The sequence below is a fragment of the Caloenas nicobarica genome, chromosome 2 (assembly GCF_036013445.1).
Source record: "Caloenas nicobarica isolate bCalNic1 chromosome 2, bCalNic1.hap1, whole genome shotgun sequence".
Taxonomy (NCBI): domain Eukaryota; kingdom Metazoa; phylum Chordata; class Aves; order Columbiformes; family Columbidae; genus Caloenas; species Caloenas nicobarica.
The window spans coordinates 134544839-134616927 of NC_088246.1; the positions used below are offsets into that span (position 1 = coordinate 134544839).

Genomic DNA, 72089 nt, shown 5'->3' on the forward strand with positions numbered 1-72089 from the left:
GAGTCTGAAAGGGATCTATAGGTCCCAGTGGAGAAATAGCATGAACTCTTAAGCAGCTACATTATGGCAAGAAATTTAATACAATTTTTGAACACATTAAAAGAAAATAAATGAGCAAAAGCAGACAGGCAGAGTTTTTACCTCTTGATGAGATCATTTTAGAAAAATAGGTTCCTGTCTACTACTCATTTTTTTTCTTAAAGATGTCAAAAAAGAAAGACAGAAATGGAATAAGAAGAGCCATAAGGCTCAGGCCTAAGATAATGCCTTGAAGCAAGAAACCTGGAGTGCCAGATCATCTTGCTTTTTCAGGAGAAGGACTGCAAAGAGCCTGGAAACTTAACCAGATAATAACACAAAGAAAAGGGGAAGATGGACTCAGAAGGCAGAGAAATCCAAATTAAAAACTAGATATCATTTTTTTACAAAGATTAGTGGATTCTTCATCTCTTGGTTTCTCCAGGTGAAGACTAGTTACTTTTCCAGAAATTTTTAGGCAAATGTGAGTTATTTTGCCAAATAGTTGTTAGAGTGTGAGAGTAACTGCATCTTTGTTCAATACATGAAAGAGACTTAAAAATTTACTATTTTGTTCTGTCCATCTGCAAAGGTAGAAAGGTCAGTGGAGTGAGGATTTCAGCTAACGGAGATCAAAGTTTTCTGGCTCAATGAATCCTGTTGCCAGAAATTCACTGCTAACCAGGTATCTAACAAGCAATTTTAGAAGATTCACATCTTGAAAGAATGGAATGTGATCCTTGGCTAACTGTTCAATCTATAAATCCAAGAGCTTAAAGCTGTCATCCTGAAAGTCACATTGTTAAATTTATAGTATACTCATATTGCATGATCTCATGTTTACATGTGCACTGCAATATTTTGATGCAACAACCTCAAAGGGTACGTGGTATTCTAAATTCTGAAATTTTGATTAATGAAATATCTCTGATTCTAAAGTTGACTTAATTCTAAAAGCTACCAGCCTTTGGAAGCTGATATCCTATAGTAGTCCATAGAATACGACTATGGCTATCAATAGCAGCACAGATTCATCTGTCAGTGTAGATGCCTACTTGAATCTTCTGTAGAAAGGGAGTTCGCTCTCCAGCTTACGACCTCATTTGCTCCTCAGGAACTTCCCTCAGTTGTCTCTTTAATCCTTCAGATAAAAACAGCTTTAATGTGTTGAGTGAAGCTGTAATCTGTACGATACCAACACTGTGACCCATCCTGACTTCTCTATCTGCCAGCTTCTCCGGATGAATATAAGAAGTCCACTCCAAAACACCCCTAGTTCAAAAAACTTTTGAACAATTATAATGCAAGTTTAAGAAACAGTATGAAAATTTACTCCTAGCCAGTCCCATTCAGCTGCTGAACTGGAAGTTTTAGTATGATGTGATTTTCCATGTTTGATTATTACAATGGTACATACCATAGAGCTTTTGCTCTTTTTTCTATTTTCTGGCTAAAGTTAGAGCCCTGACATGACTCAAATCTAATAGTATTTGACTGAATAGGAAATCAAAAGTCAGATGGGAATTTTTCAGTCCTAGAAAAGATAAAAGTGAGTTACTGCTTTAATTGGCTGTTGAATTAGCTCATATGAATAATAGCTCACAGTCTTTTCAAGTTCTGTGGTTTAATAAGACTCTCTTCTTTGTCTGAAGATTTACTGGAAAAGATTCATTCCTTCTGGACACAGTGATTACATTCAAACTCAAGACATGAAAAAAGAAACGGCTATGAAAAGCAAAAAGCATAAATAGTATCGGCTGCTGGTAGCACTGGTTTTTTACCACCTTCTCCATGTGGCAAACACAAAGATCTGTTTTAGCGATGCTACTGGGCAAAAACCGAGTGGGCACTTTGTGACATGGGACTGCACCATAAGGGCCTTGCAGAGCTGCATATAAAAATAAAAACAAGAAAAGGCAAAAAGCGATAGAATAGATGTAGGCCAGTCAGCAGAACAGTCACCCATCTCTCAGAGTTGGAGCTCAGCTGGTAGAAAGGCTTTTGTAAGTTCAGAGCTGAACTAAAAAACATGGGAGAAATTTTACGTGATCCAAAAAGTAGGAGCCTATTAAGCCCCATACCTACAAGCAAACACTTGTGTATCAATAACCAGAACAAAAGGTCAATAAAAAAGGAAACAATTCTTTATTCTCTTTTAATGATTTTCGTTGTGAGTCAGTAAGCCAGTAGCTCCCCACCTGCATGAGCTCTTACTATAACATCTTTTTCCTTGCAAAAAGTAGCATTAAAGATGTTTTCCTAATCTCCAGCCAGACACAAGCTGTTAATGCATTTCCACTATCTTCCATGGCATCCATTAAATGTCTACCTTAGCACTATTTACTCTTAGTGTACCCAACCACACTATTCAGAGAAAGTGACTATGTGGGGCATAGCGTGGAGCAAATCCCATGAGAGCCAAGAACCTCCAAAAACTCCTTCTCTCACCACCTTCTCTCAGCACAAAGTGCATTCATGAACGCTACACATTGAAAATAGGAGTATAGCCGTTAAAGTACTCATCACAGACCTGACACTCCATACTAGCCAAACAAACAACCCTGCCCTAGAGACAGAAAAAAACACATGGGGCATCAGTACATTATTTAATCCCCCCCTGTAAGAGGGTGATAATAACACATTGTATCTATGTACTTTGACATAGTCTTTAATCACTATTTTTGCATAGGACCACAGTTTCATTCACCAAACAACTAATCAATATTTTGCTTTCACCTCATAACTCACTGTGTGGTCCATGCTTTGTTTATTTCCCATTATTCAATTGTTTTATGATGGCAGAATTATTAATTTCCTCCAGGGCTTCTCAATGGTGCTCATCACTTCAATATCTGAGTGCTGCACAAATGCAAAATAATTTAGCTTCACAAAAATCCACAGTGGCAAAGAAAAGGTGGTACTGTTGTCTAAAATACAGGGTGTGGAAGCCCAGAAAGATTAAGGGCAGAGGTATCCACTGATTTTAGATGTCCTGTCTGAGACATCACAGGTGTAATTTAGAAGTATTTAATAGTATTTCAAACACAGCATCAGTCGCAGGCGTGACTGCTGAGCAAATTGGATTTAGGACTCAAAGGTGGTCATTAAAAATTAGATAATTGGAAGCTATTAAACCATTAGAGGTTCCAGATACAGAGATCACAGAACTGGTTTAAGTGGCTATATCAGCACTAGGTAGGAAAAGTCCAGTGCAACAGTGCATTACTTCAGTCACATGACAGTCTTTTGCCCTCTCTTGCTTCATTCATTAATGACTTCGCAGCTCAAGCAATAAATGAGCCAGGAGTCACTTGTCTCTCCCACACAGCCCTAGTACATCCCTAGAGCAGGTCCATCCTGCACAATGATTGAGCCAGAAATCCTGCATAAAAACAATATCTGATCACACATGTATCATAAGGGGACAGAATTAAGGTTGCCAAGCAACCACCTCCCCACATTATGCCACAAATCCTTGTCCTTCGTCTCTTTGGCAAACAAATGCCAAGCCCTTTCTCTCAACCCTTCGCTTTCCGTAGTCTGCTGCTGTGACCCTAATTACCCATGCTCCAAAAGGCTTCTTCATTGCAATTTCTTTGTCCAGCCAGTACCAGCTTTCCCTCATTACTCCGGTTTTTATTCTGTCTTTGTATTCTTCATAATTACCATTTAGTCCATCCCATTTCCTATTTCTCTGACCAACTCTCAGTCTCAAAAGATGAGAGAGGAATTGTTAAAAAAAAAAAAAAAAAGCTTCTCAGTGAGGAGAGAAACTTCAGAGATTTTAGCTGTGAAGATTTTAGCAAATGTCTCCAAAAGCAGAACAAAGCACATTTTTTTTAAAGCATTAAAATGTTGTCAAGTTTAAGCAGATTTTTATAGTGAAAAGACAGTCCACCTCTCTGCTACCAAAACAACTGCCTACCAGATTTCAATTATTTATTGCAAAATAGGGCATGCTGCCGCATTTCCAAGAAAAGATCACCAGAATGAGCAAAACATTGTCATATTGCATAAATTCTATCCTCAAAACTAGCTAAGACATCTCAGCTGACTTTTTTCAAACACAAACAATAATCAACGGGCATGCAACACTGAAAATGTCAGGTGAAGTAATGAAGTCTGGCAAAACTATGAGCAAAAATAGTTGTTAACTGAAATTTCCTGTAAACTTTTTAATGGGCTGAGAGCAAAATGAGAAACAAAAAAAAGTTCTCCTACACTTCATTCTCAAAGTGGTTTTCTGCTACTGTTTCGCTCTAAGTCTGAATGCCACACAAATGCAACTAATACCTTCAAATTTGTTTTATCTATCTCCAGCATATTTTTACTTTATCATCTGTTGTCTTTACCGTGATAAATCACCAAGTAAGTAAAAATAAATTTTAGTTGCAAAAAGAATAGATGATGAGCCTGATATGAGTAACTGGATCCTTGTTTGAGAGCCAGCAATATCGTAATACTGATTGTCCTAAAACACACATATCTATGGACATGCCTGGCTACATAGAGAAAAATGGTCTAGAACATACTTGGAGCATCAAATGGTCTATTGGTCTTCTCCAAGGGCTGTGAAGCAAAAGCCATGATGAAACAGCCGATAGCCAGCCAACAGTCACAAGAAATTTAGTCAATCCAAACAAGAGCAAAAACACCAAAACAAAGTTAAAAGTTGCGTACTTTCTCATTGCAAACAGTAAGGAAGACAGAGAAAAGTGAATTAGGCACTTCACAGCATAATTTTGTTGTTGATTTCTTGCTACACAAAACATTTGGCTGTTCAGAAAACTATAGTCAAGAAACCAAATCAGAAACGTGACAGTATATACCTCATTTTAGTAGGACACTTGGAGGACACTTCGAAACTGGGCCTCCTGGTCTTGGAATGACTTATGATTTAGATCTGCTGAATATTGGCACTTCTGGTTTTTCTAGGAAAATTTTGTTGTGAACCTCTGAGGTGCAGCAGATAGCACTGTCGCTCATCTGTCTAATCAAACTCTGCATCATCTATTTGTCTCCTCCCATTTTAAAAGGAGAATTGGATCTGGTATTCTTCCCTCCTTTTTTACTTTAAAGAGTGAAGATCCCTATGATTCCAGGACTGAAAGTATACTTTAGTATCCCACATCTAGATAAACATAATAGGTCTTGGTAGGATACATGCTCAAAATGAGCACAAGAAGATGCCTCCTTACACAGCAATGAACCAGTCTGTGGAAACAACTGCCACAGGACATTGTGGACATTGTAGAAGACAGAAAGATCCATCAAGAGTACAAACAAGAGTTTCCTACTCCTACTGAGTAGGAAAACTGTACCAGGCCCAGGCACATTCTGAGAGCAGTTAGTGGCCCAGCAGTGGCCGACCCAGAGATGGGCCAGGATGAGAAAACCTGAATAGCCCCCAAGGCACTGGGATTCCCCTTCACGTTTCTTCCCCTAAGAGCTGCCACTGACAGGTTTTCCCAAGGCAAGAACATCACTGACAAGAAAATCCTGGTATCTGGTGGGGCCTTGGAAGAAGAGGATGCACAATTTCCAGGCTACTGGATAGACGGCCCCTCCGTCTGATCCCATGCAACAGTTCTCATGGTCTCATGACCATGCCATCCTCATTCAGAATCACACACCTGGTTTCCGTTTCAATTTCCCCCATCTTCCCCCATAAGGCCTATGGTGCTTTATGTATTGTAGCACAGGACAGAGTCTAGATGCAACCAGGTCACTCCCATCACGCAGCCTTGCACAGCTGTAGCTCACATCTCATGGGCAATAGTGTTGAGGGAGATCTCATTATGTACAATCCCCAAGTTAGCATTGAGCCCTTGCTTACAGATTTCTAGGAAAAAAAAAAAATCCACAAATACCATAATACCATTATTCAGCTTCCCCATGGTGATCCTGAATGCTGCTGAAAGGAACACCATGTGCAGCCGTGCAAGTATAAAAGCCTGCAGGAAACCAGGCGAGTTCTAAATCTGTACTGTTCCAACGTGGATGTGGAATGAGCAGCAACTGAAATCACTAATGGTGACATTGTTTGCAGCTGGCTTATCAAGCCACTATCAAGCTTTAACAAGATGATTTTTAGATAGGCTATGCCCAGAAAAAAAAAAAAAGTACAATTTCAGAAGTGGATAAATGCTAATAGAAACATAACAGCACGTTACTGCTTTGTAACTCAAATGTTACTTGGGAAAATGAAAGAATAAGAAAAATACAATTCAAGAAGAAAATGGTGACCATGCTTCAGATATAAGACACGATTATGCATATGTATCAGTGTTCTTTCTTTCTCCCTCGGCTTTCAGTACATAGCTAATCTTTTCATCTGCTTGGTATTATTTATAGCATTCTGCAGAAAATTTCAGAAAAAGTTATAAAAAAGCCAAAACATTACAAAATCACACATGCATGTTCATAGACTTCTATCCCTAAATTTCACATTAAAATGCACAGGGGTTAGTTGCTTACTGAAACACAAACTATGCTAACATCTTCTAATCTATACTTAGCCTGCTGTGAAGAATAAGTCTAGACAAAAGATTTTCTTCAGCCATGTTAGGAAAACATTCTGGCAAACATTCCTGCAAGAAAATCTTTGTTGTACCCATACTTTCAAGGGCACAAAGGACTGTGTCAAGGTTCTGTTTTATGAGAACAGAATGAAAATAAAACATCAAATAGTGCCCGACAAGGGAGTACCATCCATTTTGTTATGCATGTAGGAAGAATCTCTTGGAAAAAAATAGCATATGAGTACATAATTTAAAAATGTATCATGATATATATGCATAAGACGGGTAATTAAGGTTGCACAGGCACCATTCTCTGACATTTGAGGACTTCATACAACCTGAATAATATCTTTTACCACAGATTTTTTTGAAATAGGGATGAAAACGAGTTAACACTGAACAAATTACTACGTAATTTTCTAAAATTGCATAGACACGAAGAGAAAGTGTTCCTGGAGGTCTAAAGAAGAGTGATCAAAGAAAAAAAAAACAAAAAAGGCAACAACAACAAGAAAAAACAACCAACCAAAACAAAAACAAAACAAAAAAACCAAAAAAACCCCACCAAAAACCAGCTGTTCTAAATAAGGTCCATTACATTCCCTAATTACAAAGGCTAAGTGTAAAAAAGTCACCCAAAAGTCAATAAGAAAAAGCTTAATTTCTTGAGTTATTTAAGAAAGCTAAACAAGGCTGCATAGCCTCCCAGCCTATCCAGCAGAGACACAAAGCACAGGCAGAGAGCAAGAGATTCATGATTTACTCCCATCTCCGCCATTTGTATTACTTCAGTGCCAATGCAGTTCATTTACCTAGCAACAACAGTCTGCAAAGTGCTGCATAAATGTTTATCTTTCCAGTATCACCTCCTCTTCTCCCTTGCCTGCAAGAGTAAGAAAAAAGTAAGATCCTTCTAACAAATGAAGGAAAGAACAAATAGGGAAAAAGGAACAAAAGCTTTTCTATGATTTGGCTGTGGCCACAGAGGAAGAGTCCAACAAAAGTGGGATGAATGTTCCAGTTATATCCCACCGCTATTTAGAAGCAGTCAAGGCGTGCTTTGCTCAGCAGCACATCCTTACAGCCCGTATATCCACAGACCTGGTGGCAGGCTGGGCTGCAAATGCATCTTAATGTCATTCAAAAGAAGGCCAAGCCATGAAAGAAAACGAGTCCTAGCCTTGCTAGGACACGTTGGAGCTTAATTCATGCCCCTCTAAAATTTATGTGAAACACAACATCGAAAGGTGGCAGTTGATTAGAAATGATATATAGAGTGTCTAATAACTGCTCCCTTACGTGCCAAGGGTTTGACATGACAGGGATTGCCGTGCGATTTCCTGCACTGCTCTCTCGACAACCAGAATCCCGGTACTCCCTTCCCAGGGTAAAGCCGAGCTGTCCCCCCGCCCCCGGCCTGACAACCCGCGGCCCCCTCGGAAGGGGCTGCGGAGGGTCCCGGCCCTGGCCTCAGGCAGCCGGGGAGCCGGGCGGAGGAGCCGCTCCCGCAGCGCCGGCCAAGGGAGCGGGGCGGTGCAGGGGCCGCAGGGAAGCCGAGAGTGAGCCCCTGCTGCAGGGGCTGCGGGAACCCACCGCCGGCGAGAACCTGCCCGCTCCGTCTGCCGCCCTGTGCTGCTGGTTAAGCTCGGAGGAGAGGAAAAGCAGAATTAAATAAAAAAGACAGATGCCAGGGTGGGTTTGCTGCCTGTTGGGCGTGCCGGGTGCCGCGGCGGGGGATGGGGCGCCGAGCCGAGCCAAGATGCATTATCGCAGCGCAGCCCTGGTGCCTCCTCCGCCCTCGGGCAGCTGAGCCCCGCAGAGCCAACCCGACCCCATCCGCTTCCGCGGTGCCGCCCCGTGCCGGGAAGGCAGCAGGGCAGCGGGGAGCGGCCGGGCCGGGCGGCGCCGGCACCGCGGCCCCTCACCCGCTCCGCGCTGCGGCTGCCGCGGGGCCGGCGCGGGGGGGAGCGGGGAGGACAGCCGCCTAAGCCCCGCCGGTCCCCGCCCGAGCTGCCCCCGCCCTGCTCCCCCCTGCCTGGCTCCCTACGCTCCCTGCCTGTCTCCTGCCCGCAGTCCCTCTCCCCGCCTGCCCCCTCCTTGCCTGTCCGCTCCTCCCCCATCACCCGCCCCGGCCAGGACGCAGCGGGCGGGCGCTGCCCCGGGGAGCGCCGCCGCCTCCAGCACCACGGAGAGCGCCCGGCCGGGCCAGCCCCAGCGCGGCGTGCGCCCGCCTGAGCCCCCAGGGCCGCTCACCGGGGTACCGGGGCCGCGGGTTCTTTCTCTGTTAGGGCGAGGCTTCCCAGCCCTGTGAGGCGTCCCCCACCCTTCGCCCTTACATGCGCATCAGTCAGTCGTTTCTCACCATTTCCTTTCACGAATAAGCTCCTCTCACTGCAGGCATCCCAGCACAATCACGTCTCGGACTCCTGCTCACCCTACCCCCCCCCCCACCCAGGCAGCCACGCAGCTGAAGGCCAGAAGTGTGTCACTCCAAAAGGCCGCGGGGCCCCCGGGACTGTTTGCCTGGTCTCCGTGAGGGTAGGGCCTTCCAGGACGGCAGATCACTCCCTGCATCCCCCAAATCTGCCTCATCCCCCTGCCGCCAGCGAGCCAAAGCTGCCTCAGCAGGGAGCCATAACAGCATCTGCCATGCTGCAGCTCACACGCTGGTGAATCACACACGTTTTTCTGTGCATACTGTACAGTTTGGGAATGTTTCCTTCCCCCAGCTCACTTTCAGACTCTACTGTTCTCATTTAAAGAAAAAAAAAAATCGTTCCTGCAGTTCAGAAATCATCAATAGTGACTCAAAAGAGAAAACTGCTCTCAGACTCACACTCTGGGCCCTACTTTACTCAAAGATGCTGTTTACAGATCTTGAAGAAGCTCAAAATGCATAATCCTGCATTACCTATTCTAGGGAAGCACACACAGAGGAAGATCATCGCAGTTAGTGCTGGCCCACCACATGGACTGCGCAGCTGCAAATGGCAGCGCTGAAGGAAGGAGAATGGTGCCAGTGCCCTGCCTGCTTTGGGAGAACACACCTCCACCCTGGAGACCTCCACCTGCTCTCCTACTTTTCTCATTCACCCATACACACCATGAAAACAACTCCATGAGGGGTTTGGAGTGTCCTCCAAGCTCCAAGCTGAAAATTTGCCCTATGCCTGTCCATCTGCAAGTAGTGTGGGAGGCTGTTATCACTGCAAGCTTTTGACAATAAGGCGGGTTTTCCCCTGGGAGAGGCAAATGAGCTCCAGTTGGACAGTGTAAGGATGAGATGGCAGTGTAAGGATGGAGTGTCATCCGCTTTGTCCCACCATCTTGGATCCTATCTCCTCTAGGCCAGCAACTGCTTCCAGCCCTAGGAGGTGTACAAAGAGATCCCATCACTGATGTGTTTCTAGCAAGAATTTCAGACAACCACCTACATTTGTTTAGTGGCTGGCAGTCATGTCACTGGCTCTCCTCTTGCTGGGGATAGAGAATCCTTAATGTAGGGAATCCTTAGAATGTGTCTGTTCCCTTTTATGAAATAATTATATCAGGTGTCATTCTGCACACTTTATCAAGTGAATCAAGCTCACAGCTTCCCAGTGGCTCTTGTTACACATCAGGGAAGTGGTTATCGACAGTTCTTTCCACATTTATCCTGGTTTTGGCTTTCCAGAGCCCTTTGAGAGGGTGAGCAGGTCCAGCTGCCATTCCCCAAGTTTTAGAAAAGTTTTGGTTGTTCAGGGCTGGGTCTAGGAATTCTAAAATAAATAGTGAAATGCAGAAACATTCAGCATAAAACAATTGTCTGTGGAATCTGCATGCATTTGCAGGAAACAGGATGCAGAGGTAAAAATTAAAAAATCAGATCAGCTGTTTTATTGAAATGGTTTAGAAAATCCCTTGCATTGGTCCCTTTTTTGTCATATCTTTGGAATAAAATGTGAAAATGGATTTGTGCATGTTTTACAGGTAGCAACAGCAGAGACTTCAACACCAATAGGCTTTTTTCACACAAGACATAAAACATTTGACATGGAATGTACTATTAAAGCCAGATCGAGGGGGGAGAGGCATTCAAGGACTGATTTCCATTTCAAACTCCATTCTGGCACTTTGTACTCCAGCACCATTGGTGGATCAATATTTAATGCCCAGAGATTCTGGCTCTGCAGGAGTCATGTCAGGGGACCTCTAGAGCCAATCTGCTTGGGTAGAGGAGTGATAATTATTCATGGGCTCCTGCCTCTTGCTCCTTCTCTTGCACAGCCCCACTCTGCTGACTCAGTGCCTTATTCAGTCTTCTCTCCCTCTCTCCACTGCTGTAGCTGGACCCCTTTGCCTTCACCGCCTCTGAGAACCTGCACATCCCACCATGGCTAAAACAGCAATGGGTAAGAAACTGCATCTCTTTTTCTACAGCCAGTACAACGGCCGCTATTTCCTCGGAGCACTACCTACACCGGGTGCTCTTCTCAGTGTCCCTAAAGTTTAGAAAAAATGAAGACACGCTAAACATATTTTTTAATTTCTTTGATCAGAAAAAAAGGGAGGGGGTGTGGGATCCCAGGGCTTTTTTAGCATCCGAACCTGAGATCGGATTAAATATTTACTGATGGGTGAGGTCGACGCATGAGCACAGCCTGATTTTGAAACGAATTTAATTATTTTAATGATGAATATATATATTATGGCATTTTTTAAAAAAAGAAAAGAGAGAAAAGGAACCGGAAAGTTAACCCCGCTATAAATATGCCTCCCATCGCGCCCCGTAGCTCCCCTCTGCTTCTAAAACGAAACGCAAACCTCGTGGGGAGAAGCACAGCGGGAAGGCGGAGAGGCACCGCCGAGTGGAACGCAGCACCGCAGGGGCGCAGGGCTGCGGGCGGCGGCCCCGGGGGGCCGGGCCGGCGGCGGGGGGCGCGGGGGGCCGTGGTGCGGGGGGGCTGCAGCGGGGCGGGCACCTGCGGCGGGGCGCACTGCGGGCCGGCCGCGCCCAGCCCAGCGCAAGGGGCTGCGGGGGGGGCGAGGAGAAGGAGCCGCCGCTCGCCTGCTGCCCCGGCGCTGCCGCACCTGCAGTCTGCCGGGGGGGGCGAAGGTGGGGGATTGGGGGGTGCCTGAAGTAGGTCACTGCATGATGGATAGCTGGCATTTTCTAGCAGTTCCCACCCTGGTTTTCTTTCCCAGGGGGGGCAGCTTCCAGGGCTGTTGTTATCTTGCGTTTTTCAGCTGCAAGCAAAGCATCCTCCCACCCCCCGCCCGGTTCCCCCCCTTCCTCCTCGGCCAGGAGCCGCACCCTGCTCCCTGCCGCCGCGGCGCGCCGCCCCCCCGGCCCCTCCCGCTGCCCCCCGCTCGGCCTCGGGGAGCGGCCGGGCGGGGCGGGGCGCGGTTGCGGGAGTTGCGCGGTCCCCGCCGCAGCCCCGGCCTCGGGGAGCCTTCGGGGCTCGGGGAGCCCTTTGCCCTCGGGTCCCTTCTGGCCGTGGAGCGCCTGTCCTGGCCCCAGCGCGGGGAGCGAGAGGCAGGAGCCCGGCCCCGGCCCCTTTGTTCGAGGGAGGCTGCTGGAGAGGGTGGGGGAGTGGAAAATCGCAGTGAAGGGTGTGGGAGAGAGAGGAGGAGAACAACCGTGGGGCCAGATTGCTGAAAGCATCCAGACTCTATTACTCTTTGATTTTTCTTTCTTTCCTTTTTTTTTTTTTTGGGGTGGGGGGAAGGAAGGGAGGGAAGAGGCGGGGGGGAATTAGAAAGGACCTACGTTTGATGCGTTTAACTTCAAGTTTTCACAGTCATTCACCATTGAAGTAATGCACGCACAAATGCCGCAAAATAAGGATGGAGAGCTCCAACACAATTATTATCCTTCCCCAAGAAGCAAACCCCGTTCAAATTCCCATTCTGTCCAGACTCTGTTATCGTTCTTAATCATGTTGCGCAAAGTTATACCAAATCCTCCTGGCATTGCCAGTAACCGATGCATTATACGTTTATTTATTTGAATGCTGATGTTCCACTCCCGAGGAATAATCCGTTGTGGATTGGAAGCATTTTAACCTGCCTGTGGCACCCCTGGGAACAAGACAGCCGGAGGTGCAAATAGAGGAGGGAGACAAGGGCTGTGGGAGTCTGGCCAGCCCTGCAGTGCCGAGCACGCCATCCCCTCCCCACTGCAGCAATCTGGTAATCAGTATTGATAATTTGTAGTCAGTCGGAGACTTATCACTGCAGAAGGCCCTGTTAGGAATTCTGTCACTAGGGAAGAAAAGGCTCTTCAGCCTTTGATTAATGATCTCACAGCACACAAATATAAAGGTTTCTGCAGCAACAGAGATGCCTGGAATCATTAGGTTTGCCCAGAGACAGATTGACTGTGCCACGCCAGTTTCCTTATTAATAAGGATATTAATACCTGCTTAACAAGCAATATAAGCAATGAAAAGAAATGTAGCTACCTAGGTTTCTGTAAATGCTAATTACAACAGCATTCGATTAATTAATGAAAGAAATATTATTAAAAGCATCCTTTGTCTTTAAACTCATAAAGGTTAAAGATTCTCTTCACCATTTCTTTGAACCTTATTCTTCCTTGCTGTAGTTATTTGTGGAGAAAATTTGGATCTAGACAGAATATTAGCATATGCCACTTTATTTCAAGAGTTCCTTCAAGACAATAAATTTTATTTTCCTGTGGAAAAATAGATGCTTTCTCAGTCATATGCGTTCCCAGTTAGTGCCAAATAAGCTACATTTGTTTTGTACTCCAGCTTTACAGAACAGACCACCGAGAGAACTACAGAGTGCCTGATTTTTCCCCCCTGTTGAGCACTGTATTTTGCACAGTGGCAATAAAGGTTAGATCCGGCAGCCGCTGGAGCCAACAGCACATTTCTAATCAGCTTAAGCTGGCCCACTATTATGTTTCTGGCCCTGGTCCAGCAAGGCACTTAAGCAGGTGTCTGAGTTTGAGCATGTGAATAGTCCTACTGGCTTTGGACAGAACTCTTCACATAACTCAGGTTAAGCAGATGCTAAATACCTTGATAAGCCTGTGTTTATAGTCTTACATACAAAGCAAAATTAAGCCTCATTTTCTCTTAGGCTCTGTTACATAAAAGGTTTCAAGGAAAGCTCCTTTGGTTTACACAGGAATCTCATCAGCTGCAAGAATTTCTGGAGCTCAGAATGCCTGAATGCCCATGAAGTTCTTCTTTCTGTTCAGTTTACATAGTGTATGAATGATGCACACCAGGCACACATGTGCACATCCATCTATTTATCTATCTATGTGTCTTATTTTAAAATTTCATATAACATGACTGTACAGAAATTCTGGGGACTTTTAAATTACATCCTCCCCTTGACACCATCTTCTAAATGAAATCAGGATTGCATGGATAGAATCCTTCATACATTATGCTTACTACTCTACAGAATGTGTGTTATATCAAAAAGCTGCTTTTACAGGTGGGGTCACTGCAGACCTGATGGGCCATGTGCCTGGCTTTCTTAGGGTGTGTACATGGCAGCGTGAGGGTGAAGCAGTCAGTGATGCCACTGGAACTAAAAAGTGTCTGAAACTATTATGTAATTTTTTTCCTGTGGTGTTTAATCTAAAGAATATTTATTATGAAAAATATTCAGACAATTATCATACAGAAAGTCCAAATTATGGTTCTTGTTTATTTTATGGGAAGTTGTTTAACAGAAATACGTGGGATATGTGTGAATAATGTGTTAAAGAAGTGTTTTAATTCAGACTCCTTTTGAGGTGAGGTGACAGATGGGTGGGATTATGAGGCTATGGGAATTCAGGCAGCCCCACACTGCCTCCTTTGCATATCTCAGTAAGACTGATTAAACTGTTGTAAAAGTGTTTCAGAGTTGTTTTCTACTTGGCCATTTACATTTTAGTTACAAGCTCAGACCTCAATACTTGGCTTGATGGACACAATGTCACTGCTAAGTTTGTCTGTTAACTGAGTACTACATTATTGTTTTATCTGGTATGTAAACATACATATGAAGTCATAAATAAGCGCATGGTTGTTGAGTTTAACTGGTCCAATTATTTTAGTAACTAGGCTTTTTTATTACAAAGAGGTAAGCATTCTGCCTCTGATCTGCCAGTGCACTTAAACAATTGCTTGATCTTCAACAAACACACATAAGTAGTCATCTGGACAGCAATGGCAGTGACAAGCTTCAAGTTCAACAACATATGGCTAAGCATCAGGCTGAATTTGGACTAACAATGCTCCTTTCTGTACTATGCAGTTTTTAGCAGAAGGTTTTAACCTTTCCCTTTTATAAATAAATAAAGGTCTTGCCCTTTTATAAATAAATTAACACAAGTCAGCACTGAATTATTTTAAACTGTCAGAAAATTACATCTCTGAAAAGACAAATAGGAAATTATTTTGAGAATGCATGTAGACAAGATTCAGAAAATAGTTTATTGTCTCATAATTTTAGCAGAAATGTGATTTGGCTGAGACACCATTATTCCAAATTTTGTCAAGATCTAGAAGAAACATTTCAATTAGTTTATTTTTCAGACTTTTGAGAATTTTGGTCAGTAGGCTAATATAAAGTTGCTGGCAAGTACAATTCACTAAAGAGCTGAAGGTTAACACCTATTCACATTCATTTCCTGGTTTTAAAAAGTAAATTACTCTTCCTGCTATTTAGAACTCAGGCAGTAATAATTTCAAAAACAGTCCATATGGCTGGCTATTTATATTGCCTCATAACAGTTCTTTACTGACCCTGTGAGTGTACATGCAGGAGAATGGAGCATCGTCTATTCCATCATCTTATGGAAGAGGTCCCGTACCACATTGAGGAAATAAAAATAAAATCCAGCAGCTCGAACACTTCCAAAATGTTCTCTCACCTCCACCTCCATCACCTCTTTGTCCCAGTATAAGCTCTGTTTAGACTAAAGGCTCCCCTGATTAATAATGTATTCCTGTAATTCATTCACATTGATTTTGTCAATTTTAATTTCCTTTAATTAACTAAGCCTGATTTTTTTAAAAATTTAGTTGATATTTGTCCTACAATAGTACATTTCTCTAAATCACATTTTGCACGCCTATTTTTACTATAAATATATGTATAGCCTAACCTCGTGGTTAGATTCTTCTCAGGTGACATTTATAATAATTTCTTTAGAAAATAATTCTCCATTTTCAAATTAATAGCATTAATTAAAAAAAACTCATTACAGAAGAGAGATGGGACACTCATATCCAGCAATATATTTAGATAGCATTTTAGCCTTCAAAGGCTGAACAAAATTAACTAATTAATTCTCCTAAGAGCCTTCTGTGAGAAGTAGACATTATTATGCAGTTTGAAACACAAAGACCAGAAGATTCCCACAACAAGTATGTCCGGCCAATACTTGAACAGTGCAGCATTTTCACATAGGTCTAATTTAACTACCTTATTAGTTGATAGTTCAAAGGAACATGAGGTCATCAGCACTCCTGTAAAACATCAAGCCCTAGGTGTCTTAAAGTAGCCATCTTAAAATGGTGTCACGCCAAATAACTGATATAGCAGGAAAATCAACTCACTAAAAGCTTTGCCAAAGATTATACAGCAAGAAAGCCACCACTTCAACATAAGGGACTGAGGGTAGCTCCTAGCCCAGTGACCAGTGAGCAACAACACAGCTGGAAGTGAAGTCCTCCAGCAAGTCTTCTTGCAGAGTGTGCTACCCCCAGGCTGTACATATATTGAGTACATTCGCCTTTCAACTTTTGTTTCCAGGCTTCAAAGCCCTTTGTCCTGACATGCGCAGTAGTTCTGCCTGAGGCTTTAAGGGTGAGCAAATGTCACATCAGAACCAGTGGTGCATGCTTACTTCTGCAATAACTACCTTCAAAAACCCAATGTTAATTCTCCATACAAGTCACCTTTACAAACCAAAACCGTTACTGTCATCAGGTGGCTTGTAGAGAACATGTGTTCTTCAGCAATATCCATAAAATAGATGATAGATCATAGAATCACAGAATAATTTTGGTTGGAAGAGACCCTCAAGATCGTAAAGTCCAACCATAACCTAAGTCTGGTACTAGACCATGTGCCTAGGAACCTCATCTACAGGTCTTTTAAACATCTCCAGGGATGGTGACTCAACCACTTCCCTGGGCAGGGCAGCCTGTTCCAGTGCTTGACAACCCTTTCCATGATGAAATTTTTCCTAATATCCGATCTGAACCTTCCCTGGCGCAATTTTGCAAATGAGTCTTGCCTCACTGGAGTCAATGGAGCTCAGCCACTGGCCTCAGCTCAATCAGCTGATCTGTAGCCCATAGGGGCACTGAAATTGGTAGGTGATTTGGAGGAATGGCTGCTATTCACAATTCTTTCTAGGCTACACACGGTTCTGATGCTATGAACTCTGTGGATACAGCCTGAAGCGGTGTTGGTTTTCATTCCGTTTAAAAATACTGTTGATCCCACTTGGAAGCTTGAGTCCCCCTATGAACATCAACCAGCAATTCTACCTGGGACACATACCTCAACCCTGCAAGGTGTTGGGCACCCATGACTACAGTGCAGGCAATATCTACTGCTCTAGTTGCTCAGCGCTTTTCAAAAACAGAAAAAAAATTGCTTTGGAGACCTGAGTCTGCGCAGACCTGCATCCTCAGTCAGAAAAGAGGCTTAATGCAGAAATACTGGCCCCTGGGAACAAAATACCCAAGACAGCATCTCGCTGAACAATACCAGCATCTGAAGCTGCTCTGTAATTATTTAATTTTCTCTTCCACTTATTATGTTTTTCTTTTTCCTGTCTGCTAATACATAATTTAACAAATGAACCGAATTTAAGTTATTTCTGCCAGGATGTGCCGTTAAACTGATGCACAGCATCTACACAAAACATTACGCTTTGCTGAGTACACTTAGAAATGTTATTTTTTTGAAAATAATAGCTGTCTAATCCAAGAAGTTCATAAATAAATTATAATTATGCACTCATTCTAATACACAAAACCCATCACTATTGTAGCAGTTATTGCATGGAGAAATTGTGATCCTTCACACATGCAATCACAAAACAGGATTGTTGGGGTTCGATGGGGTTTTTCTCACCAGTTTTTCCCCAGACAGATGGTTTAGTTTAAGGAAGTGACTGTGAGCACTTCACCCACAGCCACAGAGAAGCCCTGATTTGGTCTCCTCCATCATGGTAGGAGGAAAAAGAGGTGGCGATGAATGCACTCCTCTCTCTCGGCCAAACGGTGACCCTTGTCCCTGCATGCCCTGCCTCCTCAAAGGATGCCAGAGACACCAAGCTGTGGTTCCTTTCTACTCTCTGGTGGGAAGAACATCATGCTGGAGAGAGGACAAGAGAGCACACAGGAGGGAGGATGACCTCCACCTAGTAACTAACTGGGAGGCTCTGGTTTATGGGACCATTGCTGGATTTTTCATGATACAGCCACAGGATGCAAAACAGAAACAGTCGTGGGAGCAGAAAATAAACCTCAAGTTTCTTTGAGTGGTGATTAAGATCCTTCAGCTTGAATCGCCTCATTTCTGAAAGGGATTGAACCCAACAATGGCATTTCCCAGCCCAAGGTGCCCACTGTAGACAGTTGCACCAATGGGCAGCAGTAAGACAACCGGGAACGTTTCCCCTCAGCTGCATTTTAAAACAAAGCAGTGGCTGCCCCTGCATTTATGAAGAACCTTGTCCTATCTATGTGTGCCACATGCTCTCAGGAAATAGGCTACAGAGATTTCTGCAGAGGATGAGGACTGGCTTGGAAGAACACCCAGTTGCTAATGTTAGGGGATTAAACGTTTCAAGTCTGAGGCACTCTTGCTTGAACAAAAAAGTAGCACCCCACAATGCATCACCAATTTGAAGAGCACAAATTGTGGTATTTATGGATTTTCATGACCTCTGCAGCTATGCCGGCATTTGCAGAATCTACATTTTGGATTTAGAAGCCTGAATTTTCCTTACATATCATTTTAGGCACCTAGCTGGTTTATTGGATTTGTCACGTGATCATTTTATGACCTGACTTTCTCTTCATTAGGATGAGGATAATCTTATTATATATACCTACCTCAGAGCTGCGATGTGAAGTTATGTTCCGTACTGCATGGAAATGTGTAACAATGCTCTATGTTACAAAAGTTGCAAAAATCCATACTGACCAGATTAGGAAACAGAGCAACCTACCTTCTAAAGCTGTATTTGCATTCTGTGCTATTCAGGTACTTTTTATAATCCTTAGGGAATTTCTCAGGTAAAGAAAAAAAATTATATGTATAATTTGTACTATTGACTGGTGTAGAAGTCTGCAAATGGAGAATTTACCTTAAGCTAAGGTATGCTTTACCAAAAGCTAGCTAAGGTGCCTTTTAATGTTTAAGGTTTTACATTTAAATATATTCAGTAGTTACTAAGTGACTACATAGCTATAACTTCCAATCTTGATACTATTATTGATCCTTTCTAAAGCTGTTGGAAACACAAATTGTCCTTTTGGCCTACATGTTCAATTAAATCTTCTAGTTTCCACTAGGATGGCACCTGGTGGGACTTCATTGGCAGGGTTACCTGAAGAGCCTAATGTTGTTATGGTTATTATTTTTTCCATTTAAAAAGACTGGTCAAAGATGCACAACATTTTTAACCTATGTTTACATATAAAAGTGTAGCCAAAAAAAAAAAGTTTACTAGTATTTTTGTACTGCAAATCCTCCAGTTACCTGAATGGAGCTGTGAGAAATGTTTGCATTCTCCTAAGAAATCTTTTAAATTAAAACGAATGCATGAATCGAGCTGTGTAATTTCTCAAAGACACTTTTTTGGAGGTCAAATTCACTTCTGTAACTGTTTTGTTATCCTTTATTAAATATCACATTTAACTATTTTGATATATTTGTTTCTTACATCACTCCTGTGAAAAGAAACTGATGTCATTCAGCAGTCATGTTTATAGCCACTTGATTATACAGTCTTTGTCTCCAGGTACCAGCATTTATTCAATTTGTTATGTAGAATATAATACAAAAGTCTGTTTCTAAGCTAATACATTTCTATGTGTTTTGACATTTTTTGATGCTGTCAAGACTGCAGTCAGGGAGCTTTCAATATTATATGTTGTAGATAGGAAAGAAGCCCATACTCATTGTGGTTTCAAAACTGAAATGTTTAATATTTGTCAACAAAACACTTGCTCTCAAGGCAAATAGCTTCTTGCTGGGAAAATGATGTTCTACCTCTAAACATCATTATTTTCCAAGTAAAATATCAGTAAAGACTTCTTAATAAAAGTAATAGTAAGATACTTGTTTTTATCTGCATTGAGGATTCAAGTTACTTCCTTGATGCATTCACATTTTTTGTAGTGAAACATTAAGAAGGGAAATATTTGACTTAGAGAATCATAGCGCGTTAGATTAACTGTGTAAAGAATTCCTCCTTCTCGTGATGGGAGGCCTGAAAAACAGGATTAAATATGATAGAGGTACTTTTAAGTGCTCTGCAAAATTGCAAATATCAGTTTGCATAGCTTGCCAGCGCTATTCTAGAGATCTCAGCTCTGCTGGCATCCTCCTTTCTTCTGCACGAAAGACGTGAACAGGACTGCAAAGAGTAAAAAATTGCAATAATAACCTGGGCAGAAAATTCAACGCATTTAGAGAAGCAACAATACTATAATACAAAGGTTACACAATTACATTTAGGACATTTCTATGTAGTTCTGGAGGTATAACTTCCTAGATTAAAACTAAAATTAAGAAAATGTATCCTGGAAGCAGAATATTATGTCAGATGGACCTGAACTGCTACTCTAATATCTTTATAGTCTTTTAGTGTCATTTACATATTAGAGGAAAGTCTGACCTAGCAGTCAGAAAGGTTTCTGTTTCAGATTACTCTGAACTTTCTTGTGAACAATGTGGCATCCTATTCAGAGTTTCCCATCTGCTCCATCCCCGCCACCTGCTGATTTCCAGTCCAAATCCATTTCCTTGCTACCCTTTCCCTCATTTTCTTAACCCAGCCTCATTATCCAATCAGTCACCCCCACTCGTGGTCCAGTTTCAATCATCCCATCCCCTGACTGACTTTTCATGGGTTTTTTTCCTTTTTTTTTTTTTTTTTTTAAATTCATCTGCTCTTGGCAATTTCTTCCCCCAGGCAGATTCATCTCTTGTGCCTTCACACAGCCCATTCCTTCTGATAATCCTCCACACTTCTGCAGGGCCAGAAGGGGAGTAATTAAGATCATAGGATATTTGTTTCCTGTTCTTTTTCCAATTTCTAACACTCCTCTGGTCCACAGCGACCAGGAGGAGCAGTGCTTGAAGCATCACTCTCAGCCCGTGTGAAACCAGTCATGTCCAACACAAAATGTCTTCAGAGAAATTGGCTGTAAAGCTTGGACATGTCTCTCCCAGCCACAGCTGAAGTCTGCAATCAGATATTTCAGTGACTTATTCCATGGGTAGGTCTGGGCAGATTTTTTAGATGAGGAATGGTTTCTGGCACCAAGTGCTAGAGCCTTTCAAACAACCACATTAGGCACTTGTTCAGTTTACCACATGCAAGCTATGTATTTTTCCCTAGTCATCTTCCCAGAAATAGTGAAATGATTTTTGCTAAAAGCTCCTCCAAAATTCAGCAAGAGGTAGCCCTCTAGCCAAGAAAACTGTAGGCCAAATCATTGTAATTTAGCAAAGTGATACTCAGTGGAAGAAGGGCTCCCACATTTTCTAATGCAGTGGAAGTAAAAAAAGTAGCACTAGATGGGAAATAGCAATGGCTCACTATGCTACATGGGTCATGTAAGTGGCTAAGATATGCAAAGGCCAGGAACACCGATCTTGCTGGAATTAGATCCTAAACCAGTGCAAATCTATGGTAGTAGACCCCTGTTGATTTATGTCTGATGAACCCATTTCTCCCCCTTTAAATCTCCCGAAGCAGCAGCTTAGGAAGGAAATATCTGCTTTATCATTTTGAAAAATCTTGTAAAACCAGCTACACTAATAAAGGAGAATTTGATTATACAGGAAAAGAGACTCTTTTATATGGGGGAAATAATTTGATTATGAAACAAAAGAGAAAAAACAGGCCATTTTAAGTTGACATTTGGATATCTCCAGCTCCTGTTACTATTAGAACATATTGAAAAATGTGATGGCCAAGCCAGTCCTGGAAGTTTGGTAAGTCTGTTACAAAGGAGAGGCTGAACAACACAGAAGTTCTGATTTACCTTTAATGACAGACTGTTGATGCTGGGATTTTCTGATGCACAGTGCCCTGAAAATATAGCTATTGCAAGTGAAGAACTCTTTTTATTCGAAATGAGCCAAGCACCCTCACACCAGAGCCCCACAGGAATCAATGGAGCATCTCTGCAGGGATTGGCTCCTCATGTGGTTAATTTGGTGGCAGAGCAGCGTCTCTGAATTCTTTAAGGACAAGGGGCAATGTTTTTAAACAAGAGGGGAGATTCAGGCTAGACATGAGGAAGAAATTTTTTACACTGAGGGTGGTGAAACACTGGCCCAGGTTGCCCAGAGAGGTGGTAGATGCCCCATCCCTGGAGACATTCAAGGCCAGGCTGGACGAGGCTCTGAGCAACCTGATCTGGGTGAAGATGACCCTGTTCATTACAGGGGGGTTGGACTAGGTGATGTTTGAAGGTCCCTTCCAACACAAACTATTCCATGATTCTACGGTTCAAGATCCTCTTCTGTGTAAGTGAAGGCCAGTGCTGCAGAAAAATAGAGGCAGATAGACAGGTAGATAACTACAGAGAGATAAATTGACTAACAAAGCAAATGGATTCTAGAAATCTTCAGTAACATTTCAGAAGAGGAAACAAACCACTAAATTGAAAAACCGTATGAAGAGGGAAGGAGAAGAGAAAGATCAAAACCAGAGGTGGATCATGAAAAACGTAACTGGGAGCATTCACATTACTGAAAGTCCACATACATTGTTAAAGCATAGACATTTCTGCATTAATTTTACATCTTAAAAAAATCAATGTATTTCTATTACGCAGATCTGTGTAAAGCTACTTAAACCACAGGTCGCTTTTTCTGACCAGTGGTTCTTGTTCTAGTTTTATTGTAAGAAAAATATCTCACCAGCAATTGTTCTTTCTCAGCCATTTTAATCAATTCTGAATAGTATACTGATTTATTTGAACCATCAGTGTGGTTTAGAAGAAGAGGCTGTCATTCTTTATTTTTCTTTTTTTTCTCATTCATTTTACACATCTTCTGATTAAAGTACTAAATAATATTTATAATCTATGCCTAACTATGGTAAATTTTAGCAATGTGCTGTTGAGGGTATCATTATTTTCTTAATGGAGGCAGTCAAATGTTTGAATATATGCCTAAAGACATGGCAGGATACAATAGTAGAAGTATAAATCAGGTAATTAGTAAAAATGGCTGCATAGATAGTTTCGTTAAAGACCATACATAAAATCTGAAAGCCACAGAATAACAGATGTGTGACAAACAGTTCAAAAATGTCGTTTTGGGAAGCTTCCCAGAAAGCACCTATTGGATAAAACTTACATGCACAAAAGTCAAAGAGAAATTTTTGGTTGACTTAGAACAAGGCTGGGTTTCATCCACAAACGATCTGCTTGCAAGTAAAACGGTATTGATCAGTTCGAGACCAGGACTGACAAAACCTTCAAACTATTGTGAGTAATTTTACTGGGAGTTAGGAGAAATTCATGACCACAGAATGATGCAGGACATGGGCCATATCTTCTAGATGTTCTTCTAGAGGACCACTGATAAATGACCACAGTTCAGTGGGTGTTCAAGCTGAAGTTTTATTTTAGCATACATCCTTTGCATGTATTTTTTCTCAGGTGGAGAAAAGATGTGACAAATTGGAAAATGCTTGTCACCTGGCAGGAGTCAATATTATTGAAGATTTCATCCATCACTTCATACAACTCACTTCATTGATTGTTGTCACTGCCCAAATCAGTTTTACTAAACCAAAACAAAAATAAAAACAAACAAACAAAAAAGGCAAAGAATGTCCAATTAAATAAATCTCTCCGATTTATTTTCTAGTCTGGATTAGGTCTTAAGTTTGAGCTATATTAATGTTTTGAATTGTGCCAATTTCTGGTTAAAATAGTCACATTTATATCCTCATGCTCTATTTGTAATACAATTTTATGGTTTTGCTCAATAACAAAACCTGCAGAGAACCCAGATTTGTTGTGCAGCATAAGTTAATACTCACTGACGACCACACTATTTTATTTGCAACAGTTCCAAGAATGAAATGATCATTTCAACTTTGCAAGCTGTACAAAATCTTCCCAGTGAGGCAAAGCCAAAATTTTAAAAGAATTATGACAGTGATGCTCTTTATTTGTTTTTATGTATCCTTTTATTACCTGTGTCTATTCTATATGGCAATATGCTTGCTTTGCAAGCAAGCTTAAGTGCTGAGAGAGTTTTTACAAAATCTGAAAGGGTACTTGGAAGATTGCGTTTCTAAAAAGAGGTAGGATGACTGGGGAAGTGGCCTATGGTGATGGCCACATCTGAAGTCCAGCAGCTGAATAGCTAGGGTCTCTTCCTGGTGCTACCCCAACAAGGTGCTCTTGGAACATGGTGAAGGAAACCGTGAGGTTCTTTGGCAAGAAAGGAGGTAGGATGTAGGGCAGCAAGAGGGTGAGTGTTTGGGGAAGGAGCCAGGAAAAGAGCCAGAGGAATTTGGTTCTGAAATGTACTGGCGATGAGCTCACCAAGAGTCTGCAGCTAATTTACAAGTCCTCAATGACAGCAATAGTGCAGAAGCCCAGTGAGATGAGATGCATTTTTATTGGGATAACAAGCACTAAAAGATGTGAATAACGAAAGACGAGTGGAGCGGGGCTGTAAGTTACTAACGAGCCCTCCCTTCCACAACAGCACACATGAAATTGAGCTTGCTCTGGGAATTGAACTATGGAGAAGCTGGTTGGAAGGACATGTAGAGCTTATCTAGCGTGACATGCTTGAAGAAGGACCATGGACCCTTTGTCTATCCACGGCATGATTTATGGCAGTTGTTCTTCTTTTGTTACCTGGAATTGTTTGAGTCTGTCATTTTATTGCTCTTTCCTTCAAACAGTTGTAAGCAGCTAGTATACTGTCCTTTAGCCAACCCTTTGCCCAACTAAATGAACCTGGCCTCCTCTACCACCCTTCACAGGCCACATGCTTCAGGTCCATCACCTTCCTCATAGCCCTCCACTAGACCTTCACCTATTCCACCATGTCCCTCTTAAACTGAGAGGCCCAAAACTGGATGCAGTACTTCAGGTGCAGCTCCACAGCAGCAAATACCTTCAACCACTGGCAAATCCAACCTCCCCTTCTGTAGATTCACACACACCTCTGCTTCTCCATTTTCCCAAGGTGGAAAAAACAGCAAAAAAGCCTCTTCCTTGTCAGACTTTCAGAGCCAACCTAGATCTCCTGAATTAATTTTTGTAGATTTATTTTAAAAAGTCACTGCCCAGTATCTGTTCCTATTTTGGTGCTTAGATGCTGTCATCTTTCAGCACTGACAGTTATGGGTTTACATAGCCACACACTGAAACATCATCTGAAATCTCACTTGGGCATTTGTACTCTCATTAGGACTGTGTATAAGACCAGCAGAAAATTATCTTATGTCTTTAAGTGCTGTGAAAATAGATTTTCACGGTGAACATGTTGAACATTGAAATGTCTAGAAGTAAACCAAGTTTCTAGATTTGGAGACCTGCCAAAAGATACATTTCCTAGTCATTCTGCTGTCCACTTGTTAGGAAATGATAACGTCAAATAAAAAGGTGAGTTTTACAGAACCTGCTTTGTATCAACATGCTTGATCAGGAAATTGCTGCCGTTTTTGTTTGTGCAAGTGCCTTCAAAGTCCTTCAAAACCTGAAGACATCATTTTTGAATCAAATGATTTCTCCAAGGATAAACACACCCTTGATAGGCTTTCCACATAAGGAAAATCCTTCAGTTAGGATCTAAATTTCTGTAAACCCAGAAATTCAGTCCTTGAAATAGCTTGTAAATAAATACAGCCCCTTGCTCCCACATACACCCAGTTGAGTAGACTCTTAAATTTGTATTTAAATTTCTGTAGTCTTTGTTATGAAAAAAGGGGAATTAAGCCATAAAGTATAAAGAACTAGAGTATAAACCAAGTATAAACCAGAGTATAAATCAGAGTATCAGGGCGTCTGCAACACAGTTTCCCTTATCACACCTCCCTGGGTTTAAAGCAAAATGCCTCACAAATATGAGTTACATTGACAGACAAACTCTAATATCAAACAGGTTTATACCAAAACTTAAAAGTCTTTTACTAAGAGCTTATTTTGTTCTGGCATTCAAATTTAAAACACTATTGTTAATTAACACAATTTATAATGTGTATGCCATTGTTTGTACTATTGCAAGGATAGGAACCCTTCATTTTTCAGTAATCTCCTTACATGTGTCATTTGCAATCATGTACAGAAAGCAAACTAATGCCTTTATTCAAACTGATGAGACAACCTTATTTTAAAACGTTCCACAAAATTGAAATTCTGCTCAAAACCCAGAAGAAAATTGGATTTTTCAGATTGTCTCCTTTCATTGTCTTTTGCATTTTGACATTATTCGGTAGTCATGGCAGCCAGTAAGACTGATTGTGCAGCATAAAGATGCAGTTACACATATTTGACTTTGGGTTAAGTACAATAAATACCTGTGGATCACTCAAAATCAACAAAAAACCTTAAATTAAAAAGCTTTATATATATACGTTTTTATGAATACACATGTACGTAAACTAAATAATGAACCTTTCTATGTGTTTCCTATTCAGACACTATAAAATGGGTTTTCTAGTCTACATGAAATTATTAGTTTGAGGGGTACCTTCCACAGCCCTCACAGCAGCATATTGTCTCTAAAATGGATTATCCTGATAATTATGGTGTGAAAATAATTATAACTGGTTCTGTACTCAGTGAAATGACTCAGCAAGCAAGGAATACATTTAATTAGTGGAAGATAAAGACCAAGAGTCCAGCCCTACTGCAAATTATAATTGCATCTATCCCATGTGATATAAACACAAATTTCTACTTAGCTGATTGCCTTCAGTATTTTCTTTACCTAAATTTTAAAAAAATGCAACTTTCAATTGAGTTTACTTATTGTTTTCTGAGCCGTAAGTTGGGACTAATTAATATTTTGGCTTTTGTCAGTTCAAAGCACAATTTTTAAAATACTGGAAGACATCAAAGATATTGGCATTTTGGAATGGCACAGGATGTTCATTACTGAGCGTTGTGATTACAACCGCTCTGTGAATTATAAAAAAAAGTCACACTTTATATCTGATTTACAGTTCCATTAAAACCACATGTATATCTGATCCCAGAACAGTGGCAAGGACCAGACCCTCTGTTGATGGAAAGTGGTAGCAATGCATCTCTGTTTCCTTGATTGAGGGACTCCGCAACAGCTGAGACTCCCTGAATGATTAAAACAGAAAAAGTTGGGTTCTTTGCCTATTCTTTCTTACTTGCCTGCTTTGCTGAAGCATTTTGGGCCACTCCTTTACTTGATAGTGTATCAATGGCTTGCTTTCAGAGTATGCGGGTAATTCCTGCAACTTGCTCTGTTGAGAAGCTCAGTATGGTTCTTCAAATAATTTGACTGTAATCTCAGTCCAAAGATGAGGAGAGATTTCATAACATAATTGAAATAATATCAGTACAAGTCCAGAAAGGATCTACTGTGTCCAAATGAAAAGAAGCAGTAGCGGAACTCATTGCAATTGTGAAGACTGACAATGTGCCAGGTTATGTCATTAGTCTCTAGGCATGGTATTACACAGCCACCATGGAATAAAAGGACATCCAGTGTCAGTGGGTGATGCACGTCCAGGTGACGCAAGACCAGGGAGAGCTTGTTGAGCCTACATAAAGGGATCAGGGTGATGCAAAATTAAGTCAGTGGAAGCCTCTGAGGAGATCATTAGGAAAAAAATAATAAATGCCACCATTCCAAACACACATGACTGAATGAGAGATTTAGAAAAATAAAAGAAATGCTGGCAGCCAGCTCTGTCACACCCTGCTCTAGTAACCCAGTCTTACTGTGCTAAAACAGAACCCACAGCACGATTCATATTTCAGGAAGATGCCGTTTGATCATAGCAGGTTGTGTCACTAAACCGTTGCCATTCTATTTCATCATACTTTATTTGCATCCTCACTCTAGGGGCTGTTTCACCAGCCAGCACCCGTATTGTCTGCAGCACTCTCAAAGAGACAGCCCATGCCAACAGAGGTGTCACTCATCCAGAAATCAGGACGCCTGTGTTCTCCATGAAGCTTTCCTACAGGGTTGGTCTGTGACCTGAGGCAGTTTTTTTCAGCTGTGGGTCATTTCCCCCCCAGCAGCCGTTGCCTGTCTTTCTCACACTATAAGCTCTTTGGCACACGGTGTTCACATCTGACATGTTTATACAGAAAGTAGTGCAGATCTCAGCTGGACCTCAGCATGCTCCTGCATTTCAGTAATGAGATGACCTTAAGAGTGTGCTGGGAGACAGCAGCCATCTCCAGGGAAAACTGGTATGCTCAACACAAGGATTCAAAATTGCACTTCCCACCCAGTGCCCGGATCACCAGCAAGCAGAAAGCTGTGGGCACGCTGTGGTTGTGGTGACTGGTATCAGCATACCAGGGCTGTCGGAGGAAAGCAGGCACCTGCAGGCTCTGCAACTTCTGTCCTTCCAAGCTGTAACTCAGTCCACCACACCTCACTTGTTATCTGTTACGAGGACACTGAAGAAGTACCACCTCCTTTGCACATCCTTCCCTGGTGCCTCAGCCATGAGCATGGACCTAGGACCAAACCAAGCACCACAGCTTTGCACCCAGGAAGGCGCCTGGCTCAGGGGGCTCATCAGCACTACATAGCTGCTCTTGAGGGAAAGATCATAAATCTGGGGTTGTCCTGCTGCAGGGAAGTCCTGGAGCAAACTCCACTAGGCTGCTGTTAAATCAGGCTAGTATGAGTGGTAGCCCCAATGTCAGAAATGCGGAGACAAGATAACCTGTGTACAGCGGGGCTGCGGTGGGTGTGTTGAGGAGCGTCTCTATGAAGCCTTCTGCTTATCTGGCCTTCACACATGCATATTAGCATTCCTGAAAGCACTCTTTGTAGCCTGTGTGGAGACTGAGGTTCTGGTTCAGTAATGCTCAGCAGGGGGGGATCTTGAAAATCACATTAGTGAAAATTTTGGAGTGAAATGTCTGGCTTTCTGAACCATTTTTTATGTAACTTGTCTCAGAAGTAAAAGAGTTTAATGGCTTTATGTGCTAGCGAAAGGGTATGCCACAAGCCATTAGGCACATGAAGTGAAGGAGACATGGAAAGCAAATCCACCCATTCAGAAATTCCAGGGTTTAAGGTTTTGGTCTGTAAATCATTCATATAAGACTCTAAGTGACAGCTTGAGAACAGGAAAGTTGATTATAAGGTGCAGAATCATTACTGCTACTCTATCAGTAGTCCCAAACTAGCAGTGAAATTGAGGATTTTTCTGTAAGATATGACAGAGCCAAACTTGCTACAGTACCAGTCAAAAGAGACCCTTTTCCCCATGTGGAGGTATGTAACAAAAACCAACAAGTTCTCAAGCAGGTAAGGTGAGCCGAGTAATGAGTGTTATTTCCTCCTGGTGCAGCTGCTACCACCTATTTCCTTTTTCCATCCAGCTTACATTCAGGAAAATCTCTTTGGTTTACATCCTCCCATAGCTGAATTTCCACAGTCTTTTGTGCTTCCACAGAATACAGGAGATGGCAGATAACAGAAGGATTACTGGCTAGTGCTGCCTTAAAGATTTGCAAACTACTGATGCTTACATGACTTCCACACTTAGGTGATTATAGTGTATCAGGAGCTGTGATGGCCTCTTACAAAGGTAGGTATAAGTTCAGCATCTTAAACATGAGCATCCTGCCAAAGCATCTGAAGAACAGGGGCAGAACTTGTCACTGCAAAAGACTAAACCAGTTAAGCAGCAGTAAATAAAGCTTTCTTAGGAGCAGTGCACTGACAGCCTCTGGACAGGCACGTGTCTGTATTCCTTCCACATTTCTGTAAACAAACAGTGCAACCTGGCCCAAGATTCTCTAATAGCAACTATGGCAAAGCATCCGCATCAGTGTTTATTTTGAGTAACCATGGCAAGATTTTTTTTCCAAATTCAAAAAATCTCTTCCATTAAAATCTCATGTTGACAACACAGTTGCATTAGCATGACAAAATAGTCCCATTAACTCATGTCACAGGTGACCATAACAGTCAGCGTTCAGTAAATGGATTTTCTCATTGCTTCAGCAGTGAAAATTACATGAATTGAAATAATACAAAGTAGTAACTTCACATCTTAACGTTCTGATATCAGAAAATAAAGTGAACAAAGACATTGGAATCCAATCACACACATTAAGTAAAAATCATAGACATGGCATCTAGACTAGTCCGATTTAGTTCAAAAATCCATAGTAATGATCAGTGATTAAGCTGTAAATTTAGGGGCAATTTTCAGTTAGACTTCAGCCACCCTGCAATCTGCATGTTTGCATGTGTTTGCATCTACACAGCACATATGCAAGAAAATTATTATTGGGCAGTCTTTGCATAAGCAAACAGCTGCTTGTGTACTCCTTGAGATGGCCTTTCCAGCCAGATCCTATGCTGTCACCCAAACTGTGCTGTAGAAGTGGCATGGAAGGGCTTGCACTTCAGGACAGGGTTCATTGGTTCAATCTGACAGTCTTCACAGGAAACCGAAGAGTCAGATCTGTCGCTTTTTCTTTTTTTGTGTTTTGAAGAACTGACGCTACAGTGGTCCCCAATTTCACTGCCGCCCTGTGCTTTTATGAATTACGCTAATGCTTGATTCCATCCCAAGCCATTTCAAAACCATTTGTTAAAAGTCTCTCTTGTTGGAGAGAATAAATTCACTAATGCTTCTGCTGAAACCTGTGTAGCTTTAGTGATCTTGGAATGGTCATGTGTGTTACAAAAAGTAATGCCTAGAACTACTTTTTTAAAATCTCAGTTGACATAAAAGCAGATTAGATATGTCCAAGTTCTTTCTTTCTTGTATTCTGGACATATGGTAGAAAATGCTAGAGCCGCTGTTGACAGAGGAAATTCAGTAATTCACAATTTCTGTTTCTTGTTTCCTTTTCATAGTACCTATTTGCTCTATGGCCTAGATACAGAATTACCACAAAATTCAAGGGCAGGGGACATGACCAAAAGTCTATACTTGTCTCTATATTAAACTGCATGGCATTATTGCAATTTTAAAGACTTGGTCACCAAAGAATGGCCCCAGGTGAATGGGGGTCCCGTGCCACCTTTCCCACCAGTGAAATATATGAGCAGTACAGGGCATTAAAGAGGAAGTTCCATCCAGCTCATCTCAACTGCCTTTGCTTTGAGCCTGTGAACCATTAGTAGAATTTAAAGCAATCTAATTTTTGTTGGGGAAACTGGACAAGTACATGTGTACCTGAGGTTGCGAGATGGATTCACACTAAATACTCTGTTGAGCAGTGTTTTGCATTCAGAGAGACTCACAAAATAAGCCCCAGCTGTGTGAACCACCAAAATGAGATGTCACTCATGACTGAGTGTAAGGGATGGATAAGATATATTTGCTTCAGGGGCTTTTGCTTTCATTCCCGTCATCACTGGCTACTCCGTATGCCTATAAACATCCTTAGGTTTTCTGATAATGGAGGGAGATTGATTTGCCTTAAGACAACCTAATTCGTTTATCTTAGATGTCTCCTTTGGAATGGAACCAACCACTCTCTCTGGTGGTGCTTATCTCTCCAACAACTAAAAAAAAAAGCTTTCATAACTGCTGCAAACTAGCGATCTTAAATATTAGATATCCAGCATTAATCAAAGTGAATCCCAGACTCATACATCTCAGACAAGTGCCAAAAATTAAATTATATGTAGAATCCCTATCACTCGTGCCCCGTCTTGAGTTTTAGTTCCCCCAGTCCCATGTGCTTGTCCCAATGCTAGTTCACCACTTTACCAGCCCTCATCCTGCAGCCTTCTTCAAATATCCCACCAGCTATGGGGAAACAGTTGCTGTTATGGTCATATAACACCATTTCATGTGACAGAAAAGGATGCAGCACACTACTCAAATGGATTATAAAAAAAAAACAAAAAACCTGGCTAACAGAGTCCATCTGTTGAGGTTCACAAAATGACATGGCTTTTCGTGAATTAAAGCATTGTCTTGACAAACCAAAAACTACAGCAGTTCAAAGGAAGCATTAACAAAGTGAAATTTGTAGATAACTACTTTGTCAATAATATCCATGAGAGGTCGGTGTAAATGGTGGCTGCGGTAGGTCTTCTGTACATTGTGTTTCATGCTTGACCTAATCTTACTTCTAACACCTTCAGTTTATTCCAAAGCAGAAAACAAAGCAGGATTCAGTTCAGTCTCAGAGAACTGACCATCTCGCACGTGCCTGGCAAGGGAACACTGGGCTGAGCCATGTTATGAGTTGCACATTTTGACCATGGGCAATGTGCCAGTTTCTGTTTCCTTCCAGGTGTGCAGAACTTCAAGAACTAGTTGGCTGGTGGGACTTGAACTGTCAAAAATCACTAACACTTTATTATATGCAGACTGGATTCTTTAAGGCAAATTGAATCAACAGATTTGCCTTCATCAGATGTTAATTATAAGTAACATTTACACTTATCTCTCTGCTTTCATGTGTTAAAAATAGTCTTGCTTATGAATAACAGTCTTTGCTGTGACACAGCAGTCTGTCCTAGCTGTGCTTTGCCAAGGAACAAAATGTGACCCAAATTGCCAATGGCCTGTCAGTCAGGACAGATTTTCATTTTACAGTGTAGACTGTAAAAAATTCCTTATAGCTATTGGATAACAGATGAGAGCAGACAGTGTGGTTTTGCTGGTGTTGTGCCTCATCTTCCTATTTCTCCCAGCAAAAATAAGCGGTTGCTAATACCGAAATCCCTTCTGGTTTTAGTAAAAATCAGTGTTCTGCTCTTGTCCAACTTTGAAGGATTTCATGCATCCAGACGTTTAAATTTTGCTGCATATAACTGGGAAGATTCTGTTGCTGTCTTTTGTCAGCATTGTTCTTTCCTAGCAATTTTCCTATCAAAGCTTTTGTAGTATTACAATTACCGTCATTTACTTTCCTTCATTTAACTTGCACAGTTAATGGAATTATATGTATCCTACATGACTGCACAAGGAGCTATATAATTAGCAAGCCAGTTGAAACACATTTGGAAAATAAAGTTTGTTGCAATCACTTTTTTGTCTTCAAAGGTTTTTAAAAACTCCACTGTAAGACAGAGCGTTTTTGTGCCTATTTCAGTTAATACAAGAGGTCCTGTACAGATTGCATAAATGATGTGCTGTTGGCTTTCTGGCCTATGTACTGCTTTTTTTATAGAAAAATGTTTCTTTTAGAGAGAACTGGCTTCCATGGCTAAAACACAAACTCCTCGAGATTTAGGAAAGTACAGTTATCCCTGTTCAATCCATGTGACAATGACCAGCCACTCTCATGAGACCACTAACCACAGGTGTAGATCTCACAGGGATAACAATACTGTGGTTTTTGTTTATTTTTTTTTTAATATATGACAGAGTAAGGAAAGGACAGCTGAGCAAAGCAATGCTTCTGCTACTCAGTGCTGCCATATAAGCTTCTTTTTGCCTGGCCAAGGGGGACAAGTCACAATAATGATGTTGGACGCCTGAGGAGATGTGTGGGTCTTCTCAGCCCTTGTCTCCAACAGGAAAAATAGTACTGGTCAGCATGTCAGGAATATGATGCATTGCACACTCTCTCAATAGTCACCCAAGGCAGAGCAGGACTCCTTTCCCATCCTCTCCTATATCATCCACGTGTTGCTTGGTTCCCAGGGTTGCAGCAACTTCCAGAACTTGCTGTGAGTATTCAGGCCAAGTTCCAACTATGGTTGAAGGACTTTCTAGGGCAAATGGAGACTAAATCAATACCATGAAAAAAGAAAATGTAATGCTTGAAAAGCATGGAAAGTCATCCTAATTCTCTCAGTGGCCAGAATGAAATAGGACAATCATTCCACCAGCATGCTTTCAGTGCAGCTATTGTGCTGGAAGGAAAGAGAGCTGAGCACGTTCTTATCTTTCTCCAGCCACGTTTTGTAGATGACAAGTTGGGAGAACAAACACCTTTTTCTAATTGTTATAAGTGTTGTTAGAAAACAAGACATACTCAATGTCAAGCAAAGATAAAAATAATAAAGGCCCTAAAAGGCAGGATTCCTAGGACACTGCTTTGCATGCCTCATTCTGCAAAGATATTTCAGGGTATATATTATAGCAGTGATTCAGCAGACCTTGTACAAGAACCTTTAGCTTTCAGCTTGTTGTCAGTGACTACGTCTTCAACACACAACCCAGCATCCATTTTCTGTATGTTTAGCAGCCTCCCAGGCAGCATGTAGGGTCTCATGTGCACTCACTCCACAACCTCCCTGCTGAAAAGGATGCTATTTTGGTGGTGTGGGCAGCCAGCTGGGCAAGCCTTCTTCCAAGGACAACAACACCTGTGCTCTTAGAATTATGCATGTGGATATACGCTTTGTGGGATGAAGGCGTGAATGAACATATCGTTATGTTTGACTGTTAACATACATCAATTGGCCGTGATTTGTCTCTTCAGATGATTTTTGAGTTATTCCTTGCAAGTTCATACCTATGTTTCAAGCTAAAAATCTTGTCAGGTCCAAGTCCTAGGGAACACCACTCGTGACCAGCTGCCAACTGGATTTGGCTCCGTTCACGACAACTCTTTGGGTCCGGCCCTCCAGACAGTTCTTTATCCATCGCACAGTACACCCATCCAAGCCATGAGCTGCCAGTTTCTCCAGGAGGATGCTGTGGGATATAGCGTCAAAGGCTTTGCTGAAATCTAGGTAGACAACATCCACAGCCTTTCCCTCATCCACTAAGTGGTGGGTCATCTTGTCATCAGGTTGGTTAAGCAGGACCTCCCTTCCATAAACCCATGCTGACTGGGCCTGATCACTTGGTTGTCTTGTATATGGCACGTGATAGCACTCAGGATGATCTGCTCTGTGACCCTCCCTGGCACCGAGGTCAGATTGACAGGCCTGTAATTCCCCAGATCCTCCTTCCGGGCCTTCTTGTAGATGTGTGTCACATTTGCCAACATCCAGCCAACTGAGACCTCCCCGGTTAGCCAGGACTGCTGATAAATGATGGAAAGTGGCTTGATGAGCTCCTCTGCCAGTTCCCTCAGTACCCTTGGGTGGATCCCATCTGGCCCCTTAGACTTGTGGGTGTCTAAATGGTGTAGCAGGTCACTAACCATTTCCCCTTGGATTATGGGAGCTTCATTCTGCTCCCCATCCCTGTCCTCCAGCTCAGGGGAGTATTGAGCTTGGTACCTGGAGCACAACTGGTCTTACAATTAAAGACTGAGGCAAAGAAGGCATTAAGTACCTCAGCCTTTTCCTCAGCCTTTATCACTATGTTTCCCACCATCCCATAAAGGATGGAGACTCCCCTTAGCCCTCCTTTTGTTTTTAATGTATGTATAGAAACATTTTTTATTGCTTTTTATAGAAACAATTTAATTGTCTTCTATGGCAGAACATTATCATTCAAATACCACCATTTTGAGCAGCACCTTAAGGCTCTCAAGACCTCATCAACTTCAGGGGCCTTTCTGAGTAGGAAAAAAGAATTCAAAAAGAACAAGAGCATCCATGAGAAAGGCTGAATAAGAATTTCATGTGTATACACGATTTGAAGATCAAGTGGCTTTCTGATATTCCTTTAGTAACGTCAAGAATTAATTTGGTCTAATCTGTTAAGTACAATACTTTCAGCCAGTTATATTTTAAGCCATGTTTTCACATGCTGGCAGCAAATGTGTGTCTGCTTCTGTAGACATGATTTTGATAGTAGCAGAAATTTGTGTGTGCCAGGATAAATTTTGAAGCAACCTCCCCCTCAACCTATATACTTTATGCAGCATGGGCAGTGGCTAGGGTGTTGTCGCAGGACCCAGGAGAACTGGCTCGAGTCTGGGCTCTCTCATTGACTTACCAAGTGACTAGACACAAGACAATTTTCCTACTTATAAGCTGGGATGATGGCAATTAGAAAGGGTGAATGCAGAACATTGTGTAATGGTTAGGTATTGGTGTCACCATTTCTAGACTAAGTCCTCCTCAATCCATGACTGGGGCCTACAGGCATTACAAAGTCAGTAAAAGTAACAACATAAAGGTAAATTACAAGGGTGTTTAGTGCATCAGCTGTTATGCATTAGACCTGAGTATGGAAGCAAGTGAGGAAGGAAAAGCTTTATTTCAAAGAGTTACACATATTAACGACATTAGGAAAAGGATTTGATAAACATATCCTCATTTCTGGTTTTATTTTTATTTGTCTGGGTGACATTTTCGTTTGTAACAGATAATGTCTTTAGCATCTGCCTATGGCAACGCATAGGCAGCATTTCAGAGCTGTTCTCAATTGCATTTGGATACGTCAGAGAATTTGTAAGAGCTTCATTTCTCTCCACCTGCCAGGAGCGAGTGGAGTCATGGCAGTCTTCCAATGCTAAATACATTTCCTGGTAGCCAGATTTACTTTGTATAAATGAAAGTGGACTGTGTTAAACCCAAGGCTGAGGTCATGTAGGAGACCGGAAGCAGTCTCTGCAGTACTGAACGTCTCATGTGTGATTTGATAAAGGCTCGATGTTTGGAAGAAATAGTCAAAAGTAAATATTCTAGAGAAATCTGCCAGGTGGATGATAGAGCAGATTTGTTGGTCCCCAGCCAGTCACCTCAGCTAGAGATGCAGTGAGGAGGAGCTGGGGAAGTGAAGCATGCTAACAAGATCTCTCGTTTCAGCTTACAAGGAAAAGATGAAGGAGCTGTCCATGCTCTCTCTGATCTGCTCCTGTTTTTACCCTGAACCTCGCAACATGAACATCTATAAATATGATGGTGAGTGACTTCCATTGGAGATCATCCTGCAGGTCAGATAATGCGCTGGAGCTGGGAAATGACTCAGTTCACAGTCCCAGTCCATAGTGTTAATCAGTGGATATTTTGCTGATTTAACAATTCATTTGCTGGTTTTGGCTGTTGCTTTCTACTGATTGTGTATTACCCATGATGCTGGATATTGTTCCTAATACCAACTAACTAAACTTTTAAAGCTAGTGCTCTCATACTGAGCTGTACTTTTCCTACTACTCACTTGAGAATTACAGCTCTTCACAGCTGACATAATTCCCAAGGAAACCAAGAAAAGATGAAAGCAGGCTTAAAAAATTAATCAGTTTGGGCACTGCCCGCAGGGGGTGTGAAATGGCACAGAACCCAAATAAGCTTCCAAAACCACTTTATAATTTTTATCTTTATGGGATTAAGGTATAATTAAGCTATTACAGATACAATGGAATGTACTTCTCCTGAGAACAGTTTTCAGCACATAATCTGCCATTGCATTTAAAATGCCCAAGGCAAAGATGCTAAATCTTTTGTCTGTGCTTCTGATCCTAAACTTAACGTCTGTGCTGCCTCTCCCCTCAATACTGCTGAGGTATTGAAGGGCTTACCATTTCTCACTTTATTGTGCAGACATGGAAGTGAAACAAATCAACAAACGTGCCTCGGGCCAGGCCTTTGAACTGATCCTGAAGCCACCATCTCCAGTCTCAGAAGCACCACGAACTTTAGCTTCTCCAAAGAAGAAAGAACTCTCTCTTGAGGAGATCCAGAAAAAGCTGGAGGCTGCAGAGGAGAGGAGAAAGGTATCTTTCCTTAAAAAAATGCTAGTAATTACACCTGACACTGTACAGTAAAACACACAGGTTTCCTGCCCATTTGTATGTTTCCCATTGCCATCACTGGCTCACAGTGGCCTGCATGGATAAAAATTATTAACACGTTTAAATGAACAAATGAGTTTATTTTCTTTCAGCAGCTCACAAACAAACCTGACTGGTTTTGATGCTTGGAAAGTATGTGTCATAAAATATAGCTGGCTTTGGACAGGAGGGCCAAGTGGGTTCAAATACGTATGCTTACTGTGTGAGTGTAAGGGGTGCATTCAGAGCACCTATAGAAGTTGCTGAAAACCAGTGCAATTCTTCTGGTGTCTGAGTTTAAGAGATGGATGTGCTATTCAAACAACTACTGCATGGGCTGACAGATCTTGACTCCTGCTAGTGCCAATGGAAGTTGCTCACAAAGTCTGCCTGAGGCAGCTAAAATGTCTTATTTATTCAGTATGGAGGCATGTCAGCCCTCAATAAAGTGCTTTCTGCATCATTCACCACACACTTGAGTGAAGACACCAGCATAGCACAGCTACTAAGAGAGGCAATTCTAGCAGACAGGATGAATAATGCTGCAAGGTGGTCTTGTAGGGTTATATACAGAGTAAACTTTTCCTTCATTTTTGACCCTGTTTCATAATCATTAAGTTTGTCACATAGAGCTTGGAAGGGTTGTTACACCCTCTTCACAAAGGTTAGCACAAACGCAAGGCACATGCAGCAGGAAGTTCACATTTACTATTTATTTGATTTTTACCATGACCAATGTGTTGCAGAGGTCTTTATTTACTCTTAAGTCAGAGCTTTCAAAGAAATACTTATTTCAAAGTATTAATTTCAGTAAAAGGAAATTAATATATGTGAAAGGAATATGCATTTGCGCTAGCACCTGCCCAGAAGCGTGAGCTTTCACACAGACAAATGATGATATGCCCCAAAGACTGCATCTGTGAAGTGCCTCTGTACCAAGTACAAATACTCAAGTAAAGATATGGACTCAGAATGAAATGGCAGCAATTAAGAAGTGTGATATTATGCATATACTTAGTGGGAAATATAAATTGAGTGTCCCAGAGATTTCTTTTCATTGATTTCATTACTGTTCATTTCTTCCTAAAGAAAAACTCATTATGCAATAAACTGGTAATCAGTGATAGAAATACAGACACCTGCCATTTCTTCCCCTTGGTACTCTATTCATTTTGATTGAACATATAACTGAGTTATTTTAATAGGCAAGATCCTCCACATTAGCATTGCAGCAGAAATTGCTGGGAAAGAACTGAAGAACAGAGCAGAAAACTTTATTACCTCACTGTTAAAATCCCTGATGCCCCCACATCTCAACTATTGCCTTCAGTTTGAGCCTGAAAAGGGGTATAGTGCAGAGAAGAGTAAAAAAGCAATCAGAGGAATAGAACATCTTCCATAAGAAGATAAATAGTCCACTTTTCAGCTTGGAAAGACACAACAGACAGAAGATAAGATAGAAGTCTACAAAGTCATGAATGGTAATGAGAAGATGAATAGGAACAATTATATTCTGTTTCCTGCAATCCAAAGGGGAAGAAACACTCAATGAAATCATCAGACAGCAATTTCAAAACAGAGAGAGGGAATCACCTTTTCATGTATTGTTTAATCAAGATATATTTGTGAGCACAGACTATTTAGAGATTACTGAAATATTATTTATTTCGAAAAGATAATAGCAAACTTGTTAGAGCACTACCTTGTAGAAGATGATTATGTGAATGCAACCTCTGGCTCATAAAATAGGGAACTTGGTGCCTGCCGAAAGCTAGGAAGCTATATACATATATATATATCTCTCTTTTAAGGGAAGGACCAGGCAGATTTGCCCAACTTCACCTTCACTTTCCTTAAGCGTCTTCCACTTTCTGCTGCTAGACAAAACAGGCTGACTTTTTCTGACATCCAGCATTGCAGTTGTTATCATACTTTTCAATCTATGTACAACAGCTGTCAGGCATGACCGTTCTAGATCATGTCCTTCGAGCACAGTTCTAATTAAAATCAAGTGTAACTAATGGATGAGAATTGCCTTTTCAGAAAAAAATATTAATTGATTTCACACTGTTCAGAATTATGTTCTGCTCTGTTAATTAGGCAGTGTTCATGAATAAATTTCAAACTCATGAGAACATCTATAGTTACACATGCACTTCAGCGGCCTCCTGTTTATGTTGTTCCCTGTTTATCATTCCTATTTATTCCCTTGTAAGCTTTTACAGGCCTCTGTCCTTTTCTCCCCCTTTTTCTCTACCTCACTCGACAGTCATGGCCTCATACTCTCAGGCCACACTGAAGAGTTTCACCTGAGGCATTTTTAATATTTGCACCACATAGTGAGACCTATTTGGGCTAGTTACTGATTTGTCCTTTCCCTTTATAGAATCCTCTTTACAGCATGTGGTTATTATCCCATTATTTTTTGGCATATGTGTGCTATATTTTCCCACCTTGGTGAATAATCAGAAAGATCTTTTCATCCTTTCCACTTAAGTAATTAGAGCACAGTGACATTGTAAGCAGCACAAGTTTATTTCTTACAGAACCTTCAACATTTATCAATTTTTGTTCGTTGGCCTCGAATGTTCAGCTGTTATTATTCTTGAGGTACAGACTTCAAGAGCCGTATGTCAAATTATGTAACTTTATTGCCCATATTCAACTTCCTAGCATAAAAATTAAACACTAAAAGGAACACGCATTTTTACTAGACTTTGGATTACGGGAGACAAATTGTATGTAATTAAATCCTCTTAATGGCTTTATGTCGGGATGAAATTGAATCAGGCTCATCTGTAGTGCTTAGTGCCACAAAGGATGCAGGACAGCAGCTGTATTTTTTAACTTCCATGCTGTTGGATATAGACTTACAGCTACACGAGTTTTTAATACCAGCATGGGCAAGGCCACGCTCTGCCTTGGGCTTCAGCACCCAACTCGTTGCCCCTTTAAGCCACACAGCCTGCCCAGAGCCATTTCTTGATACTTTTGATCCATATCTCGTTGGCATTGAAAACGCCACCCATGCTTTACCGCATGGTACAGTGGGCTGTTGGGGGAAAAGGCTTCACCAAGGTGGGGAAGGTGGTGGAGCTGGGGGACAAATGCTCCTTCCTAGAAGTTGCCCAGGACATACAAAACTGCTGCTCCAGGCCAGAGGAGAGGCAGAGAGGGGATCAGCACCTTCCCTAGCAAAACTGGAGCCTTCTTTGTTCTTCCAGCTCATTCCTATTCCTCTCCTTGGTTTCCTGTACTTTGTAAGCGAGCAGGCTGGGAGGGAGGACAGGCGCTGTCTGGGACATTTGCCTCCTGTCTTGCCCATCTCCTGATCTCCCTGTTACAGCTGGCACTCGGCTGTGCTTGTGCAAAGAGGGAATACAGCATGAAATGCTTTTCCACGTAAAAGTCCCAGTGTTACACAAGGAATCAGCATTGGAGCTGGGCGTTTCTGCCCCATGTTTATTTCCATGCGTGGTGCTTCACTCCTAATGTTTACAAAAGACAGCCAATCCCACAATCCACTCTGAGGCTCCTCATCCAAAAAGCATAAGCTTGTGGGATATGTGCCAACAGGAAGATGTTTTTTACCAACTAGGAGAGGGTTTGGTGTTACGCACAAAGGTCTGTCTCACAGCAGATGGAGTCATGAGCAGAGACAGCATACATCCCAATGCTGGCAAAGTGTCTCCCTGCAATCTACCATGGCCTTTGCTGCTAATGAACAATCATAACACAGACCGACATTGATCTTTATTAACTTCGAAATGCCAGGTCTCAAACTGCAACAGATCAAGAAATGCCTCGTGAGCAGATAGAGGAGCATCAAGCAAAGGGCTCAGGTGGTACCTTTGCATCCCTCTGATGTGCCTTGTTCACCTCCATGGGTCACAACCCTGAGAAAAGAAATTTTCTGCCAGTTGAGGATGAGAAAGTGAGGGGGTTTTTGTTTCACATTGTGGATGGGCTCTGCTTTGTGGTGTTTTTTTACGCTTCTTGATGTTCTTAGTAGGCCTGACCCAAAGCTCCACTAGCAGACAGGACAAGAAAAAAATAAATTCTCATCCAAATTTAAGTAAAATTTTACACAATCTGATTTCAGTGGAAGCAAAACTTCACCTATGGTTACAGCTCAGGTGTCTCTGGCTCTCCTGACATATGGCCATTTCACTCCTCTGCTCTGTGACCCCACAGAGCAGGAACATCCCCCTCTTTTTTCTGTCTCTTTAGACTGTCATTGCTTTGGGGGAGGAACTGTTTCTCCCTCTGTATTTGCACACAGGGGCTGTGTATATATAGAGAGAGTCCTCACAGCAGCCTGAACAGGTGCTAATGTAATACAAATAACAGTATTGCAAGTGAAGGAATGGGATGTAACCAGAGATTTGAAGAAACCAGTGCCATGAGTGAGGTCTAACTTGAGGCCATTCCCTTGCAGAAAAAACCCATGTGGAAAAATCCCAGTCTCAGTTCCTTCCCCTGAAAATGTCACTACTTCGCTATGACATCACTACTTCAAATCACCATTTCATTCTGATGAACATCTAGGTTTCACCTTGGCATTTACATTGCAGTAGGAGCCTTTAATCCTGTCTTCACGTTTTGCTCCATTAATAGTATAATATCTCTTAAATATCACAATACACTGAAGAATACCAAGGTTAATGCACCTTCTGCTGAACAGTTTAGTTTAAAAAAATCCAACCAATGAATGAATGTGTTACGAAAGTGGAGCTCTCATGACCGGTCGTGTGCCTCATCCATCCTAGTAACTAAGGTAAATGCATTCAAGCTGAAGTTCCCAGGTTAAAAGCAGTTGTCTGACCTCATTTCTTGCTTAAAAGTAATTCTTTAATTTTATCTTTGCATAAATGACTTCAATATTTGGATGTACAGGTCAAAAAAAAATAGATAAATGTGAGAAAATAAAGCACCCATTACTCAGAGAAGTAGAATTTTCTTCCTGTGAGTAATAATTAAAAATATATACATATCTTCAAAGCCAGTTTCCATAAATAATTTTGCTCATTGAGTGTTTAGTTTTCTTCATCTGTCTCTGTCCAGCTGAGATGTGGATTTCCTTTTGAAGCACTCATCTCTGAAAACTGAGAGTGCACATGATCCTTTAGAAATATAACATGAATACCATAGGAGTTTGTCTGCATTAGCATTAGTCTTTTTAGCACAGCAATACATTTCTAGGAGCAAAAGTATCTGTTGCAGGAATGTTTTGCAACATTTTTATTCCTCCACATCTAGCACTAGACACTGCAGCTGTAGCTGCATTGATTATGCCTTGTTACAGTTAAGAAGTCTTCTTGATATTCCCCCTTGAGTATTGCTTTTTCCTTTCTCCACCATTTAATACTTTTCTCTCCTTATTAATCTTCTTTATTAATTTATTAATCTATACTAATTTATTTTATTATTATTATGTTAATTTCTATATTAATTTACTAATCTTCCCATTTCCAGTCTTTTTTTACTCATCTTCTCACAATAACTGTACAAGAAGCACTTACTGTAAGCCATTTACAAGTGTGTTAGTATGTGGGCTATCAAGGATTTGTAAATATCCTTTCCAGTACTTCAAACAATACAATGTTGAAAATAAACTTGGAATAAAAACTCCCTGCGTATGTTGGAATCCTGTATCAAGACCAACACAAACAACAAACGGAGTCAATTAATCCCAGCCCCACTAGGTATTAGACTTTGAACAGACAGGATGGCCAAGTTCTTTTGCCAAATGTCTTGGAAACAGAAACTCATTTGACAATCTAGTACATAAACATACCAACTGCCTTCCGAAATTGTCATCAGGAGATTTCAAAAACGGGCTGAACACCAGGGAAATGGGCACACTCACAGCTGGGGTTTAACAGCATTAGAAGAGGGATGTCAGTCTAAATGAGACCATACCCCGTGGATGTTCTGTGTCAGGGAGGGGGGTCCTTTTATTTTGAACCAGTCCTGGGTACCTTGAACATTTTGAGTGAGGAAAAGGAATGATGTTTAAGGCATATCATAAACACAAACTGCCGTAGAAGGGTGCAGTCAGTTCCTGAGGCCTGGTTTAGCTTTCATTCAGACTCTTACTGGTGCCAACACAATATGCATCCAGTAAACACTGTATCAGAGTATAAGGATTTTCTTCATTATCGTGCATTAGTGGACAAATTACTTTCAAATGTGTTGTCTGCCAGTGTAGCCTCCAGAACTATGTGTACTTTGATATGGAACTCTAATTTTTCACTCTTCTCCTGGATTTATGATAATAAGTAGTTCCAGAAGGCAAGGGGTTTGAATGGAAGAAAACAAATCCTGAAAAATGGGCAAGTGCCCCCAAGTCTCAAAGGCAGTTTGCTACCTCCTGTTGAAGGCCGATGTTATTTTCAAAAATGCTGCTTATAAGTACAGTCCAAATCTTACTTTTTATTATAGCATCTCCATGGGCCCTGGATATGTCTGTTTACCCAATCTGAATATGCTTGATTCTATAACACATTATATATACATATTTAAACACCATGAAATGTTAGCCTTCCAAATTAACAAGTCACTTCTTAAACAAGTCATGGGAAAGGACATTACAATTAGTATCACATTAAAATTATTGATATTTTTCCTAAACTTCTGGGGCTTTTATGATTTTTCTATTAGTCTACAAATTTCCCTCTTTGCCAAGCATTTTTTCCCTTTGACTTGTTCTCCTTTCATTCTCTACCAGTGAAGCTCCCTCTGCTCTTGGCTGCACCTGTTTGGGGACTTTTTGTTCCCATTTGCAACCTCTTTTTGCCTGCCCAACAGTAATTTTCTCTGAGTCAAAGATCTGAAAAATGCTTGCTCTACTACTATCTATTCAGCATATGCTGTAAGGGAGGTAGGAGCAAGGAGGAGCCTTTGTAAGGTACCAACCATTTCAGCAGACCATTTCCATCAGCAAGTGCTCCAGGGAGCACAGTTTGAGAAATGAGCCCTTAACTGAAACCAGACCAGAGGTGAAAGAAAATGCATTAAGTGGCCAAGATGGATGAAAGTAGATTTTGCCTCTCATCTCAAGCAAGCCATTACAGCCTTGTGAAAACAGATATGTTTTATGCCAGTGTCTTGCTGCAAGATGTTCTGCCTGGCTTTCGCAGCCTTTTCTAGAATCTGCTTAATTTGCCTCATCAGTGCATTTGGCTTTGTGTGTATCTTACCTTCATTAAAACACTTTTCTCCTTCTAGTTGCATTGCACTAATTTAAAAGAACTGCAGCCTTTTTTCACTGCATTTAAAGCCACAGAACAGAATTTAATAGGATTCATTATCACTAATTGTAATTATTGGTTAAAGCCCTTAATTTAAGCCTTAAACTAATTCATTTTTATGAATAACAATGGCAACAGTGCATTGTGATCTGCACTGAAATACACACTTAGCTTCCCAGAGCCATATTTCACTCCCTGATTTCTGTTTGCTTCTTGTGCTCCCTCTAATTTATTTTATCCAAAAGCATACAATGTTGTTTATCATTTCCAAATAACCCCTCTGAAACATGATGTCTTTCGACTAGACTTGCCTGGAGGATGGGCCCAATACTGCAAGCTCTTTGGCTTCTCTCCTAGGATTAGTGGTTTCATATTAGTAATTTGATTTAAAATAAATAACCAAGCTTATGTTTCTGAGCAACGAGTTTACAAAGAAGAATAACACAGTACTGAGCATAGGCTGCATCCATTTAATTCCTACCTGCAGTTTTTATTTTCCTTGCAAAATTTCTTTTTTGTTATTTTCTATAGAAAGAACCCTTTTTTCCCTTCCTAGTCAGTGAGATGAAGCCAAACATAAATATCATAGGGAAAAAAAAAAATGTCTGATTTGATTCTACCTGTCTTCCACAACAATAAATTTCAAACTTCTTATTAACTATTCAGGCATATTGAAGGATAGTCCAACCTAGGCGAAAACTTCCCCTCTTCTGTGTCGGCAACCTCCTTTTCAACACTGTGCATACCTTTAGCCCCTAATCCCGTACTTATACTAATAAAATGCTCATAGCTGAAAGACTGCAGCTGTCAGAGGTTGAGCAACCACTGCAGTACCCCAGACAGCCCAGGGCAGGAACACGGCAGCATTGCTTGTGAACAGAAGTGTTGCGGATACTCCCCTGCTGCTGCCTCAGGCACATCCCTCACATTTTGCCAGTGCCTCTAAGCCCCTGTTTTTGAAGCTCGATCTCGTTTATACACACAAGTGATCTTTCCAAACAGTGCATGTAACAACAAAGCAATAAACTTTACTCCTTGAACTGTTGCCCTATGGGGTTTTTTTTTACTCCACGAATTTCACTTGAGCCACACGTGTCTCTGTTTCCAGTCCCAGGAGGCCCAGGTGCTGAAACATCTGGCAGAGAAGAGAGAACATGAGCGAGAAGTGCTTCAGAAGGCTTTGGAGGAGAACAATAATTTCAGCAAAATGGCAGAGGAAAAGCTGATACTGAAAATGGAACAGATCAAAGAAAACCGTGAAGCTAATTTAGCTGCTCTTATTGAACGTCTCCAAGAAAAGGTAACCACACCATAACTCCTTACCCTAGACTAGAGAGGAAAATTTAATCAATATTTTGAAAAGATGTTTTGGGTAGCTCCTATCTCAGTTGTTACACTCAGCCAATTTTTAAGTCAAAGCCCCTGATGTCTATCTAAACTACCGCTCACTTTTGATGAAAGACTATAATCTATAATCACACAATCACAGAATGGTTGAGGTTGCAAGAGGGTTCTGGAGGTCATCTGGTCCAACACCCCTGCTCAAGCAGGGACACCCAGAGCAGGCTGTCTAGGACCATGTCCAGATGGCTTTTGAATATCTCCAGAGATGGAGAATCTACCACATCCTTGGGCAATCTGTGCCAGTGCTCGGTCACCTCACATTGAAAAAGTGTTTCCTGATGTTCAAAAGGAAGCTCTTGTGTTTCAGTGTGTGCCCACTGCCTCTGGTCCTGTCACTGGGCACCACTGGAAAGAGTCTGGTTCTGTCCTTTTTGTACCCTCCTTCTGGTATTTATATAAGGTCCCCCATGAGTCTTCTCCAGGTTGAACAGTTCCAGCTCTCTCATTCTTTCCTCATAGGAGAGACTGAGAGATGCTACAGTTCCTTAGTCTTCATGGCCCTTTACTGAACTGTCTCTGGAGAAGGGTTGATTTTTGATCTTTTAAGAAGTGCTGTGAACAAATGAAATGTCATGTGTTCAGTTTTTGACTTTTAAGAGAAGTCATTGATCAAATCAAATAGTTGTCCTGTGTCTATATTTCTAGGTTTCTCAGAGGAGAAAGGCAAAAAAATATAGGAAAAAAATCCCTCTTATACATCAAAAGGGGTGTGTTCTTCCATAAATCTTGCAACTAAAAGAGAGTAAATTTTCTTTTGGAGATCTTTGGTTCAGTCAGAGAAAACGGGTAAATCACAAACAGCCCCATGTTGAATCAAATGTGCCCTTCTCCAAAACGACCCTTCCACACAACAGAGGGAAACGTGTGAATAAAGATTTAAAAGTGTTAAGAAAAAAACTAATTAGTTCTGCATGAGTGATCACTTGTTTCTCTCAATGATGAACTTTCTAATATGTTAGTAAATTGACTAAGAGAAAGAAAACAGTTCTCAGTGGTTTCCAATGAGATCTTCTCCATAAGCACCTCTGTTTATTTGTTGGAGATAAAAGTCTAAGAAGGCAGGAAAGAAACAACAGAAACCAAAGGATGATGTTACAAGTGACTACGCAAACAGGATAATTCTTTAGCTTAAGAACTGTACCCGCATTACTTGACATTTTTACATTAGTTTAGTTTGCAGGCACATATCCCAAAGCTTATGAAAATAAACAGAAAAGCCAGTTAGCCATCCTTGAGGCCCAAAAGGAAATGGGAAGGACAGCTGAAGCATCTTTCTGTCCTAGGTTAATGTTAACAGACTGTTAAGCCCTGTTTCCAGAGCAGTGTGACGGCATCTGTGCATGAAATCCAAAGAAGGTTTGTGAACAAAGACAACAAAAGCTGATTTGAGAACATTTGTACAGACCAGTGATTAACGATTGCATGACTGGACGGTTTTGCCAACACAAAAGTGAACCTTGAATATGCAGGAAAAGAAGAAGTGAGATATTTGGGTCCAAATCTGCAAAAGTTACTCGGAACTGTGGATGTGCTGAGGTTTTGTTGTCTAGAAGTTCCTACAAAGATAACTTCTGTATACTGCAGTTAACAGGGGCAAGGAATAAGTCCGTATAAAATCTAACGTTCAGAATTATGGATCTTACAAGAAACTATGATTTACAGAGTCAGTTGATGCAGTTGACTGTGAATTGTCCAACTCAGTCAATAAAAAGATGACTGTTGACTTCAGTGAAATTTTGACTGTAGAAGACCCTCTAATGCATGGAAATAGCTAGGAAATGCCTTAAACTGAAGTCAGCTAGGGATGGAAGTTGGCTTCTGTAGTTGCCTTGTGCTTGTCATTTGATTGTCTGGGGTTTTTTTTTGCAGTGGTCAGACACAAGAGGTAAAAGTCTGATAGTCTGACAGTGGAAAAGAGAGAGGCATAAACCCAGTAGTTGCCAAAATAATAGTTTTATAAACACCTCAAGTAGAACATTCCTAAATCCATTTGGCAGCTGTTTTTCCTGATTACAGGCCCATTTCCACAGAAGTATCTGAGTATACAATGGCTCAATAAAAGTCTAAATTAATTATGACTGCTTTTGTAAAAGGGAAGACAACATGGCTGAAAGTGGACAGAAGGATCTAGTGTTGACTTTTGGTAACCACATCCCTTCTCCATCATAGCCTGAGAAAGAGTGAAGAGGAGAGCTGGCTTTATCATTCGGTCTAAGGGGGTGTTTGAGATGTTCTGATTTACCCATCTTGGTGGAACTAAATTCTTGGACCTTTATTTATGGTTCCCAAATGCTACAGATAACACTTGTTCTGCATACAGTGTGCAAGCAATTAATTCAAGCCCACTCATCCTTCCCTATATTTAGTTTAACATCTAGGAATTCAAAGGACAAATGTGAGCGCACGGCATATTTTATGCTGCAAGCAGCACCTCCCTATGTGGGCCTTTAAAATGAAACTCTGTGAGGTGGTGAGGTGATAAGGCAGCATCACATAAAAGACTGAGCTCCAGAGCAAAAGCAGAATGTAAGTGTTGAACATGCCACAGGCTGGTCTGGTGGATGACACCTCTTCTGAGCTGCATCCTTTCAAGATGGTTGTGCTGTGAAACAATTTTTGCACAAGCATCAAATGCACAGCCTAAATGGGTTGTCATCAGGAACCTCTCTGGGCAGGCAGAATGAGAAAGAGGTTTGATTTTTCCCTTCTTGATGTTTTCCAGGAGAGGCATGCTGCAGAGGTCCGTAGAAACAAGGAGCTCCAGGTGGAACTGTCTGGCTGAAAACAGCAATGGTGGATGTGACCCATCCCCACCATTAGTAAACTCCCCCTGCCTATATTATTATGGATCATGCGATATCAGTATGGGAAATGTATGACATGGTTTAAAAAAAAAATCAAGAACTCAATAAAAAACTTTAAAAAAGAAACAAAAATAAAAACAAAAACAATGCGGTCTCTTTGCAGAATGATTTGCTTGATGTTTAAAAAACTTGGATCTTATTTTGTAAATACTTACATTTTTGTTAAAAAATACAAGTATTGCATTATGCAAGTTATTTCATAATCTTACATGTCCTGTAACAGGCTTCTGATGTTGTCTATTTCCACTTGGTTGAACTTGCTGGGTCTGTTCATTTGAAGCACCTCATGTCTAATTCCATTCCCTGCGACTTTCATTCCAACACACCACGAGGTCAGTAGTAGTTCAATGGTGCTAGAGACCAGTCATTGCCTAATAACCTAGACTGCTTTGCCATCAATAAGCTTCGTGGAAACAGTGACCAGATCACAGGTATCGTGACTTCACGTTCAGCTGTCCAAGACAAAAGGCTCTTAAAATGTAGTTTCTTCAAATGCAACTTACACTACAGGACTCTGCAGTGTGCTGCATAATTGAGGTTAAATCACCACGTGCAGTACTTGTTGCTTCTGCTTTTTGAGGTGGGAGGCAACAAATGCTGCGGTGCAACACCATGAAAGCAAGTGGGATCAGTTTGAGGCAAATTTAAGAGGCACATTGTAACCATCAAGCTATGACAAATTCTGGATAATGCCAAACAGACATAAAAATGCTAATCATAAAGTGAGCTTAATTCACCACTTGAAAATTTATTGATGGAGCCAACTAATAGATAGCATCAAGTGGCTTTATCTGTAGGTGCCATGATCTATGATACTTATCTGATGCTACAACATCGTATGTGTAATAGTACAACAGGCTACCGAATATTTCACCTGGAACTCATGAGCCAGTTGTTACTTTTTTTTTTTTTGACACTGCTGACTTCCATTCATCATGACCTTTACTCTTCAGTGTTAGCCAACCCTACCTAGTGATGGACATCTAGGACTAAGAGGGCTGAAGCAGGAGGAATGACTAGACAGGGTGCTTGTGCCAAGTACAGTATCACCAAACCTAACACATCATCTCCAAAATAGCTGCAGTTTTGAAGTTGTCCCTACCCCCCTGGAGGTTGCTGCCTGCATATTCTACTCTTCATTAGTGCTATTTTCCTGTATGTCATTGTGAACAAGCTGTGATTAATAAAGAATTGGGGTTCTGTGAACTGAAAAAGGGCTGGTTTCTTCTCTCGCTCCATTACTTCTCTGACATGTGCCCATGTGAGGTGAACACCTAGTGTAGTCATAAAAGCATGGAAAGAGACTTAAGTGAGACTTAAATAACACCTATTAATAAACCAAGCCTATTTCTCTGCTTATACAGGACTAACACCTGCTGTGTGTTTTCCAGTGCCTAGGCTGCTTGTTTTTAAACATCACCATATAAACTGAGCCTATAAATGTGACCTCTAGCACTGAGTTTATTAAAAAAGAGAACTAGCTACACACACATGCACCCTATAATCCTGACTCAATATTGGAGAAAAAACAAATTTCAGGAAGAAAAGTGAATAATGTAATGCTGGGTACATATATGAATAGCTGCAGCAAGATTCTGGCTGTTAACAAACTTATTTTCAGGATAAAAGGGATTTATTTACAAGATTTATTGAAAAACACAAAATTGCTAGGGAAGCTGTTCAGCTGCAGTTATAAAATAGGATTGGATCCCATGTAGAACTGGACAAGTGACCAAGAATTACCTCTAGGATTAGTTTTCTGACTTATAGTCATGAAAGTGGCATCATTTACTTGCCCTTTCAGAGAGATGGGGCAAAGGTTCCTGATCTGCAACAGTCAGTTTCTGACCCATGCAGCCTGTTTTATTTCTGAGCCAAGTTATGTCCCTGGAACCCTTGGCCCGCAATCAAAAAGCAGCAGAAGCTGATCCAGGTGCAAGGCTGCAAGCTCAGCTCTGTGTGCAATGAGAATGAGAGGAGTCCTCCAACTCGCTGTGGCAGCTGGGTTTTCTTGCATACATTCCTTGTCTTTCTGGCAAAATTACCAGATGTAAACCTTGCAGAGAAGCCAAATAGCAGACTTTGAATATGGATGTCATGAGCTTCAATGTTGCCAAGCCTTCAAAGTTTGTATACTGCTTTAAGCCCCAGTTGAAAAAAAAAAAAAAAAAAAAAAAAAAAAGGCATTCAGTCGAGCTTGTATTTCAAGCTAAGGTCCAACACCTTGGTTTGAGGATTCCTGGTTTTTTTGTTTCGTTTCCCAATGGTAAGTCACTCACAGTTTTCCCTGTCCATTGACTTAACAAGCTCTGGTCATGTTCCCAGCCCTTTTCCTATCTGTCCTGCTGGCTATGGTTGCTGGCAGAACTGGCCAAGGACAAACCTCTGGTGCTGAGGCCAAGCAGGGCAGCCTGCCTCATCTCCATGGGGCTATACTCTCTACCCCAACAAACAAGGCTGTCCAAATCCACAGTGCCCGTTGGGATGGTCCCCAGCACATGCTCAGCCCAGCACAGACCTGGGCATTGCCTCGGAAATGACGTAGACCCATGACAGAGCCCATGCTCTGCTCCTGTTCACTTGGATCTTTTAACAGCTGTGGGTCTAGAGTTCATTTGTCAAGGTATAACCATATGTTGAAAGCCTGTTTGCAAATACACTGCATATTTAATCTATAATAGCAAAAAGAAATACCTGGAGAGTTGCAGCATGGCTATTTCCTCATATTACTCCTGTTTCTTTATATTATTTCCTTCTATTTTGCTTTAGTACTGCCTTCCTAGCTCCTCCTTGCTTGCACTAGCAAAAGTGTATTGGTGCCATGGGTCTCTCATGTGGAGTTACAGATTAAGCATCTCCTTGAAAAGTAATAAAATATTCAAAACACCAATTTTTAAAGCATTACCATTCTGGCTACTTGAAATATCTTGGTTCATTTTTTAATTCAACGGCAAGCAGAGCACTCAGGACTTTTAGATTAAAAAAAAAAAAAAAAAAAGTTGCTTATTTATTTAACCATGGATGTTCAACTACATGCCATGAGCTATGAGCAGCTGGAGCTGCAATGCGGACTGTTTTCCGTAGGCTGCCTGACACCTCCCGCAGGACAGGAGGGAGCCTGGAGCACCAGCATTGCACCGTGCAGATGCTCCCTCCTCTCCCTGAGCTGTCTAATTGTGTGATGTATGAGCTGTATGATGGCTCGGCAGCAGGACAGAGCTGTGCAGCACATGGAGAAAGACACTTCTGGCCTCCGCAGGTCCCAGGACTGCCCCTCCGAGGGTGGGTAGGGGTGGGTTTGCTATCAGTTAACCCATCAGTTATGTCAAGGCTGCCAGGAGGAGACCACCCAAGTGGTCAAACAGGAACAATTCACACCTGTCACACTTCACCTGGTCCTACTGAAGCCACAAAATTTGTGCTCAAACCAAGCCAAACATTTCCAAAGTCAGGAGGCTTGGGTGTAGGGATTAAACCCACCACTGATCCAGAACATGAAAACAATGCTCATTTTTTCCCTTTGTTATCACACTTCTTGTCATGTGGAGCTGAGGGTTTTTTTTTTAATGACTGGAACAAAATCCTAACCCTTCTATAGCCAAATAGCAACATCTGTCTGTTCCTTCACTCCAGAATCCTCAAACACATCACTGATGTACAGCAGTATCCTATGGACACATTCACAGAGCTGTGTATCTGTCTGCCTTTCAGCAGTCCTTTCGGATGTAGGAAAGAGCTTTACTCACAGCACCTTAAACCATACCGAGAGAAGTACTCTCATGCCTCAGCAGGAGAGGGAAATGGTTTAAAACCCACATTTAGGGCAGCGTGAACACCTTGTTTCTCATCCGACAGTTGCCAGATCCCATCGTGCCAAATGAAACCCTCTCTTCAGGTTTTTGGTGGAGAGACAAGAGGGTGGCACGGGAAGAGGCAGGTCCCACTGCCGTCTTGCAGCACCTGCCCCAAGCTGAGCACCTGTCAGCGGTGGAGGGAGGCAGCCACTCACTCAGCAGAAGGGATATTGCGAGGAAGGTGATGGCAGAATTTTAGATAATCTTTCCCATTCCTCAGGGCTGGTGCCACAGTGATGCTGGTGCAATAGTGACATGTAGTGGTTAGTCTTAATAATGGGGATAATCTCTAAATACACCAGGGACTGCAAGGATTTCCTCTGAAGGATATTCATTTAGTCTGCTGCACAGCTTACACTAGGTCTTTATTTAAGGTAGATGTGACTCTGAAATCTGAAGACCGAGCTCAGACATGTTCAGGTTTAACTCCACTGTAACATGAGCGACACAATCACAAGTAGCTGTAAAACCAAAAAGGGCTGATTTTTTGTGTGAAACAAGGAGTAGCCAGAATTACAACCATTGCAACACCACCATCAGAAAGTCCCAGGACTGTGAGAATATCTGCGTGACTGAAACTTCAAACATGTCTAGAAAGCAACAGATAATACACAGTGATCAGCTGAGAAGAAAGACTGAGGAGATGACAAAGGGAATGTCAGAAATTCGGGGAGCTGCAAGAAAACCTAGCATCAAAAACCATCAGTAGATCGGGGGCTAAATGAACCACGAAACAATGCTCACATTTGAAAAGCAGGTTTCCTCTCCCAGCAGAGGAGAGAGGATGGTTGCCCTTGAAGCTGTTCTCCTTGGAAAAAATGAACTCTTTCCCCACTTTCACTCCAGTACTTGGAAGTAGGGCACAAGACAGAGAAGCCTAAATTCCAGCCTACGGTACACATGTAAATATAACATATAGCTCTATGAGCAGCAGAAACAAGAGTCTGCTATGGACTCCCCATGGAGTACAAATAAAATTCCTGTGCTTCAGCCATTCATAACTTCAGTGTTATGCTTATGGTCTGATAACATCTGAGCTTTAACTCTTGCTCTGGGGAAATTTATGGAGGTTCCTGTTTCTGTTCAAATGCCCACAAAGACTGTAGGAATGCATATAATTGATAATTTACTTAGAGAAACATTCTCCTTCTTCAAGTTTACAGTGTGATGCCAGCAGCTTCCCTTTCTTTTGGATAACGGCAAATAGCTGCTGGAAAATGTATTCCTTCTGTAACAGGTTGGCTTTGGTCAAATGTGTCCCAGAAAAGGAAGCACCTGGGGAACTCCTGAAGATGGAGAACATGAAAGACATTATCTACTGATACAGCCCAGATTAGTATGATATAGGGAAACAGCCGAGCTTCAATTTAAATTTCTTTTAGCTACTATAGTTGCAACAGACTTTTAAACAAACTTTGGAAAACAATTACAGTATAATAAAATACATTTTAAAAACATTAAACCTTAGAATACACAATTTGCCAAAGAGTCTTTTAGATAATAATTTCCACAGATTCACAGTTCACCAAAAAATCCCATGTGCAACTGCTTGTGTCCAGAAGAGGGCAAGCTCTGGTTATTTAACAGGCAACTACATCGTAATTTTTACTTAGAAAAGCCTGTCAAATAGTGTTCTATCCTGAAATCCTGCTTTAAAGCATCGTGGAGATTGATTTTCTATATTTACCCTAAAATCTGGATTTGGTTTTATATGCACCATGAAAGACAGTACTTTTTCTTTGGGCAAAATTAATTACCTCAGTTAGATTTCCTTAAGAATACAGCACTGAGCAGGCATTGTGTAAGCTAAAGGAGAAGGTAGTCATATGAATTAACAGGTTAAAATTAGCTGCTCAGTTAGTCTGGAGTTTAAGAGCTGGTTGCTACCCCCCAGGTAGTCTGAACCAGCCCTCCTGAGTACAGGAGGGGAGCAGGAAAACTCCACTGCTTTACAGCTGGATTCCGAGCGGGCGAGGAAAGGGTGATGTTCACAGCAGAAGCAACCAGACTCAGCAGCTGGGACTTCCCTTCCTGCACTGTTTTACACTTACACACTTGCAAATGGTGGAAAAAATGGTGGAACAAACTGTGGCACACAAACAGCTCTCAGTGAACCAAGAACCGGTTACTGGATTGCAGATTATCCCTGACACAGATATTAGCTTGGGAGTAGCACTGGATAAATTAATGTCTTCTGCCTCCAGGGACAGGTTTGGGAGCAGCACAGCTCTTTGCTCATAAAACACAGCCTGCACCTGAATTTACAGTTTCTGTTAGATCAGGAGTGTCCAACTCATTTTCACCGGGGGCCGCATCAGCCTCACGGTTGCCTTCAAAGGGCTGAATGTAATTTTTGGAATGTATAAAGGCAATCGCGAGGCTGATGCGGGCCCCGGTGAAAATGAGTTGGACACCCCTGTGTTAGACCTTTAGATGTCCCCATGAAGGGCCAGCTCGGTTTTCCTTGTGCTTCACTCCTAGGACACGCTGCCAATGCTGGAGGGATCCTGACTTGACCCAGCCTGGTGTGTCAGCTGGGTCCCTGCTCAGCCCCCCCCACAGGCTGCAGCAGCGCTCCAGGGGAAGGAGAAGACATCCTCTGGGTGCTGCAAGGAAGGAGGATGCTGCTGGCTGCCACTGGGAGAGAGCAGAAAATTGGCAGCAGCACCCAAGCTGGGGGAGGACAAGGGCAAAGTGGGGTGTGCTGCTTCTGCTTTGAGGTCCACCCCCCATCCCTGGACACTCAGGAGGGGTCTGGTGGGAAGGAGTGCTGTGTGGGGGGCCTCAGGGTGTCCTGGGAGCTGCACTCCGGAGCCATCCAAGACGTTGTCCAGCACTGACACCACTGCACGGCTGTATGGTCCTGTGCTCCCCAGCTCACAGCAGGTCATCAGCCTTGGGCACTATCTGCATGGCCTGGCCAGCTGATGGCTCCATAGCAGAACTGCCTGTAGAAATTATACTTTTTATTTTTCAGTGCGTTTTTGCCCTCCTGCTTTATGCAATAATCAAATGCCTGGCCTAGTTTTAAAGTTAGTATTTTTCTAGGAAATCATGACTTTCGAAGGCAGGCAAGCATCTCTGTTTTCTCAGGAGGCCGCCTCCATAGCTTTGATAAAGCTCATCAGCAAATTGAGCTGGAATTTACAATTATGAAATTAGAGAGATTCTTCCTCATTATAATATTTCCCACTATATTTATGGTTATCCAAGGTGGTCAGTCTCTCCACATCAAGACCAAAGACAGATTTTTTTTTTCTTTCAAAGCTACATAGTTGTGGAAGACTAGGAGACAGCTAAAAATAAAAAAGCCACCTAATATCATTCCTCCCTAACTAATCATTTTATCAAGAAACCGATAACTCAGACGTCTTTTTTTCCAGAGCTCTGGAACATGGAGGATTTAGTGTTGCCAGGCATGCTTTTGGCCAGCACAAGCTCCCGCTGTGCCTGGCAGGTCTCAAGCAGGGCTGGGGAGTCCCATGTTCCCGTCAGGCAGCCTGCACGCTGCTGCGCTGCTTGGACAGTGTCATTATTCACTGAGACATGGGCTGTTTGCACCATTTGGCCTCCATGCTGAGGCATGTTTAATGCTCATGGATATAGCAAGCAGCCTTGGCTGTACAAAGCCCATTGCGCTGCTCAAGGCATCTGCTGGCTCTTGCAGCACATGTGCAAGGATGTATCCAAACGGCCCTAAGCTCCCTGGGCCAGGCTTAGAGCCACCTGAGCTCAGCCAGCTTGAAAACAGGGTCTTCCCAGCCAAACAACTCCACGCTGAGAGTGCCAGACACACCAGCGCGAGCACCCAGCAGCCAGAGCACAGCTCCGTGGGCTCCAGCTGCCTGTCGGCTCGGCTCAGCCGGTGTGGAGGGCAGGCAGGGCCACCACGGCTGAGCAGATCTCCGCAGACCCCAGCGTCGAGGCAGAGCTGGCACTTTCTCCTTCTCTGGCTCTCTGTCTCTTTTTCCCCCAGTGCAGCAGGTTCCTCTGGTCAAGGCTTCCCATGTAGTGGGTCTCCACTCCTCCTGCAGCCAAGCTGGCTGCTCCTGTCTTTTTCTTCTGAAGCCCAATTAATCCTTGGAGGTTTTTTGTGTGTATTAAAGTGGATTTGATTCCCTTTCTGCTCCAGGAGGCACTGGGTAAGGCCAATCAGCCGTGATGCTGCGGCTGACTCCCAAAATCACTCGGCCACCTCACCCCTGCACTGAGTCCTCTGCCAAAGGTGGATGGGAAGGGAAGGGTTCAAGCAGGACTTGTAGATTTGTCCTGTAGCTCTGAGCGGGGCTCCCTAATACACTGACCAATTTTTCCAGCTTTTTGAAACTCCTCCCACTGTTTCCCTCTGAATTAAACACGTACCTAACCGCAAGAATGATGTCTTGCAGGTTTGATTGATTCTGCATCTTTTGAACCTTGCAAGAGCAGCTGCACTGGATGAGAACAAGTACCCATTTGGCACAGTACTCAGCTGCTGCTAGTGGGCAGTAACGGGTGCTCAAAGATGAGTGTAAGAACAGTGTGGGCACATGGCCACGCTTCTCCAGCCTCCAATAACAGGCATTCCTGAAGCCGCCTGACCAAGAATTACTTAGTGCAGTTAACACCCCTGATGGATATCTTATTTTATTAATATGTCTAATCACTTTTTGAGGCCAATGCAAACTTCTGCTATCTATAACAGCCCCTGACAGTGAGACCCATAACTGTTTGATTTCACCTGTTAGTGGCATCTGCTACCTGCTACATGCTCAAGCAACTCATCAGTTCTTTCAAAAAAAGAGACAGGCAAGAAACCTTGAATTTGTTGGCAAAGAAGGGAAATTTCCTGGACAAAGTCCTTCTGTTCCTCCAACCCAGCAGTTCTCCAACTCTGTGAACCCTACTCATCTACCCCTTACTCAAACACTAGCTTGAAGGCAGAGTCATCCCTCAAAAGTACAGTTTGCCTGTCCATATATTCTCAAATTATTCTATTTCTTCCCACTTTAAGCAGCATAACTCTTGAGGATCAGTCTGTTTTAACAGACATGCTCCACAGTACTACACAACAGACATCCAGATGTGCCTTCCTGGCCTGCACGAGCCATCTCCTGTTCTTGGCGGTCACCAGCCAAAGAGTGGTCCTTCCCCTAAGGAGGACCCATGAAGGGTCTCAGAAGTGGAGTGGCACTTCAGACTCGCTGCAAAGAGATACCCATGCACGCTTCATATTTTCAAAGCTTCTGGCCTTGGGTGAAAAGCTGCCATGTGAAAACCCTCCTAGCCAGCACTGTAAGCACAGAGCACTGTCTCAGATTATATGGAAAACTGGATTTTTTTCCTGCGTTTTAATACAGGAAAAATTCCTGTCTTTTATTTGGAACAATAAAATATAGGCAATGATTTTTCATCTTCCCATTTTATTCCTTTCCAAGAGAAATTAGATTTCTCTTAGTTTGGAGGAGAAAAATTCCTTACACTGGAACAGGATCCTTGGTTTCCCCTGTCCGGTAACACAAGGGGACCACCATGCAGTCAGAAACTATTTTACCTGTAGCCTTCCATGGAAATGGAAAATGGAAGATAATGGCTTCCCAGGGAAATAAAGCACATGGATGTAGCCTGTACCTCTCCTTTTTTCCACCACACTTCAGATTATTTTCCAATGGACTTAAAGGCAAGACAAAACCAAGAAATCAACTAAGTATCCTAGCTTGCTAAAGAGCTCTGTATGCATTTTGTAGCTCTAAAGTCCTATGCCCAGCATATGATTATGTACAGATCTGGACTGTAAAAAAAATGGATGATTAAAAAAGAAACACCATGTTTCTAAGCAGTATATTGATTTCTGCTGAATGTAGTATTGAGCTTTCCCTCTCTGCAGTGGAAATCAAACACAAATACTCTGATACTGAATCCCAGCATAGATATACCCATAAACGTAATCTTTCTTGGTTTGTGCAACATGGAAAAACATTATCTTTCTCCTCATTCTGCTCAATGATTTATTCATTATTCTCACATTAAGAGTTACTTATTTTCTTTCCACTAGCCCTGTAGTAGACGCTATAGTTGACTGAAAGCACAGAAAAGCTTTTGCACAGCCTTTTGCACTTTTTTCGTATTATCTCACCAAGAAAAAGGCTCAAAACATGCTTTCACATCTTTGCATCATTCTGGAGACAGTATTGTTCTTCAAATGACCACTATGTTTACAGTGGTCTTAAAAGAAAGCCAACAGAAATGAAATATGAAATTATCCCCATTGTACTTGGCCAGACAAAGTCTGGCTGGAAATACAGCTGCAAGTAGCTAGAGCAGTTGCAGTTTTATTCAGCAGCTGGTCTTAGAGAAAGACTATGAATTTTCTCAGAATAAGATAAGACTCATGAATCTTACCATCTTGAGGGCTATTTCTGAGAAAATGCCTGGAGATGGAGCTAAATCACATCAATAAAGCAACAGACTTTAGGAAGTAAAAAGCAAGTGGGTATGTGGGTGATACTATGAACAGTCATGGTATGCATTGCATTGCATTGCATGAGGTAGCTGCTACACATCAACACAGGTAACCATGTCAGTAACTTCAGGTATTTTATTAAATTTAAATCTGAGGAACAAGTCAACTATGAAATTACAAATGTGGCACTTTCAGCAGCAAGTGTAGCAATCAGCATGCTACTGGCAAACTACATGTCTTCATAGGCTTTGGGTATAATACGCCACTGAAGTAATGCAGTCTATGAAGCATTCCATATGGAATTATAAAATTATTTTCACCTAATCATCAAAAAAGCTGCAGAAAAAAAAAAAAAAACATCCTCTGACAAGGGGCTTCTTTGTGCAGAAGAGGAGAAATAGTCCGTAGTCCTGCACAGAAACAGCCTCCTCATGAGCCAGAGGCCACCCGGGAGACACAGAATGGCCACTCCTGCAAACAGCAGGCCTGACAGGGACAAGGTTCTGGTGAAAACGTCCTGCATTCAGGTAGCTGCACTCACCCACGTAGCCACTGGCAGATTTTAAGCTGGAATTTAAGTTGCTGGAAACATAGACATTGTTCCTATAAATGGCATTAAATTCAAGGCAACTCAAAGCAGAAATTAAAACTTCTTTAACTTTGTCTTCTCACCCACGCTTTGGATGGCTCACATGCCACCTACCTTAGTTAAGTGGGCTTCTCTCATGGCCCAGGTCCTCCAGGCAACTGCCCTAGGTACCACTACGAGTGATCCATCCTCTGAGTAAGCCTGAACCATGGCGCTGAGCTTTGCTTGGTACAGCAGTCATAAGAGAACGTCAATCCACAAACTTCTCAAGTGCTATTGAACGTCTTAGAAAGGACACCCACCCCTTACTGCAAACTGCTTAGTATTTTCTGGCAAAAGATGTCTCAGAGGCCATGGTGGAGAAAAGTATGTAAAGGATAAGGCAAACAGTTTCTAAAATACGTCTGGATTACTCCATCTTACATATTTTGTCCATCGTAGCATAAAATAACACTCACAAGTCCTGGTATAAGTGTTTCATGGCAAATGCAGTCATTCTTTGGGATTTGCATGAGGGGATGAAACAATGTAAATAATAAGGTAACACATCATTTCGAGTGTTTAGACCTCATCAATTCATGTGCTCTTCTTGAAAAAGTGCAATGCTTACCCTATGGAAACCTGTTCAAGTCACACACAAAGAACTGCACCAAATCAAATACTTCTTGTCAAATTAAAGAAGTGTTCTATTTTGTGAAGAATTAACTTTGCCTCTCAAAAAACAGATGTGGATCTGCAAAATTACTTAAGGATGAGTTTCTTTACTTTTCTTTTGCTTTAATCACAATCTGATTTACTTAATTTACTTGAACCTGGACTATTTTCATGGATTCTTAAAAGAGAATGGATTACAATGAAATGGCTTAGCATTCTGAACATATATGGAATTCTTTAACTGGACAATGTTAATAAAAGCTGCAAATGTTTTGTATTACATTAGCATTTAATTGGTTGTGATTATTTATATTTTCATCCCTGAGAGAACACTGAATGAATTTTTTGTGTTGAAACATTATCTCAGTTTTTATTATCCTAAAAAAAAGAAAACAAACCACACCCTGATGGTGCTATAACAGTCACAAATAAATACATCCTCAGAGTAAAATCTTTCTAGTTATACATATAAACATCTGTATTTTGACTGTACTTTTAAAAAAATAAAATAAAACTGTAAACTTCAAAGAAAAGGACAAAATAACACTTCAGAGGTGTGGTCGTTCATTTGATCTTTGCAAGGCTAATAAAGGAGCTGACCTGAATATTCAATAAGGCCAGCAGAAATTTGATCCACAATGTCAGTAAACGTTGAATCAGGCTCCAAATAAGTAATTCAAAATCTCATAGTTGAAAAGCTGAGTCATTGTAAAAAGGAAGCTTTTAGAGTCATTTGAGGAAATAAGAAAAGGCACATATTATGGCCCTTCAGACAACATCCTATTTTTGTCTAGATGCCATGGCATAATGGTCCCTAAAATGGAAAGTAGATTGCTGTTGATCTGGAACTATGGCAATCATTCACTCACCACGTGTATCCAAACAGTACCTGTATCTGACTGCAAACTGAAAGAAGGAATATCAGCAAAGTAAATACTCTATTTGGCTTCCTACAAAGAAAGAAATAGTTACTGGATTAAGTACCTGTGACCCTATGTGGGACTCAGCTCAGGAGCTGCATCTCTCCATCCTCTGACACCGATGAATTTTCTGGTTGGGCTGCCTTCCTACCTTCCTGCTTGAAAGAGCTTGCATGAGTTTATCATCCTTGTATTAATGAAGTCATCAGAGTAGTAGGTTTGGTGCAAGACATAAAAACAACTACGGACTCCACATCTTAACAGTGGCATGTATTATGAGCAAGTCTTTGTGTGCTGAATGCAGGCAACACTTGTCTCATGTTGACAGCAAGAAGTGCACAGAGGAGCGTGCTTGCTTTACCATAACTCCCAGTCACAAACCAACCTATCCTCAAAGCAGAAAGTCGGACCACAGTCCTGTGCATCCCATCTAATTCTCCCATCATGTTAGGTGCTAAACCTAAAGTCAATGACATTCTGTATAGGTTGCAGTCCGGTATCTGTCAAGATGACTGCAAAGATTACTTATATCTATTTTAATCCACTCCAAAGAGGAGTTTCTTTTTCAGCCATTTTGGAGAGAAATGTAAACAACAGAACTTTTAGGCTCACTTGATTTAATGATATACGGTTTTGGGCATGCTCCCAGTACCCCATCACCCCAATCATTTGAGGGAACCAGAAGAAACTGCCAGGAGTAGGATAGCTCAATAGTGATCCCACATCATTTAGGATTATTTAGGATTCTGGCAGGATACCCCAAGTGAGCACAGCACCATGTAGGGACTGAACAATTGAAGAACCTGATTCATCCCAGTGTTAAAAAATGACTGACTTCTGAGCAAATCCACTGGTAGTTGTATGTACCAGAGCAGGCCTGAAGTAAAGACAACAACAAATGATGTCTGGTGATGACAGCTAAAGCCAGAGTCCTAAAACATGTATCTGCTGAACAGAGCCATGCAAATTATGAGCTGGTGCCTCTGATCAAAGGCCACAAAGCAAGAGCTGCAGCATTCCTTGGCATGTTCAGGAGATACTATGGCTATTTTTGACAACCACCATGTGGTGGCCAGTCAATATATTCTGCAGATGGGCAGATGATGACATCTTGTTGCCAAAAAGCTTTAAGAGATTTAATCTCTTAAAGAGATCCACAGTATTTTTAAGCTCTCTCCCAGGCAGCAGCATCTCAGCACAGGGTGAGCTGTGACCAGTTGTCCAGCAGGTGATGGGGCACTCCAGCTCACTTCTCAAAAGGTAAGGCAGTGCTTGTGGTGCTCTTTCAACCAATCCAGGTGACCTCAAAGTCACCCATATGCCCAGAGAAAGGATCATGTCTAGGCCATGAAGGCGCCTTCGTCACGGGTGAAGTCTTTTTCTGGGCACAGACGTGCTGGTTTGCAGTGCATCTCAGGCAACCAGCAAAAACATGAATCTCTTCAAATTTGAGAGGTGCTTTATACAGAGCTGAAGTCACTTTGAGTAACACGCTTCTGTCAGCAGAAAATAAATCGTGTGAATATTATGCCGACTGAGCATCCCATCCCCGTTAGCATTTTCAAACACAGTGTCACGTAGGAGGATGCCAGAGAAGCACTGAGAAAACAAAAGAAACTGAAATTCAGAGTCTTGCAAGTCTCCAGTGGAAATGGTTTTCATGTCAAATGACATAAGTGTCAAACATGAGTCACTGCTGCCATTTCTCCCTTCCCAGAAGAGGGAAATGTATACTCTGTGGTCAAGGCAGAGTAAGACAGGATGATAAAGACCGTGCAGTTTGACTCCCGTGCAAATGAGCTGTTAGGGTATAATAAAGATATCTCTCTATGATGCATGTCACATTTCCATAGCACTCCATGAAGAACTGGAAACTGAGCCTTCCAGCCAGGGTGAGTTTACCAACACTTCAGTGACAGAAATCAAGACTCTTGGAAAGCTCTCCTGAACTGTTGCCTGCATTTGGTAGCTGTGGTGACTAATACAAAGCTGTCGTTTTAAAAATGCCATTGGAACAAGAAAACTGTAGTTCTGCTTCATTTTCCTCCCTGATTTTATGCCAAGTGCCAGTGATGGCTAACAGTTTGATGCAAAGAAAAGTTTAAGTTGTTACTCAGGCATAAAAAAGATGAAGCACCTATAAAAGTGTATGCATGAGACATGTATTTTCTTTTTGAGTGCATAGTCCTACATAAAATTGGCTGTTTAAACTAACAGCAAAGTGGGTCAATTCTCAGCCACTGCAATATTTTGAGCAAAGCTCCACCAGCTCACGAGTGCCAAGAATCTGGCCTATTGTCTGCCTTTCAACCCCACTTCATTGTCTGTGAGGTTTGCCTTAGCTTCCCCAATTTCAGTGTACTTCAGTAACTCAGTCAACAGAGGGAAGCAGATGGTAAACATTCCCTCCCAGAAGCCTATGCCTAACTTCTGGCAGTTCAGCAACAGGAGAGGCACCGCTGATGCAAATCCTCCAGCCAGCATCCCCTGTGCTTTGCCATCAGCTGTCCTCTCTAGTTAAGACATTGCTGCCTCTTAAAACTCTTCGCTTCTTCAACAATTTGTCCAGAATGAAGCATCTGTTAGGAAAGTAATTGTTGACACTGATCCTTCCCTGCTCATCTGGACACCATAAAGGCATGTGTGTTGTTAGGGTCGCACTGTGTCATCTCTCCCACGTGACATGCAGGCTGGGTTGTCTCTGAGGTTATAGGAGAAAGTTGTGGGCCAAGATTTGCAGTGATGCCCACAACCGCTTTTACTTTTAGGCATGGTTGTATGTGAGCCTGTGGAACTCCAACAGTTCAGTGCGCTCACCACTTTTCAGACTGGGTTTCCCAGTACTATTTTCTCATTTTTTAATAACAGTTAATTCAAACCTATTAATAATGACTATTTCGTGAGAGCATGAACATAACCTTTCATCTGGAATGAGCATTTGCAGGAGTGCAATTCTCTCATTCCATAGAGATGCCAGTACAGCTCCAGAGCAGAAAGATATTTTCTGACACTAGATTATTTTCTGTAAGGGATCTCTCAGTGCTCAGTGGCACTGAGATTATTATTTTGCAGTTTTGATGACGTAACTCTTGATCCCACAGGTCCCAGGAAGAAACTACATTATTGGACTGCAATAGGAATCACATCCCCATAAAGACAGTGGGGTGAAACTTTCAATTATTACCCATCATGCCAAATCTCTGCACATGGCTTTGTTTGGGGTTTTTTTTAAGAAAATCCTCCTTCTCTTGTGCCCTATGTGTTAGAACTGAGCCCATCCACAGCTACTGGCTTTATATGGACAGGAAGGAAAACCAAGAGGAATCAGCCCACTGTGCCCCAGCGTGCAGAAAGCCACAGAGATATCAGGGGACGATATGTACTATAAAGTCCTCTGCCAGAACAAAAGCACCTTAATTGCCCTCTCTTTTTCTTTTAAATCAACAGAGTTGTAAAAGTCATTTCTATAGGCGCCTATTTTCTCTCTCTCATAAAACTGTATGAAAGTCTTTCCCAAACAGCTCCACTGCTATTGTGCAGCCAACCCCCTCCACCCCAAATGTTGCTCCTTCACTCCCATGGGCCATGCCACTGAACATGGCACGATTGCTCTGTTGCCTCACAGCCTTCCTCCTCCAACCCTGTGAAAGCCAGAGCATAAATCAAAACTGTTCCAGAGACGCTGATCTGTATTGTGTTTTCTGTACACTCCCTAAGAAGAGTCATAACTAACTGTCCTCCAGAAAAGTTTTCCTTCCTGCTCTAAAGAGATTTAGTCTTTCCTTACAAAGGACCCCTAAAGAAGTCTCCTGTCCAAATTACATTTTTTTCTTGACATCATCATAGGGAGACCACTTGCCCAAGGCTCTATAAGAGCTCTTTGTATTTCTTGAATAAGTTCTTCCATCACTCCAAGGTACAGATTGGCCATTTGAAGCAACCAAGTCATGTGTAGGTACAAATGCTTTGCTGAAGCATCTAGTTGTTTATTTAGTACTACACATTTGTGATTGTTCCTGGTATCCAGCAGTAAAACTAGAGAGGCAACAGAAGGAAGACAAGTAATTAGGGGGAAAAATCTACTACAGTACTGCTTATAGCCAGAGAAGACTGTAAGAGCACGTCTGTGGCAAGTCAAGTTCTGGGCCACTTTGTGCAAAAGGAGAAATGTTTTATTGCCAGCTTCTCATCCAGGCAATTACATTAATTTAATTAATAGAGGCAAGTTCAGTTGGAATAAAGGTCCAGCCCAACTGATGGTGATCCTACCTCTTGTGTCCAAGTTACTGATGAGTCACACAGGGCTGGTAACCACCGTGATGTTTCTGGCAAATGAGAAAGACTGAGGGGAGCATTCTCTCCTTTCACAAACGAGCTTTTCCTCAGCCTTAACCTCCTTCCACAGTCACAACCAATTTCCTTTCATGCCTTTAACTCCTCTCAAAGCTGCAATCTGACTGCCAGTTTTCACCTCCTAGATATTTTTGTCACTGCAAGACTTTCCACTGGGATCCCAACTTGCACCTCCCCATGTCCCTACCACAACCCAGCACAACACTCACAATCTGTGCCATCTCAACAGACCCTTCAGCTGTGCATCCACCTCCATCATCCCCACGCAGAGCTTCTCAAACAGAAACTTTTCTGCCCCATAAACCCACTCTTCTCTAGGTCTTATGTTAACCTACATGTGTCACTAATTATCCTTCCCAGCTGAAGGGGTTTAAGGAGCAAATCCAAGACCTTCAGCCCTACTGATGAACCATACACTTGATGATCTGAGACATCGTAAGGGATACTGTGCTTTCAAATAATTTTTTTAAGGCCTATTACGTTATACACAAAAGACTGTGTTAAAAATACAGTGTTGAGTTGTGAAGTCAAACACACAAAAACACATCTAAGGGGAGCGTTAATTTTGCCTAAGAAATCTGTTTCATTCCAAACACTGGCTGGAATTTCTTTCATCAGGGAGTGGTGAAGGAGTCTTCTTGTTGCTGAAATAGTTAAATATGTTAGGAGACTTTGGCGTGTGAAATACAGTCCTACAGTTAAGGATACTGAATGGTACTGTGGGAACTGGATTCTTTCTTTTTTTTCTTCCATTTACATAAATGCTGTGGAAGACTAGGAAAAGGTTTCCTAAAGGTTCCTGGTGTTCCTCATTGCCTGAAACTCTGACATAGGAAGTAGCTGAGTCTTACGTGAAGAAGTACTCACCCTCTGTGACTTCCAGAAGGTCAAAAGCACCTGTGCTTTGAAGCCAGGAACCACTGCAGAAGTCCTGAAGAAAAAACAACAACCCAGTTTGAAACATCTCGGCCAAGCAACTCAATCAACTATTTGATTTTCAACTTTCTGAGTCCCAGCTCCCCACCCAGAACATAGTGCTACACCTCTATGGCATATTGCAAATATCATCTAATTCTGAGGGAATGAATGTAACAGCATTGAGACTGAAAAGCCCTGGGGATGGGGAGAAGGAGGATTATTAATAAAAACCTCCTCTTTAGATGCAGGCTTCAACATAAAAAGGGTCTCAACTTTTCCCCCCTAGCCAACCCACTCTCCTGAAATACATTCTGCAGCTTCTGCAATCTTGGAACAAAGTGGGACTAGATGCTGGGTACAAGTTCTGTATACAAATTTATCTTTATCACCTTTCACTGTCCCATAGGATTAGCAGCACTATTGCAACTGTTCTGCTAGTACAAATGAGTGAGGAGCAGACGCTGTCGTCAAAAAATTAAATCTGAGGTGGCACTAGCCCCTGGCAAAGTCTTGTCTAGCCTTTTTCAGTCAGTCAGACCTAGTTGTTAAAGAAACCTTGTTTGGGATGTGTCAAATACAATTTCATTAAAATCTCCTTTCTGATGAGAGTTTTGGGTTATAAAAGTTAATGCAATGCAGATAGCTGAGCTGAACAGGCTGTTTCCCAATAGACTCTGGTATAAAAAGTATTTCATTATATAAAGCTTGAATCACAACTTTCTCAGCAACGGTTTGATGCAGACTTGGTTTCAATAATATCTCACGCAAGGCAATGAAAATAGTATGGAGGGAAGGTTCCCCTTCTTAGCAGAGGAACTGTCAACAAGGAGGAATTTTGAACCTCTGTGGTTTTTTTTTTTAATTTTGCATGAGAAAGTATACAACCAAAATGAAATCTAAAGAATAATTTCGGTACTGGTCCCTTTTTGATTAAAAATTGCACAAAGTGAGACCGTCTGGTTAGCACCTTATGAGGATATTGATGCTGTTAAAAAAAAAAAAAAAAATTAAAGCAGGGATTTTTCTATCCGGAAACCTGATGCGTCAGTCCTTCAGCTTTGTCCCTGGAGGCAGACCATGGGAATTCCCAGCCTTGGGCCCCTGTGGCTCTCAGCCAGCCCTCTCATTGAAGCTGCGCTTTCAGCCGGGGATGTTGCCGTGCTGCAGGGGCGGAAAATGAGGCTTCAGGCTGTTCGCTGGCAGGATGAGGTCCGGCCGGGAGGGCTGTGTGAAGAGCCCTGCAGACCTCTGGCAGCACCTTTAAGAAGCCAGGAGCCTTTTCCCTTCTCAGAGAAGAGCTAAAAATTAGGTAAATGTTGCCTAAAACAACACCACCAGCACTAAGATTTTTTAAAGCCCCATAACAGACTTTGCTTTACCTTCTTTCAGTGATTACCTGACTCACTGAGGGCTCTCGCAGATTCATGGCTGGTTGGACCAGGTCGGGGTACCTGGAATTTCAATCCTCTCTTTTGAAACAGGTACAGATTTAACAGGTGAGGGAGTGACAACCATCTAGCTTCAGCTCTACAGCCATAGGTCTCTGTGTGCTTGGTTGATTTGATGCTCCAGACCTTGGGACACGGTTGTGGCCACGTGGCAGTTCAGCCCCTGGCTTCAGATGGGGGCTGCACCTGCCTCTTGCTCAGCCCATTCTGGTTTATGGGGTGGAAGAGGTCTGTGCAGCTGGAACTGAAGTGCAGAGGGACAGATATCAGCAACCTAGTGGAAGGGAAGAGTGTGTCTTTACAAGAGCTGCTCTTTATGCTTGCATGGCCCTTACAACACACCGCTGACCAAGGCACCTTAGCCCTGCCCACACCAACTTAATGTATTTTGTCCAAAAGGTATATGCATCATTGACGTCCCCACCTTCTCCAATTCTTAACAGGGTAAACTTGAATCATTATTATTCCTGGTGCTACTTTTGGGAAGAAATACAGTTATTTTGTCATTGCGTGCTTGAAAAAACATGAAAGTCCCTAAGGAGCCCAAGCTTCCTGTTACCAATGCCTTAAACTTTGCCCCACCTTTGTGAAGCACATGCAGCTCGTGGAAGAATGTCATCCACTCTAACAATTGGTTTTCTTATGTACAATAACGTCAGACCTTTTAAATAAAAGGCTGACCCGTCTCCTTCTAAAATAATTCGTCTGTTTTATGGAGTGTTGTTCTGATTATATACAATTCCCACAAGAAGGGAAGTACCTTTAAAATAAGGACTATTCAGTACTAGTACAGGATTTCCTCTTGTTGTTGATAATTTCCTCTTAATAGAAGAACGCAATGAATCCCAGAGAAATTCAAAGGGGCAATCTACAGACAGTTAGGCATCTGCATTATACAGGGAACATTGTTCAATCAAATTGATGTTTTCCTGATGAAGTAAAAAATAGATCTACCTGTCGTGTAGCATGTACGAGTTCCTACAGCACACACTTCAGTTCCCTTTGCTACATTTTTAAGACCTATCCAATCCCACAAACCTTCACGTAACCACCACTGAACCACAACAGATGACAATTTTTTTCATTTCAGCTTTTGATGTTGAAATTCAGCCTCTGAAATGGGCTCTCTGTTAAAGACAGGCTTGGTGATAACGAGCAGCAGTATTACCAAGTTATTATCTGCACCATCAATAGCACATATATAATACGAAACAAGTAGGCAACTCTCTGTTCTCCCTATCAAATGTTCCTTATCTCAGAAGGAGGCTCTGTAGTCCCTTTCACCAGAAGAGCTAGTTTTCCACTATGATTCGGAACATGCACCTGCCCTACTCACCTGATGGTGAGGGAGACCTCATACCTACATAGATGGCTGACACATATCCAAAACCACCATACCAAGATCCAGGAGCTGAGCGACTGTACCAGCAGCTAGGTGTTAGCTGCTGACAGAGGCTGAGCGATTTGTGGAAATGGCTGCAGGTCATTAGGAGCTCATATCAGTTATCCTGATGTGTCCAATTATCTGCCAAGTTGGGCCACGAGCCCGCTGTCATGCACAGACCATGCTTTAGTTCCCTGACCTCCTTACACTTACTTGCCCAGACTGTACAAATGCCATCAGTAAATCACGCTGTGATGCATTCCTACAGCCAGCAACAGCCCATCTGAGACCCGGTTCCTCCCTAGCCAGTGAGATGGCCCATCAAATTCGATTAAGACATTCACACACATTTGTTTCAGCACCTTACTAGTTTTGAACTATGTGCCTCAGTCTTTGCATGTTGGTCATCTGATTCTGGCTTACTGAACAAAATTATGAATACTAGAATTATGACCTTCCCCACTCTGAATCATTTACATACTTGCAGGCAGATTATTTTGTCATCTGACATCACTTATTTCCGTATCTTTGCAACAGGCAACGCAAACAATGCAACTCTTCATTCATCTGTTCACAGCCTCAGTTTTCCTCTGATCCTGTACATCAGCCTTCCTTCCTGCTCCCTACCATTCTCTCGCAGAGCTGTTCCACCAGCTTTTCTGCTCCAACATCCTTTCTTCTGTGACAGCAGAGCAAAACAGAGAAACACACCGTCAGTGTTTAACGTGTTACTGCTGTCTATGCCTAGATTTTACAGCATACCTTAGAGAAATACAAGCCAACTGGAAAGCTCCAAGAAGCCTTTCCAATGCAGAGAGTAGAGACTGGTCTGCAGAGGTCTCTCTGTGCTGGGGCTGTCCCGACGAGCAGAAGTGCAGAAGATGAGCAGAACTGGCTCCCGCTACCCACCTTCCTTTCCAGGAGGCTTCTCCTGAAGAAAGCAGGCTGGCAAAAGACTCTGAAAAGGTCCAAGCAATGTAAGGCGGCTAAGAGCTCTGTAAGCAGGGCAGAAAGCCCCTAGTGCATTAAACAGCTGTATTACATGGTGTATTGAAGAAAAAAGAAAAAACAAAACAAAACAAAACAAAAAGCTGGAAGAGAATCTCTGACTGTGAACTTTGCTCTGCTGGGAAGGCTTGGGCAGGCTGCACACAGCACAGGTCAAAGCAAGGCAGTCTGGTCCACTCCTTCAAGCTGTACGAATACCCAATAGTGTTTGCTAGAGGAAAAATTGCGTGGGACTAGCTGGAATAAGAGAGAATGAAATATAATACTCAAGCACTTCCTTAATAAAAGCTTTCACCAAATGAACACTTCAGGGTCCCAAAAGACACCTTCAAGTATCTGTATCATACTAGGCATTGGTATTTCAGCTTTCATTACCGCAGTCAAGCTACAACATTGCAAGCATGAGTCAATGCCTTGCACCTTCTGGCTCCAGAAGAAAGGGACTGTTCTAATTTATATTTATAAGCTGGGCAAGTGGAGAGAGAGGCACTCAGTTACAGGCAAAGCACACACTGCTCCACAAGGCCAGGCAGGCTGCTTAGTACATGGACATATTAGTGCCTTAACGTCCTGAGTCACCCGTACAACCAGTTTCTGCAAGCTTCCATGTAAAGGCCCCAAAGAGGGCTTTGTAAATCACTTTTGTTGCCTTCCAGCACAAAGCCCATGATCTCCACATTATTCATGACAGCCATCCAGCTCCCTATAGAGTATGTTACAATCCCAACCGGGAGTTTTCTGGCAAGAAGCGCTTGTAAATATGCACACAATATAAAACAGGAAGAAGGATTTCAGTTTATCTGTGCTCACTTGGGCTTGTTTGTTGCTTGGAAAAAAAACCAAACAAACAAACAAACAAAAAAAACCTGGCAGGCTTCCCGCCACTATGCAATGGTCTAGGAAGGCTCCTGTCACCTGAGGACTCACATGCGGATGTGTGAGTGAAGAGAGCAATAGCCAGGATTGATGGGGTTTTCAGCATGATCCTAACAAACCCTGTCATGCTACCAGTGTTAAGATGGGAGCACTGAACAGCTCTTAAGAACTACTGACAGCTTCTTTCCAAAAGCTAAAAAATGTCATTTTCATGAGCTATTCCTTTATGTCAAAGCACAGAATGGATTTCCAAGGTTTGCATCTCGTTTTACACAGTATTTACCAGCTTCTTAAATTATTCTGCAGTCAAATCCAGCTTCCTTGATAAAAGAAGATAATGTTAGCTTATATGAAATAGCACATCATCTTAGATCCCACACAAAGCTTTAGCCTGAGGATTTCCGGACAGACACAGTTCATTCCAAGCAATTGAAGGTAGCTGGGGGGTCATGGGATCACATCACACATGCATTTCCTTTCTTCTCCATCCCTCCCATTAAGCTTGTGCTCCTGAATTGCTCTTTTGCAACAGTGTAAACAAGTAGATGTGTTGGGCTCAGGAGA

The 72089-nt window shown here is 42.0% G+C and overlaps 1 protein-coding gene across 2 annotated transcripts; it reads left to right on the forward strand.

The window, feature by feature from the left end:
• The first annotated feature begins 10863 nt into the window (after positions 1-10863).
• On the forward strand, positions 10864-49090 carry STMN2 (stathmin 2). 2 transcript variants are annotated; one of them, XM_065629137.1, is made up of 5 exons: positions 10864-10930; positions 36594-36689; positions 37329-37501; positions 45920-46111; positions 48938-49090. In XM_065629137.1, the coding sequence occupies exons 1-5, from the start codon at positions 10912-10914 to the stop codon at positions 48995-48997; spliced, it is 540 nt and encodes a 179-aa protein (XP_065485209.1). In that variant the 5' UTR covers positions 10864-10911; the 3' UTR covers positions 48998-49090. The 2 variants fall into 2 exon arrangements, with proteins under 2 accessions (XP_065485209.1, XP_065485210.1); XM_065629138.1 differs by lacking the exon at positions 10864-10930 and adding an exon at positions 36421-36460.
• Positions 49091-72089: the final 22999 nt, after the last annotated feature.

Bases quoted from the DNA above. Each gene is read 5' to 3' on its own strand.
- STMN2 (XM_065629137.1), top strand. The intron at 36,690-37,328 runs GTGAGTGACTTC...TTTATTGTGCAG, and splicing joins GAACATCTATAAATATGATG to ACATGGAAGTGAAACAAATC. The intron at 46,112-48,937 runs GTAACCACACCA...GATGTTTTCCAG, and splicing joins TTGAACGTCTCCAAGAAAAG to GAGAGGCATGCTGCAGAGGT.